This window comes from Leuresthes tenuis, unplaced genomic scaffold, assembly GCF_036924035.1.
Source record: "Leuresthes tenuis unplaced genomic scaffold, fLeuTen1.0.hap1 SCAF_5, whole genome shotgun sequence".
Taxonomy (NCBI): Eukaryota; Metazoa; Chordata; class Actinopteri; order Atheriniformes; family Atherinopsidae; genus Leuresthes; species Leuresthes tenuis.
The window spans coordinates 35,911,271-35,978,096 of record NW_027325359.1 but is presented as its reverse complement, the minus strand read 5'-3'; the positions used below and the strand labels follow the sequence as shown (position 1 = coordinate 35,978,096).

The window sequence follows — 66,826 nt, the reverse complement described above, 5'->3', positions numbered from 1 at the left end:
TTCTGCTGTTATAGTGTGTGTTTCTGCTGTTATAAGTGTGTGTTTCTGCTGTTATAGTGTGTGTTTCTGCTGTTATAAGTGTGTTTCTGCTGTTATAGTGTGTGTTTCTGCTGTTATAAAGTGTGTTTCTGCTGTTATAGTGTGTGTTTCTGCTGTTATAGTGTGTGTTTCTGCTGTTATAAAGTGTGTTTCTGCTGTTATAGTGTGTGTTTCTGCTGTTATAGTGTGTGTTTCTGCTGTTATAAAGTGTGTTTCTGCTGTTATAGTGTGTGTTTCTGCTGTTATAGTGTGTGTTTCTGCTGTTATAAAGTGTGTTTCTGCTGTTATAGTGTGTGTTTCTGCTGTTATAAAGTGTGTTTCTGCTGTTATAGTGTGTGTTTCTGCTGTTATAGTGTGTGTTTCTGCTGTTATAAGTGTGTGTTTCTGCTGTTATAAAGTGTGTTTCTGCTGTTATAAGTGTGTTTCTGCTGTTATAAAGTGTGTTTCTGCTGTTATAAAGTGTGTTTCTGCTGTTATAGTGTGTGTTTCTGCTGTTATAGTGTGTGTTTCTGCTGTTATAAGTGTGTGTTTCTGCTGTTATAGTGTGTGTTTCTGCTGTTATAAAGTGTGTTTCTGCTGTTATAGTGTGTGTTTCTGCTGTTATAGTGTGTGTTTCTGCTGTTATAAAGTGTGTTTCTGCTGTTATAAGTGTGTTTCTGCTGTTATAGTGTGTGTTTCTGCTGTTATAAAGTGTGTTTCTGCTGTTATAAGTGTGTTTCTGCTGTTATAGTGTGTGTTTCTGCTGTTATAAAGTGTGTTTCTGCTGTTATAGTGTGTGTTTCTGCTGTTATAAAGTGTGTTTCTGCTGTTATAGTGTGTGTTTCTGCTGTTATAAGTGTGTGTTTCTGCTGTTATAAAGTGTGTTTCTGCTGTTATAGTGTGTGTTTCTGCTGTTATAGTGTGTGTTTCTGCTGTTATAGTGTGTGTTTCTGCTGTTATAAAGTGTGTTTCTGCTGTTATAGTGTGTGTTTCTGCTGTTATAGTGTGTGTTTCTGCTGTTATAAGTGTGTTTCTGCTGTTATAGTGTGTGTTTCTGCTGTTATAGTGTGTGTTTCTGCTGTTATAGTGTGTGTTTCTGCTGTTATAGTGTGTGTTTCTGCTGTTATAGTGTGTGTTTCTGCTGTTATAAAGTGTGTTTCTGCTGTTATAAGTGTGTTTCTGCTGTTATAGTGTGTGTTTCTGCTGTTATAAAGTGTGTTTCTGCTGTTATAGTGTGTGTTTCTGCTGTTATAGTGTGTGTTTCTGCTGTTATAAGTGTGTGTTTCTGCTGTTATAGTGTGTGTTTCTGCTGTTATAAAGTGTGTTTCTGCTGTTATAGTGTGTGTTTCTGCTGTTATAAAGTGTGTTTCTGCTGTTATAGTGTGTGTTTCTGCTGTTATAGTGTGTGTTTCTGCTGTTATAAAGTGTGTTTCTGCTGTTATAGTGTGTGTTTCTGCTGTTATAGTGTGTGTTTCTGCTGTTATAAAGTGTGTTTCTGCTGTTATAGTGTGTGTTTCTGCTGTTATAGTGTGTGTTTCTGCTGTTATAAAGTGTGTTTCTGCTGTTATAGTGTGTGTTTCTGCTGTTATAAAGTGTGTTTCTGCTGTTATAGTGTGTGTTTCTGCTGTTATAGTGTGTGTTTCTGCTGTTATAGTGTGTGTTTCTGCTGTTATAAAGTGTGTTTCTGCTGTTATAAAGTGTGTTTCTGCTGTTATAAGTGTGTTTCTGCTGTTATAGTGTGTGTTTCTGCTGTTATAGTGTGTGTTTCTGCTGTTATAAAGTGTGTTTCTGCTGTTATAAAGTGTGTTTCTGCTGTTATAGTGTGTGTTTCTGCTGTTATAAAGTGTGTTTCTGCTGTTATAAAGTGTGTTTCTGCTGTTATAGTGTGTGTTTCTGCTGTTATAGTGTGTGTTTCTGCTGTTATAAAGTGTGTTTCTGCTGTTATAAAGTGTGTTTCTGCTGTTATAAAGTGTGTTTCTGCTGTTATAAGTGTGTTTCTGCTGTTATAGTGTGTGTTTCTGCTGTTATAGTGTGTGTTTCTGCTGTTATAAAGTGTGTTTCTGCTGTTATAAAGTGTGTTTCTGCTGTTATAGTGTGTGTTTCTGCTGTTATAGTGTGTGTTTCTGCTGTTATAAAGTGTGTTTCTGCTGTTATAAAGTGTGTTTCTGCTGTTATAGTGTGTGTTTCTGCTGTTATAGTGTGTGTTTCTGCTGTTATAGTGTGTGTTTCTGCTGTTATAAGTGTGTTTCTGCTGTTATAGTGTGTGTTTCTGCTGTTATAAAGTGTGTTTCTGCTGTTATAGTGTGTGTTTCTGCTGTTATAGTGTGTGTTTCTGCTGTTATAAAGTGTGTTTCTGCTGTTATAGTGTGTGTTTCTGCTGTTATAAAGTGTGTTTCTGCTGTTATAGTGTGTGTTTCTGCTGTTATAGTGTGTGTTTCTGCTGTTATAAAGTGTGTTTCTGCTGTTATAAAGTGTGTTTCTGCTGTTATAGTGTGTGTTTCTGCTGTTATAAAGTGTGTTTCTGCTGTTATAAAGTGTGTTTCTGCTGTTATAGTGTGTGTTTCTGCTGTTATAAAGTGTGTTTCTGCTGTTATAGTGTGTGTTTCTGCTGTTATAGTGTGTGTTTCTGCTGTTATAGTGTGTGTTTCTGCTGTTATAAAGTGTGTTTCTGCTGTTATAAAGTGTGTTTCTGCTGTTATAGTGTGTGTTTCTGCTGTTATAGTGTGTGTTTCTGCTGTTATAAAGTGTGTTTCTGCTGTTATAGTGTGTGTTTCTGCTGTTATAAAGTGTGTTTCTGCTGTTATAGTGTGTGTTTCTGCTGTTATAAAGTGTGTTTCTGCTGTTATAAAGTGTGTTTCTGCTGTTATAAAGTGTGTTTCTGCTGTTATAGTGTGTGTTTCTGCTGTTATAAAGTGTGTTTCTGCTGTTATAGTGTGTGTTTCTGCTGTTATAGTGTGTGTTTCTGCTGTTATAAGTGTGTTTCTGCTGTTATAGTGTGTGTTTCTGCTGTTATAAAGTGTGTTTCTGCTGTTATAGTGTGTGTTTCTGCTGTTATAGTGTGTGTTTCTGCTGTTATAAAGTGTGTTTCTGCTGTTAAAGTGTGTGTTTCTGCTGTTATAGAGTGTGTTTCTGCTGTTATAGTGTGTGTTTCTGCTGTTATAAAGTGTGTTTCTGCTGTTATAGTGTGTGTTTCTGCTGTTATAGAGTGTGTTTCTGCTGTTATAGTGTGTGTTTCTGCTGTTATAGTGTGTGTTTCTGCTGTTATAAAGTGTGTTTCTGCTGTTATAGAGTGTGTTTCTGCTGTTATAGTGTGTGTTTCTGCTGTTATAGTGTGTGTTTCTGCTGTTATAAGTGTGTGTTTCTGCTGTTATAGTGTGTGTTTCTGCTGTTATAAAGTGTGTTTCTGCTGTTATAGTGTGTGTTTCTGCTGTTATAGTGTGTGTTTCTGCTGTTATAAAGTGTGTTTCTGCTGTTATAAAGTGTGTTTCTGCTGTTATAAAGTGTGTTTCTGCTGTTATAGTGTGTGTTTCTGCTGTTATAAAGTGTGTTTCTGCTGTTATAAAGTGTGTTTCTGCTGTTATAAAGTGTGTTTCTGCTGTTATAGTGTGTGTTTCTGCTGTTATAAAGTGTGTTTCTGCTGTTATAGTGTGTGTTTCTGCTGTTATAAAGTGTGTTTCTGCTGTTATAGTGTGTGTTTCTGCTGTTATAGTGTGTGTTTCTGCTGTTATAAAGTGTGTTTCTGCTGTTATAAAGTGTGTTTCTGCTGTTATAGTGTGTGTTTCTGCTGTTATAAAGTGTGTTTCTGCTGTTATAAAGTGTGTTTCTGCTGTTATAGTGTGTGTTTCTGCTGTTATAAAGTGTGTTTCTGCTGTTATAGTGTGTGTTTCTGCTGTTATAAAGTGTGTTTCTGCTGTTATAAAGTGTGTTTCTGCTGTTATAGTGTGTGTTTCTGCTGTTATAGTGTGTGTTTCTGCTGTTATAAAGTGTGTTTCTGCTGTTATAAAGTGTGTTTCTGCTGTTATAGTGTGTGTTTCTGCTGTTATAAGTGTGTTTCTGCTGTTATAAAGTGTGTTTCTGCTGTTATAGTGTGTGTTTCTGCTGTTATAGTGTGTGTTTCTGCTGTTATAAAGTGTGTTTCTGCTGTTATAAAGTGTGTTTCTGCTGTTATAGTGTGTGTTTCTGCTGTTATAAAGTGTGTTTCTGCTGTTATAAAGTGTGTTTCTGCTGTTATAGTGTGTGTTTCTGCTGTTATAAAGTGTGTTTCTGCTGTTATAGTGTGTGTTTCTGCTGTTATAAAGTGTGTTTCTGCTGTTATAGTGTGTGTTTCTGCTGTTATAAAGTGTGTTTCTGCTGTTATAGTGTGTGTTTCTGCTGTTATAGTGTGTGTTTCTGCTGTTATAAAGTGTGTTTCTGCTGTTATAAAGTGTGTTTCTGCTGTTATAAAGTGTGTTTCTGCTGTTATAAAGTGTGTTTCTGCTGTTATAGTGTGTGTTTCTGCTGTTATAGTGTGTGTTTCTGCTGTTATAAAGTGTGTTTCTGCTGTTATAGTGTGTGTTTCTGCTGTTATAAAGTGTGTTTCTGCTGTTATAAAGTGTGTTTCTGCTGTTATAAAGTGTGTTTCTGCTGTTATAGTGTGTGTTTCTGCTGTTATAGTGTGTGTTTCTGCTGATATAAAGTGTGTTTCTGCTGTTATAAAGTGTGTTTCTGCTGTTATAAGTGTGTGTTTCTGCTGTTATAAAGTGTGTTTCTGCTGTTATAGTGTGTGTTTCTGCTGTTATAGTGTGTGTTTCTGCTGTTATAAAGTGTGTTTCTGCTGTTATAGTGTGTGTTTCTGCTGTTATAAAGTGTGTTTCTGCTGTTATAGTGTGTGTTTCTGCTGTTATAAAGTGTGTTTCTGCTGTTATAGTGTGTGTTTCTGCTGTTATAGTGTGTGTTTCTGCTGTTATAGTGTGTGTTTCTGCTGTTATAAAGTGTGTTTCTGCTGTTATAAAGTGTGTTTCTGCTGTTATAGTGTGTGTTTCTGCTGTTATAGTGTGTGTTTCTGCTGTTATAGTGTGTGTTTCTGCTGTTATAAAGTGTGTTTCTGCTGTTATAGTGTGTGTTTCTGCTGTTATAAGTGTGTTTCTGCTGTTATAAGTGTGTTTCTGCTGTTATAAAGTGTGTTTCTGCTGTTATAAAGTGTGTTTCTGCTGTTATAGTGTGTGTTTCTGCTGTTATAGTGTGTGTTTCTGCTGTTATAAAGTGTGTTTCTGCTGTTATAAGTGTGTTTCTGCTGTTATAAAGTGTGTTTCTGCTGTTATAGTGTGTGTTTCTGCTGTTATAAAGTGTGTTTCTGCTGTTATAAAGTGTGTTTCTGCTGTTATAGTGTGTGTTTCTGCTGTTATAGTGTGTGTTTCTGCTGTTATAAAGTGTGTTTCTGCTGTTATAAAGTGTGTTTCTGCTGTTATAGTGTGTGTTTCTGCTGTTATAGTGTGTGTTTCTGCTGTTATAAAGTGTGTTTCTGCTGTTATAAGTGTGTTTCTGCTGTTATAGTGTGTGTTTCTGCTGTTATAGTGTGTGTTTCTGCTGTTATAGTGTGTGTTTCTGCTGTTATAAAGTGTGTTTCTGCTGTTATAAAGTGTGTTTCTGCTGTTATAGTGTGTGTTTCTGCTGTTATAAAGTGTGTTTCTGCTGTTATAAAGTGTGTTTCTGCTGTTATAAAGTGTGTTTCTGCTGTTATAGTGTGTGTTTCTGCTGTTATAAAGTGTGTTTCTGCTGTTATAAAGTGTGTTTCTGCTGTTATAAAGTGTGTTTCTGCTGTTATAGTGTGTGTTTCTGCTGTTATAAAGTGTGTTTCTGCTGTTATAGTGTGTGTTTCTGCTGTTATAGTGTGTGTTTCTGCTGTTATAGTGTGTGTTTCTGCTGTTATAAAGTGTGTGTTTCTGCTGTTATAAAGTGTGTTTCTGCTGTTATAGTGTGTGTTTCTGCTGTTATAAAGTGTGTTTCTGCTGTTATAGTGTGTGTTTCTGCTGTTATAGTGTGTGTTTCTGCTGTTATAGTGTGTGTTTCTGCTGTTATAGTGTGTGTTTCTGCTGTTATAAAGTGTGTTTCTGCTGTTATAAAGTGTGTTTCTGCTGTTATAGTGTGTGTTTCTGCTGTTATAAAGTGTGTTTCTGCTGTTATAGTGTGTGTTTCTGCTGTTATAGTGTGTGTTTCTGCTGTTATAAAGTGTGTTTCTGCTGTTATAAAGTGTGTTTCTGCTGTTATAGTGTGTGTTTCTGCTGTTATAAAGTGTGTTTCTGCTGTTATAAAGTGTGTTTCTGCTGTTATAGTGTGTGTTTCTGCTGTTATAAAGTGTGTTTCTGCTGTTATAGTGTGTGTTTCTGCTGTTATAGTGTGTGTTTCTGCTGTTATAGTGTGTGTTTCTGCTGTTATAGTGTGTGTTTCTGCTGTTATAAAGTGTGTTTCTGCTGTTATAAAGTGTGTTTCTGCTGTTATAGTGTGTGTTTCTGCTGTTATAAAGTGTGTTTCTGCTGTTATAAAGTGTGTTTCTGCTGTTATAGTGTGTGTTTCTGCTGTTATAAAGTGTGTTTCTGCTGTTATAAAGTGTGTTTCTGCTGTTATAAAGTGTGTTTCTGCTGTTATAGTGTGTGTTTCTGCTGTTATAAAGTGTGTTTCTGCTGTTATAGTGTGTGTTTCTGCTGTTATAAAGTGTGTTTCTGCTGTTATAAAGTGTGTTTCTGCTGTTATAAAGTGTGTTTCTGCTGTTATAGTGTGTGTTTCTGCTGTTATAAAGTGTGTTTCTGCTGTTATAGTGTGTGTTTCTGCTGTTATAAAGTGTGTTTCTGCTGTTATAGTGTGTGTTTCTGCTGTTATAGTGTGTGTTTCTGCTGTTATAAAGTGTGTTTCTGCTGTTATAAAGTGTGTTTCTGCTGTTATAGTGTGTGTTTCTGCTGTTATAAAGTGTGTTTCTGCTGTTATAAAGTGTGTTTCTGCTGTTATAGTGTGTGTTTCTGCTGTTATAAAGTGTGTTTCTGCTGTTATAGTGTGTGTTTCTGCTGTTATAAAGTGTGTTTCTGCTGTTATAAGTGTGTTTCTGCTGTTATAGTGTGTGTTTCTGCTGTTATAGTGTGTGTTTCTGCTGATATAAAGTGTGTTTCTGTTGTTATAAAGTGTGTTTCTGCTGTTATAAAGTGTGTTTCTGCTGTTATAAAGTGTGTTTCTGCTGTTATAGTGTGTGTTTCTGCTGTTATAGTGTGTGTTTCTGCTGTTATAGTGTGTGTTTCTGCTGTTATAGTGTGTGTTTCTGCTGTTATAGTGTGTGTTTCTGCTGTTATAAAGTGTGTTTCTGCTGTTATAAAGTGTGTTTCTGCTGTTATAGTGTGTGTTTCTGCTGTTATAAAGTGTGTTTCTGCTGTTATAAAGTGTGTTTCTGCTGTTATAGTGTGTGTTTCTGCTGTTATAGTGTGTGTTTCTGCTGTTATAAAGTGTGTTTCTGCTGATATAAAGTGTGTTTCTGCTGTTATAGTGTGTGTTTCTGCTGTTATAGAGTGTGTTTCTGCTGTTATAGTGTGTGTTTCTGCTGTTATAGTGTGTGTTTCTGCTGTTATAGTGTGTGTTTCTGCTGTTATAGTGTGTGTTTCTGCTGTTATAGTGTGTGTTTCTGCTGTTATAAAGTGTGTTTCTGCTGTTATAGTGTGTGTTTCTGCTGTTATAAAGTGTGTTTCTGCTGTTATAAAGTGTGTTTCTGCTGTTATAGTGTGTGTTTCTGCTGTTATAGTGTGTGTTTCTGCTGTTATAAAGTGTGTTTCTGCTGTTATAAAGTGTGTTTCTGCTGTTATAAAGTGTGTTTCTGCTGTTATAGTGTGTGTTTCTGCTGTTATAGTGTGTTTCTGCTGTTATAGTGTGTGTTTCTGCTGTTATAGAGTGTGTTTCTGCTGTTATAGTGTGTGTTTCTGCTGTTATAGTGTGTGTTTCTGCTGTTATAGTGTGTGTTTCTGCTGTTATAGTGTGTGTTTCTGCTGTTATAAAGTGTGTTTCTGCTGTTATAGTGTGTGTTTCTGCTGTTATAGTGTGTGTTTCTGCTGTTATAAAGTGTGTTTCTGCTGTTATAGTGTGTGTTTCTGCTGTTATAAAGTGTGTTTCTGCTGTTAAAGTGTGTTTCTGCTGTTATAGTGTGTGTTTCTGCTGTTATAGAGTGTGTTTCTGCTGTTATAGTGTGTGTTTCTGCTGTTATAGTGTGTGTTTCTGCTGTTATAGTGTGTGTTTCTGCTGTTATAGTGTGTGTTTCTGCTGTTATAGTGTGTGTTTCTGCTGTTATAAAGTGTGTTTCTGCTGTTATAGTGTGTGTTTCTGCTGTTATAAAGTGTGTTTCTGCTGTTATAAAGTGTGTTTCTGCTGTTATAGTGTGTGTTTCTGCTGTTATAGTGTGTGTTTCTGCTGTTATAGTGTGTGTTTCTGCTGTTATAAAGTGTGTTTCTGCTGTTATAGTGTGTGTTTCTGCTGTTATAGTGTGTGTTTCTGCTGTTATAGTGTGTGTTTCTGCTGTTATAAAGTGTGTTTCTGCTGTTATAGTGTGTGTTTCTGCTGTTATAGTGTGTGTTTCTGCTGTTATAGTGTGTGTTTCTGCTGTTATAAAGTGTGTTTCTGCTGTTATAGTGTGTGTTTCTGCTGTTATAGTGTGTGTTTCTGCTGTTATAGTGTGTGTTTCTGCTGTTATAGTGTGTGTTTCTGCTGTTATAGTGTGTGTTTCTGCTGTTATAGTGTGTGTTTCTGCTGTTATAGTGTGTGTTTCTGCTGTTATAGTGTGTGTTTCTGCTGTTATAGTGTGTGTTTCTGCTGTTATAAAGTGTGTTTCTGCTGTTATAAAGTGTGTTTCTGCTGTTATAGTGTGTGTTTCTGCTGTTATAGTGTGTGTTTCTGCTGTTATAGTGTGTGTTTCTGCTGTTATAGTGTGTGTTTCTGCTGTTATAGTGTGTGTTTCTGCTGTTATAAAGTGTGTTTCTGCTGTTATAGTGTGTGTTTCTGCTGTTATAGTGTGTGTTTCTGCTGTTATAGTGTGTGTTTCTGCTGTTATAAAGTGTGTTTCTGCTGTTATAAAGTGTGTTTCTGCTGTTATAAAGTGTGTTTCTGCTGTTATAGTGTGTGTTTCTGCTGTTATAGTGTGTGTTTCTGCTGTTATAGTGTGTGTTTCTGCTGTTATAAAGTGTGTTTCTGCTGTTATAAAGTGTGTTTCTGCTGTTATAGTGTGTGTTTCTGCTGTTATAGTGTGTGTTTCTGCTGTTATAAAGTGTGTTTCTGCTGTTATAAAGTGTGTTTCTGCTGTTATAGTGTGTGTTTCTGCTGTTATAAAGTGTGTTTCTGCTGTTATAGTGTGTGTTTCTGCTGTTATAAAGTGTGTTTCTGCTGTTATAAAGTGTGTTTCTGCTGTTATAAAGTGTGTTTCTGCTGTTATAAAGTGTGTTTCTGCTGTTATAAAGTGTGTTTCTGCTGTTATAAAGTGTGTTTCTGCTGTTATAAAGTGTGTTTCTGCTGTTATAGTGTGTGTTTCTGCTGTTATAGTGTGTGTTTCTGCTGTTATAAAGTGTGTTTCTGCTGTTATAGTGTGTGTTTCTGCTGTTATAAAGTGTGTTTCTGCTGTTATAGTGTGTGTTTCTGCTGTTATAAAGTGTGTTTCTGCTGTTATAAAGATGCGTTCCTGCTCAGCGGGTAACTGAAGCGGTCAGAAGATGCTGAGGAAGGTGGCGATGGTGAGGAGGATCCTGCATGTGAAGGGAGACGTGATGTGCACGTTGGTGCTCCTCGTGCTCTTCTGCCTGCTGCTCTACACCCGCCAGGTGAGGTTAGAGCTGATCCCAGCGCTGCTCAGAGCCTTTCTCCGGCTAACAGCTGCCACCTTTCAGGTCCTGCTCTCCCCCCGCTGGGACGGACCGGCGTGGAAGCTGGAGATCCACGGCTCCACCAGCTCCAGCCGGACGCTGCTGGGGGCCAGCGGGGCCAAAGTGGGCCAGGAGTCTCCACAGGTAAGAGCTGCTGCTCAGAATCAGTTAACCCAGGGATGTCAAAGTCTGGTCCTGCAGGTTTTAGATGTTTCCCTGCAGGTTTTAGATGTTTTCCTGCAGGTTTTAGACGTTTCCCTGCAGGTTTTAGATGTTTCCCTGCAGGTTTTAGACGTTTCCCTGCAGGTTTTAGACGTTTCCCTGCAGGTTTTAGACGTTTCCCTGCAGGTTTTAGATGTTTCCCTGCAGGTTTTAGACGTTTTCCTGCAGGTTTTAGATGTTTCCCTGCAGGTTTTAGACGTTTCCCTGCAGGTTTTAGACGTTTCCCTGCAGGTTTTAGATGTTTCCCTGCAGGTTTTAGATGTTTCCCTGCAGGTTTTAGATGTTTCCCTGCAGGTTTTAGACGTTTCCCTGCAGGTTTTAGATGTTTCCCTGCAGGTTTTAGATGTTTCCCTGCAGGTTTTAGGTGTTTTCCTGCAGGTTTTAGACGTTTCCCTGCAGGTTTTAGATGTTTCCCTGCAGGTTTTAGACGTTTCCCTGCAGGTTTTAGATGTTTCCCTGCAGGTTTTAGACGTTTCCCTGCAGGTTTTAGATGTTTCCCTGCAGGTTTTAGATGTTTCCCTGCAGGTTTTAGATGTTTCCCTGCAGGTTTTAGACGTTTCCCTGCAGGTTTTAGACGTTTCCCTGCAGGTTTTAGATGTTTCCCTGCAGGTTTTAGATGTTTCCCTGCAGGTTTTAGATGTTTCCCTGCAGGTTTTAGATGTTTCCCTGCAGGTTTTAGATGTTTTCCTGCAGGTTTTAGATGTTTTCCTGCAGGTTTTAGACGTTTCCCTGCAGGTTTTAGATGTTTCCCTGCAGGTTTTAGATGTTTCCCTGCAGGTTTTAGACGTTTCCCTGCAGGTTTTAGATGTTTCCCTGCAGGTTTTAGATGTTTTCCTGCAGGTTTTAGATGTTTTCCTGCAGGTTTTAGACGTTTCCCTGCAGGTTTTAGATGTTTCCCTGCAGGTTTTAGATGTTTCCCTGCAGGTTTTAGACGTTTCCCTGCAGGTTTTAGATGTTTCCCTGCAGGTTTTAGATGTTTTCCTGCAGGTTTTAGACGTTTCCCTGTAGGTTTTAGATGTTTCCCTGCAGGTTTTAGACGTTTCCCTGCAGGTTTTAGACGTTTCCCTGCAGGTTTTAGACGTTTCCCTGCAGGTTTTAGACGTTTCCCTGCAGGTTTTAGACGTTTCCCTGCAGGTTTTAGATGTTTCCCTGCAGGTTTTAGACGTTTCCCTGCAGGTTTTAGATGTTTCCCTGCAGGTTTTAGACGTTTCCCTGCAGGTTTTAGACGTTTCTCTGCAGGTTTTAGACGTTTCCCTGCAGGTTTTAGACGTTTTCTTGCAGGTTTTAGACGTTTCCCTGCAGGTTTTAGATGTTTCCTTGTAGGTTTTAGACGTTTCCCTGCAGGTTTTAGATGTTTCCCTGCAGGTTTTAGACGTTTCCCTGCAGGTTTTAGATGTTTCCCTGCAGGTTTTAGACGTTTCCCTGCAGGTTTTAGATGTTTCCCTGCAGGTTTTAGATGTTTCCCTGCAGGTTTTAGATGTTTCCCTGCAGGTTTTAGATGTTTCCCTGCAGGTTTTAGACGTTTCCTGCAGGTTTCAGACGTTTCCCTGCAGGTTTTAGCTGTTTCCCTGCAGGTTTTAGACGTTTCCCTGCAGGTTTTAGACGTTTCCCTGCAGGTTTTAGACGTTTCCCTGCAGGTTTTAGATGTTTCCTGCAGGTTTTAGACGTTTCCCTGTAGGTTTTAGACGTTTCCCTGCAGGTTTTAGCCGTTTCCCTGCAGGTTTTAGCCGTTTCCCTGCAGGTTTTAGACGTTTTCCTGCAGGTTTTAGACGTTTCCCTGCAGGTTTTAGACGTTTCCCTGCAGGTTTTAGATGTTTACCTGCAGGTTTTAGATGTTTTCCTGCAGGTTTTAGATGTTTTCCTGCAGGTTTTAGACGTTTCCCTGCAGGTTTTAGATGTTTCCCTGCAGGTTTTAGACGTTTCCCTGCAGGTTTTAGACGTTTTCCTGCAGGTTTTAGACGTTTCCCTGCAGGTTTTAGACGTTTCCCTGCAGGTTTTAGATGTTTACCTGCAGGTTTTAGATGTTTTCCTGCAGGTTTTAGATGTTTTCCTGCAGGTTTTAGATGTTTCCCTGCAGGTTTTAGATGTTTCCCTGCAGGTTTCAGATGTTTCCCTGCAGGTTTTAGATGTTTCCCTGCAGGTTTTAGATGTTTCCCTGCAGGTTTTAGATGTTTCCCTGCAGGTTTTAGATGTTTCCCTGCAGGTTTTAGACGTTTCCCTGCAGGTTTTAGATGTTTCCCTGCAGGTTTTAGATGTTTCCCTGCAGGTTTTAGACGTTTCCCTGCAGGTTTTAGACGTTTTCCTGCAGGTTTTAGACGTTTCCCTGCAGGTTTTAGACGTTTCCCTGCAGGTTTTAGACGTTTCCCTGCAGGTTTTAGACGTTTCCCTGCAGGTTTTAGATGTTTCCCTGCAGGTTTTAGATGTTTCCCTGCAGGTTTTAGATGTTTCCCTGCAGGTTTTAGATGTTTCCCTGCAGGTTTTAGATGTTTCCCTGCAGGTTTTAGATGTTTCCCTGCAGGTTTTAGACGTTTCCTGCAGGTTTCAGACGTTTCCCTGCAGGTTTTAGCTGTTTCCCTGCAGGTTTTAGACGTTTCCCTGCAGGTTTTAGACGTTTCCCTGCAGGTTTTAGACGTTTCCCTGCAGGTTTTAGATGTTTCCTGCAGGTTTTAGACGTTTCCCTGTAGGTTTTAGACGTTTCCCTGCAGGTTTTAGCCGTTTCCCTGCAGGTTTTAGCCGTTTCCCTGCAGGTTTTAGACGTTTTCCTGCAGGTTTTAGACGTTTCCCTGCAGGTTTTAGACGTTTCCCTGCAGGTTTTAGATGTTTACCTGCAGGTTTTAGATGTTTTCCTGCAGGTTTTAGATGTTTTCCTGCAGGTTTTAGACGTTTCCCTGCAGGTTTTAGATGTTTCCCTGCAGGTTTTAGACGTTTCCCTGCAGGTTTTAGACGTTTTCCTGCAGGTTTTAGACGTTTCCCTGCAGGTTTTAGACGTTTCCCTGCAGGTTTTAGATGTTTACCTGCAGGTTTTAGATGTTTTCCTGCAGGTTTTAGATGTTTTCCTGCAGGTTTTAGATGTTTCCCTGCAGGTTTTAGATGTTTCCCTGCAGGTTTCAGATGTTTCCCTGCAGGTTTTAGATGTTTCCCTGCAGGTTTTAGATGTTTCCCTGCAGGTTTTAGATGTTTCCCTGCAGGTTTTAGATGTTTCCCTGCAGGTTTTAGACGTTTCCCTGCAGGTTTTAGATGTTTCCCTGCAGGTTTTAGACGTTTCCCTGCAGGTTTTAGACGTTTTCCTGCAGGTTTTAGACGTTTCCCTGCAGGTTTTAGACGTTTCCCTGCAGGTTTTAGACGTTTCCCTGCAGGTTTTAGACGTTTCCCTGCAGGTTTTAGACGTTTCCCTGCAGGTTTTAGATGTTTCCCTGCAGGTTTTAGATGTTTCCCTGCAGGTTTTAGACGTTTCCCTGCAGGTTTTAGACGTTTCCCTGCAGGTTTTAGATGTTTCCCTGCAGGTTTTAGATGTTTCCCTGCAGGTTTTAGATGTTTCCCTGCAGGTTTTAGATGTTTTCCTGCAGGTTTTAGATGTTTCCCTGCAGGTTTTAGATGTTTCCCTGTAGGTTTTAGATGTTTTCCTGCAGGTTTTAGATGTTTCCCTGCAGGTTTTAGATGTTTCCCTGCAGGTTTTAGATGTTTTCCTGCAGGTTTTAGATGTTTCCCTGCAGGTTTTAGATGTTTCCCTGCAGGTTTTAGATGTTTTCCTGCAGGTTTTAGATGTTTCCCTGCAGGTTTTAGATGTTTCCCTGCAGGTTTTAGACGTTTCCCTGCAGGTTTTAGACGTTTCCCTGCAGGTTTTAGACGTTTCCCTGCAGGTTTTAGACGTTTCCCTGCAGGTTTTAGATGTTTCCTGCAGGTTTTAGATGTTTCCCTGCAGGTTTTAGACGTTTCCCTGCAGGTTTTAGATGTTTCCCTGCAGGTTTTAGATGTTTCCCTGCAGGTAAAGGAACCAGAGTCAGTTAAACTTCAGATAAGGAGCCGGATGAAACCTAAGTTAAACCGGGATTAAACACAGAGAACGCTCTCAGGCTACAGAGCAGAATTTACCTTCTTATTGAGTTTATTCGCCTTCTAACATCTGATTGGAGGAGCTTTCCTGTGCATGTTAGCCAGAAAGTAGATGCAAAATTTGGATAAATTCATCAAAGAAACGAGGCTGAAGTGATGTGACGTGACAAAAAAAGCTGAATATTTTGAATTAAATTGATTAAAATTAAAACACGGAGCAGTTTTCTAACTTTAGTATTCAAAAACTTTCTGTCTTTGAATGAGAATAAGTCAAATCCAGCTTAAACACGGTTCCCTGCTCGCTGCTGTGCTCCTCTGAGCCGAAATCTTTCAGATAGTTTTGGCTGATCTGCAGGTTTTATTTTGAAAAAAGCAGAAACGATGAAAACTGAAGACATTTAGAGGAAAATAAAACATTTTAGCCTGAAAATAGATGCAAAATTTGGATGAATTCATCAAAGAAACGAGGCTGCAGAGTTATAAAACGGCGGCGGCGCTGCCCCCTCACCGCCTGAAACGCCTCGTTCATGAACAGCAGCGGGTGATGTCATCAGGCTGGCCCACGCCGCAGCCGTCCGACAGGCGGAAACCACAGAAAGCTCCTCTGAAATGATGCCAGCAGATCCGACTGGACCCAGAAACATCAGGACAGACCCAGACGGGCTGCTTAACTGGGAGAAAACACGCATCGTGGCGCCTTCAGGTCCGAAGAACGCGTTCATTCTGCAGTATAATCATCCACTCTGTAGTCCTGAGTCAGCACTTAAATGTGTTTTCAGTTAGAAACCGAGGAGGTACAGAACATCTGAGCTGCACAGCGGATGCATTTTCCTGCAGTTATCATTTCAAAGTTTGGATAAAAAGCTGCCCGGAAACAACCGGCATCTTCGCCAGCTTCCTCCTGCTAAAGTCCACAGGCTGAAAGCCTCCAGAGGCGAGCAGAAGCCGATATTCAGTCGTTTAACGCTCAGAAAAGCTCCAGTTTGTGAAGAAGATGGACCGGATCTGGACCAGAACATGCGTTTTAGCACTGGAGTTAAATCTGTGGAGCTGGTACTGAGGATTTAACACGTTTTAGCTCCCGTATTTATTCATTTCTTACTAAAATCAGTCGTCCTCGGGTGAAATGAGAGGTTCTGGTGTTGGAAATAAATGACTCAGAGGAACTCTGCTGGTTCTAAAGAAGTCAAACATTCACAGGATTTTGGGTTTTTCTGCTTCTTTTGGGCACCTCAGAGTTCAGGGAACAGATGTCGGAGCTTTTATTGAATGTTGGCATAGTTTTATTTAATATCCTGTCTTTTTTTTCAGCTTCCCTCCGAGCCGCAGCTGCCTCTCTGTAAGCCCCAAACCAAGTCCAGGCCTCCGCCGCCTAAGTCCAAACCTCAGAGCAAGTCCAAGTCACGCAGGAAGACTGCGGCGCCGACCAAGGCTGCCGCCAAAGCCCCGCCAACCATGCCGCCGTTTGACTTCGAGGGTTATCTGCGAGAGAAGGACAACAGAAACTTTAAGCTGCTCATAGATCAGCCGGAGAAGTGTCAGGAGGCGGGAGGCGGCGGGACGGCGCCCGGCGGCGGCGCTCCTTACATGCTGATCGCAGTGAAGTCCACGGCTGCAGACTTCGATAAGCGACAGGTCGGGATGTGTTGAGATTTCCTTTGAATCGGAGCAGGAGTTTGAGCCCAAATGATCCTGGATCTGTAGATTTAGAGCCGGACCAACAGGTTTCAGACGTTTCCCTGCAGGTTTTAGATGTTTCCCTGCAGGTTTTAGACGTTTCCCGGCAGGTTTTAGATGTTTCCCTGCAGGTTTTAGACGTTTCCCGGCAGGTTTTAGATGTTTCCCTGCAGGTTTTAGATGTTTCCCTGCAGGTTTTAGACGTTTCCCGGCAGGTTTTAGATGTTTCCCTGCAGGTTTTAGATGTTTCCCTGCAGGTTTTAGATGTTTCCCTGCAGGTTTTAGACGTTTCCCTGCAGGTTTTAGACGTTTCCCTGCAGGTTTTAGATGTTTCCCTGCAGGTTTTAGACGTTTCCCTGCAGGTTTTAGATGTTTCCCTGCAGGTTTTAGACGTTTCCCGGCAGGTTTTAGATGTTTCCCTGCAGGTTTTAGATGTTTCCCTGCAGGTTTTAGATGTTTCCCTGCAGGTTTTAGACGTTTCCCTGCAGGTTTTAGACGTTTCCCTGCAGGTTTTAGATGTTTCCCTGCAGGTTTTAGATGTTTTCCTGCAGGTTTTAGATGTTTCCCTGCAGGTTTTAGACGTTTCCCTGCAGGTTTTAGACGTTTCCCTGCAGGTTTTAGACGTTTCCCTGCAGGTTTTAGATGTTTCCCAGCAGGTTTTAGACGTTTCCCTGCAGGTTTTAGACGTTTCCCTGCAGGTTTTAGACGTTTCCCTGCAGGTTTTAGATGTTTTCCTGCAGGTTTTAGATGTTTCCCTGCAGGTTTTAGACGTTTCCCTGCAGGTTTTAGACGTTTCCCTGCAGGTTTTAGATGTTTCCCTGCAGGTTTCAGACGTTTCCCTGCAGGTTTTAGATGTTTCCCTGCAGGTTTTAGATGTTTCCCTGCAGGTTTTAGACGTTTCCCTGCAGGTTTTAGATGTTTCCCTGCAGGTTTTAGACGTTTCCCTGCAGGTTTTAGATGTTTCCTGCAGGTTTTAGCTGTTTCCCTGCAGGTTTTAGATGTTTTCCTGCAGGTTTTAGACGTTTCCCTGCAGGTTTTAGACGTTTCCCTGCAGGTTTTAGACGTTTCCCTGCAGGTTTTAGACGTTTCCCTGCAGGTTTTAGACGTTTCCCTGCAGGTTTTAGACGTTTCCCTGCAGGTTTTAGACGTTTCCCTGCAGGTTTTAGACGTTTCCCTGCAGGTTTTAGACGTTTCCCTGCAGGTTTTAGACGTTTCCTGCCGGTTTTAGACGTTTCCCTGCAGGTTTTAGACGTTTCCCTGCAGGTTTTAGACGTTTCCCTGCAGGTTTTAGACGTTTCCCTGCAGGTTTTAGACGTTTCCCTGCAGGTTTTAGACGTTTCCTGACGGTTTTAGACGTTTCCCTGCAGGTTTTAGATGTTTCCCTGCAGGTTTTAGCCGTTTCCCTGCAGGTTTCAGACGTTTCCCTGCAGGTTTTAGCCGTTTCCCTGCAGGTTTTAGACGTTTCCCTGCAGGTTTTAGCCGTTTCCCTGCAGGTTTGATCCTGAATCTGTAGATTTAGCTCCAAAATAACTCTGTGATTCAAGCTTCTCCAGTTCTTTAACAATCTTTCCGGTCCGCTATGTTTCTGCAGGTCGTGCGCCGGACCTGGGGCCGGGAGGGGCATTTCCAGCCCGGTGGCTCCATCCGGACCCTGTTCCTGCTGGGGGTTCCCAGGAACCGCACGGCGCTGCCTCTGTGGGAGCAGCTCCTGGCCTACGAGAGCCAAGCCTTCAGGGACATCCTGCTGTGGGACTTTGAGGACACCTTCTTCAACCTGACTCTGAAGGAAACGCACTTCCTGGAATGGGTCAACAGCAGCTGTCCTCACGTCAAGTCAGTGGTGGGCATGAGGATGAGCCCCGGCCTGGCGGCGCTCTGCTGACGCTTCTTTCAACTGTCTCCATGCAGGTTCATCTTCAAAGGCGACGCCGACGTCTACGTGAACGTGGAGAACATCCTGGAGATGCTCCAGGGCAGGGAGCCGGAGGAGGACCTGTTTGTCGGGGACATCATCGTTCACGCCAAACCCATTCGCCGGCGCACCTCCAAGTATTATGTTCCCGAGTCGGTGTACGGAGGAGGTCTGTACCCCAACTACGCCGGCGGGGGGGGGTTTGTCATGTCGGGTCTCACGGCTCGGAGGCTCAGCGCCGCCTGTCAGCAGGTACCTCACATTTCCTGCTGGTGCTCCATCTTCCTCAGTGTCCATTTTAATAAAAACCCTCTAACTTTTCTTCTAGGTGGAGCTGTTCCCGATCGACGACGTCTTCCTGGGAATGTGCCTCCAGCTGATCGGCGTCAAACCTTTACGCCATCAGGGCTTTCGGACGTTTGGGATCCCCCGGCCGTCTGCGGCGCCCCACCTGCAGACCTTCAACCCCTGTTTCTACAGGGAGCTCATGGTCGTGCACAGCCTCAGTGTCCCACAGATCTGGCTCATGTGGAACCTCCTGCATGACCCCAAACTGAGCTGCCACAACCGGACCGGCCAGACAAGCAGGCCCTTCAGATGGAGGGGGGGCGCCGGAGGGCTGGTGGAGGAGGATTATGGTGAGAAGCAGGTGTTTTACACCCATCAGTGACCGTCTGGAAGGCCGAAAACCTTCAGGACAGCTGTCAGTCTTCCCAGGAGTGGACGTCCCAGCAAGGTCACCCCAAGGTGAAGAAGCCCAGAGCTACATCTCAGACTCTACAGGCCTCAGTTAGCATGTTAAAGGTTAAAGGTCATACATCTCAGACTCTACAGGCCTCAGTTAGCATGTTAAAGGTTAAAGGTCATACATCTCAGACTCTACAGGCCTCAGTTAGCATGCTAAAGGTTAAAGGTCATACATCTCAGACTCTACAGGCCTCAGTTAGCATGTTAAAGGTTAAAGGTCACCCCAAGGTGAAGAAGCCCAGAGCTACATCTCAGATTCTACAGGCCTCAGTTAGCATGTTAAAGGTTAAAGGTCACCCCAAGGTGAAAAAGCCCAGAGCTACATCTCAGACTCTACAGGCCTCAGTTAGCATGTTAAAGGTTAAAGGTCACCCCAAGGTGAAGAAGCCCAGAGCTACATCTCAGACTCTACAGGCCTCAGTTAACATGTTAAAGGTTAAAGGTCACCCCAAGGTGAAAAAGCCCAGAGCTACATCTCAGACTCTACAGGCCTCAGTTAGCATGTTAAAGGTTAAAGGTCACCCCAAGGTGAAGAAGCCCAGAGCTACATCTCAGACTCCACAGGCCTCAGTTAGCATGCTAAAGGTTAAAGGTCACCCCAAGGTGAAAAAGCCCAGAGCTACATCAACCAAGCGTGGTTAGCTGGTTTAACCCCACATGGCGCCGTTAAAACTGTGGCTGAGCAGCAGAGACTCTCTGTGGCAGATATTCCAAGAGAAAAGAACATTTCTATCCATTCCTACGCCTCTCACCTCATCTATTTGTGTCTAAAACGGACCCGAGGTGCAACAGCAGAACCGCTCTTTGTGTTTTTTACTGTTTCAGAACACTAATAAAAGATAAAAGACTGAACTCAGCTGCTGAGCCCAGCTCCGTTTTCTGGTGAAAAACATTAAGATTCTCCTGAATTTCACTTCACTTTCCTGTTGTTCTGGTTCCTGGTTCCTAAAAACACCAAAACTGATCAGATGTCTGTTTCTTTTCTCTGCTTCAAGTCCAAAAGCTGTGAATAAAACATCATTTAGTGACTGAATCCCGTCTCCAGCCTTTTTCTGCCGCCACATTGTTTCATTTCTTCTTATTCAGGCCTTTTTTCCACAGCGTCCCGTCTCTTTTGGAACAGAAATCAGGGCCTCACATCTTTTCACATCCACATTTTATTGTTTTTCACATCCTGTTTGCACACACAGATCATGAACTTTGATGTAAACATCTGTTTAGAGGTTGAATCGGACACAAACGCAGCAAAGCTCAGTCGGACCGATGCTAATCTTTGCTTTACATGGTTTCATTATTGCCTTTTTTCAGTGGACATGCTGCAGAAATCGACCGATTTCCTCATTCACAGAGTTATTTCCAATAGAAAATGCCACAATCCGATGACTTTCACAGGTTTTAATTAATTTAATTAAAATATACTGCGGCCACAGAGAATCGGGGGGGGGCAGAGATGGAGAACAGACGGTACAAAGCATCGAATTAACGAATTAAACGGAGCGGGCTGTTAGAAATACATCAGTCATCCGTCCATTCACTGAGAAGAAGAAACATTCAGGCGCCTGCTTTTCTACGTCAGACACAAACGCCTCAGTTTGGGCCTCAGAAACCGGGCCGGGCCGGGTTCAGAACCATCTCTTTCCTCCCTCTGTCTGCATCCATGTTCGAGTTGGGCCAAGAATAAGCAGTGAGCTCACATTCAGAGGGTGGAGGCCGGCCAGGATCAGCGGGTCGCTTTTTCAGATCCTCCACAAAGTTCTGGGTGTTAAAGCCCGCCGGGCCTGGCCTGAAACGGACCCAGACGGCCGTCAGACTGTCTCACTGTAGAAGGAGATTCATTTCTACAGAGGGAGATGAGGCACAAAGTTCAACAGCTTCTTCTTGATTCTCCGAGATCTGCTTCCACAAAAGCAAGTGGAAATAAAACGTCTGAGTCCAGAACGAATGACAGAACCAGAACCGGAGCGGGGAGCCGTGTCCAGAGCCTGAGAACCAGAAACATCTGGCTCCTGAGGCCACATCTGGTCACACGAGCTATAAAATGTGAGTTTCCCTGCCTGTGAGCTGCTGATCCTGCAGCATCCTGCATGTCTGCAGCCCCCCCACTGCCCTGAAAAAGTGTCCAGAGGTTTCCCAAGTCATCAGCTGTGAGCAGAAAACTCCTTCTGAGGTGAAGTGAATCAGAATAAAGGAGATAAGATAGTGAAAGCCAAGCCATTACGCAGAATACGTGCACACAGCTATTTACAGCATCTGTACATCAGCATCGGCTCCAGAAACATTAAAGTTCACGAAAAGATCATTAAAAGAACAGCTTAAGTACTGGGAAAACATCAAAAGTTGGTTAGAAACTAGAGAAGAGAAGAAGTTCAGCCTCTTTCAGCTCTAAAGTTTCATGTATCAGAGCAGATTTAAAAAAGCATCTGATCCTCAGGTGTTAAAATGAGGAAAACAGCCTCAGATGAACAAATCTCACTGTTTTACCCTCTATAAAAGGCCTCAGTTAGCATGCTAAAGGTTAAAGGTCATACATCTCAGACTCTCCAGGCCTCCGTTAGCATGCTAAAGGCTAAAGGTCACCCCAAGGTGAAGAAGCCCAGAGCTACATCTCAGACTCTACAGGCCTCAGTTAGCATGCTAAAGGTTAAAGGTCACCCCAAGGTGAAAAAGCCCAGAGCTACATCTCAGACTCCACAGGCCTCAGTTAGCATGCTAAAGGTTAAAGGTCACCCCAAGGTGAAAAAGCCCAGAGCTACATCTCAGACTCTACAGGCCTCAGTTAGCATGTTAAAGGTTAAAGGTCATACATCTCAGACTCTACAGGCCTCAGTTAGCATGCTAAAGGTCAAAGGTCATGACAGCACAGTTAGAAAAAGGCTGAACAAGGATGGCTTGTGTGGAAGGGCTGCAGGAGAAAGCCTCTTCTCTCTAAAAAGAACATGGCAGCACAGCTTAGGTTTGCAAAGCTGCATCTGAACAAAGCTCAAGACTTCTGGAACAATGTCCTTTGGACAGACCAGAGCAAAGTGGAGATGTTTGGTCCTAATGCACAGCAGCACGTTTGGAGGAAACCAAACACAGCATATCAGCACAAACACCTCATACCAGCTGTCAAGCACGGTGGTGGAGGGCTGATGATCTGGGCTGGTTCTGCAGCCACAGGACCTGGGCACCTTGCAGTCATTGAGTCCACCATGAACTCCTCTGGATACCAAAGTATTCTAGAGGGGTTCACTTAGTTTTCCACACCCTGCTTCTGTGTTTTGTTCCATAAATAAAGACTCAGTGTTGATCTGAGGTTGGATTCACTGACTTTAACACCTGCTGATGATGATCTTTGTCCTGATACATGAAACTGTTGACCTGAAAGAGGGTTCACTTTCTTTTTCATGACATAATAAACTGAGGTTGGTTTGATGAAAACATTTTCTCACTTTTTGCCGTCAGAACACGTCTTTTGCTTCTTTTAATGTGACAAAAATCATTTAATTAGTTCACCGATTGGTTAGAAACGTACAAAACAACATTTTTTAATCACATATAATGGCCCTGACTCTCAAACATGTGACAGAAATCCATTCAGCAACAACGAGAAAAGAAAAACATCTGTAGGAAGGAACAGAAAAAGATGAACTGAACAGTTTATTGTAATTAAAAGAACTGAAGTTTACAAGCGACGAAGGAATGACTGACGATGTTTCCAAAATGGGCTCAAATGTACGAATCCCAGCTCGCCGACGGGCGTAACCACGGCGACCGCGAGCTGCAGCCGAGTCAGAGGCCTCTGTGGGACCGGTTCTGACCACGTGAAAACATCTGGAACATCTTTGGCTGTAGCATTTGGCAATTAAAAGAAAACGCTGAGCTGAGCTGAAATGCATCGACCAGAAGAAGAAGAAGAAGAAGAGCGGCGAGCAAAGATGGAGGGCGAGGATCTGATCTGACCACGGAGGAAACACACACACACACGAACACGCTGCTGCTCCAGATGTTCCACATCTCAGAGGACGGCGCACCATCAAGTAAAAAGGTGTCAACTAGTGCAAAAATGTAAAAACGGATTTGAAATGAATCCAGGATGAGAGGGGTTGTCACGGCGACGGCGAGGAGGGAACCGGGCCCCGCAGGAGGATGTCAGCACCTGCGGACCAACCGGGCGCCACGTGTTTCAGAAACACCAGCAGCGTTTAAACACATGCAGACGCTTCTGGGAGGGGGCGGAGCCACAGGCGGCGCCCGCCGCAGGTAACACGGCGCTTCCTAACATCGGGGGAGGTTCTGCTCACTTCAGGTTGGACTGGCCCGGTTCTGGACCAGATCTCTCTGAACTGAACGGGATCGGAGAAACGTGGGCAGCTGTTAGTGTGGGTCAGGATGAGTCCTGGTTCTGGTTCTGAGCTCCAAGGCGCCCAAAGCTCCGTGTTCCAGCACCGCCGCCGTGACAGCGGGTCTCAGAAATATTCTGACTGCGCCGGACTGGAAGAATAAATCTCAGAACCCGACAGGAGAAGCTGAAAAATGTCGGGTCCGATTGGTTCCGGAGCGTCTGAGCTGGGCTGGAGTAACTTTGTTCGGTTAGATCAGCTTGTTTAGGAATCTGGCTCTGGGTTAGAAATTCAGTCAGTAGAAGAACTGGACTCGAGTCGGGCCAGAATGGATGTGGTTCTGGTTCTGGTTCAGTGGGAACTACCACAGGACTCGGGTCGTGCTTGACTGGTGATCCGTGGAGCTCCATAGAGGGTCACCGATGCTATGTGGTTGTTCTGCATCACCTGAGGAGGAGGAGAACACAAAGTCAGTCGGGTTTCCTGTAAAACCCACAATTTCACCGCTCCACATGGTTCTGGTTCTGATCCACCACCGGGTCAACAGAAAAGGTGACCCAAACAAGCTGAAAGGAGGCAGAAGTAAGCCTTACTAAATGTTACAGGCACTGTTCACCAAGGTTCTGGTGTAAGAACAAGATGAACCCAGAAGCTTTCCTTTAGCAGAACTCCTTACAACCCTCTGAGCTGCACGGATGAAGAAGCAGCTGTTTATCTGGTTCTGCTTATCGAGCAGAACCAGACAGCCCGAGTAGGTCAGAGCAGAGGAATTCTGGGTCAACCTTTGGGCCTTTTCACATCTGGAAAACCTCCAAAGGAAGAATCCCAGAGGTGTCCTTTTAAAAAGAGGGCAGCATCTCAGCTGGTTTAAAGCGGTTCTACCCAGAGTTCCCCTGGATATCTGAGCTCAGTTCCCCTCTGTAGGTCCAGCCCAATCCCATCCAGCCCGAGTAGGTCAGAGCAGGGGATTCTGGGTCAACCTTTGGGCCTTTTCACATCTGGAAAACCTCCAAAGGAAGAATCCCAGAGGTGTCCTTTTAAAAAGAGGGCAGCATCTCAGCTGGTTTAAAGCGGTTCTACCCAGAGTTCCCCTGGATATCTGAGCTCAGTTACCCTCTGTAGGTCCAGCCCAATCCCATCCACCCCATTCAATCCTGCCATTAAGTTCTATTTCAGGCTAGTCTGAGTCTTACAGGCTTTGGCGCCATCTGCTGATGAGTTTATTTACTGCAAAGCAGGTGATGGAAACAGCAGAATTCACCCCAAACTCTGATTTATCTTCATTGAAGAATCTGTTGCATCACTGCTGTGAAACATTTGATTTAACCCGGTTTATCTGGCCGCTCTGACATCTTAGAAAACAAACTGAAGCGCTTCTTTAGAGGTCTGCTGAGCTGAGAGTTAGCTGCAGACTCGGTGAACTCTGACCTCAGCTGAGATACACAGACAAAAAGGTTCTGACCTCAAAGATCATCCTCTGCAGTCCGAAGCAGAAGGTAGAGCCGAACGGGTTGGTGTTATTGGCCGATGAAGACCTGTGAAACAAACATTCCTCCAGGTTACTGTGGATTACAGACATCTGCAGTGTTCTGCGCTCTGGTTTATTACCTGTGGAGCACCACGGGCTTTTCCATGGGGTGGCCCAGCAGCTCCTGAACCTGATCCCACTGGGACAAACACAGAGTTGGAGACAGCTTTAGAGAGAGAACATTTCCCCAGGTAAATAAAACAGTCCTGTTCATCTCCTGGTTTCCATCACAGGGTCATTACACCTGCGTGAAAAGCTCGATCTGAACAAAAGATTCAAGATAACAACCTCATCATTTTAGTAGAGAAACAGTCTACAACTTATATCTATGTGACATTTGGCCAGATTGATCCTTCATTACTTGCAGATGTGGATTAAATGCGATCCAAAAAAAGTGAATCCTGTAGTTGTTGAAGAGTTATACACCAGAACCAAACAGTTTACATTTACATTTACATAAAAATGATGTAAATAAGGTATAAAATAGGTTTACCAGCCATGGAAATGTTTTAGAGGAAGTGAATCCAGATAAAAACAACTGAAACGTCGTCCTTTAAGAAGTGGACGTAGCCATCGTGACACCACCTGTTGGCCTCTGAAGTTCCACACAATGAACCTGGTGTCATTAGTTTAAAGTTTAAACTGCTGAGACTCGATGGGCCTTTTAAAAAGTTTGAAAACTACGGATAAACTGAACAGAAATATCAGTGTAATTTCTCAGAAGCAGATGGACAATATTCAAGTTCCGACAAAGAATCTTAGTGCTAAAAACTCACTTTTAATCATAAATTATTGCACCTTCTCTTATTTTTTCCAGCATTGAAGGCATATTTGGTTGAGTGCATTGAATAAACAATCGTGTCATCAGGATTTAAAGGGAGACGGACACAAACATCATCCCAAATCTGAGAGGAAGAAATAAACCTCCCAACCATCCCATCCCGGCCATAACATCCCATCCATCCCTACCATAACATCCCATCCATCCCTACCATAACATCCATCCCTACCATCCCATCCCATCCATCCCTGCCATAACATCCCATCCATCCCTACCATAACATCCCATCCATCCCTACCATAACATCCCATCCATCCCTACCATAACATCCCATCCATCCCTACCATCCCATCCATCCCTACCATAAAAAAAAAAAAAACTGTTCTTATGTTCAATATTTAAACTTTGTTTAAATATTGAAATATTGTGGGTGTTTTTTCCTGAAATTTACTGGTTCTACAAACCTCTTTTCATTCAGAACAGATTTAAGAACCTTGATCATCTTGTTTCAGTACAAAAAGTGTCTTTTTTTATAGTTTGTGAGGTCAGGAGACGACATCAGAACACTGATGACTCAGCACTGATGACTTAATCATAAATTATTGCACCTTCTCTTATTTTTTCCAGCATTGAAGGCATATTTGGTTGAGTGCATTGAATAAATAATCGTGTCATCAGGATTTAAAGGGAGACGGACACAAACATCATCCCAAATCTGAGAGGAAGAAATAAACATCCCAACCATCCCATCCCGGCCATAACATCCCATCCATCCCTACCATAACATCCCATCCATCCCTACCATAACATCCATCCCTACCATCCCATCCCATCCATCCCTGCCATAACATCCCATCCATCCCTACCATAACATCCCATCCATCCCTGCCATAACATCCCATCCATCCCTACCATAACATCCCATCCATCCCTGCCATAACATCCCATCCATCCCTACCATAACATCCCATCCATCCCTACCATAAAAAAAAAAAAAACTGTTCTTATGTTCAATATTTAAACTTTGTTTAAATATTGAAATATTGTGGGTGTTTTTTCCTGAAATTTACTGGTTCTACAAACCTCTTTTCATTCAGAACAGATTTAAGAACCTTGATCATCTTGTTTCAGTACAAAAAGTGTCTTTTTTTATAGTTTGTGAGGTCAGGAGACGACATCAGAACACTGATGACTCAGCACTGATGACTTAATCATAAATTATTGCACCTTCTCTTATTTTTTCCAGCATTGAAGGCATATTTGGTTGAGTGCATTGAATAAACAATCGTGTCATCAGGATTTAAAGGGAGACGGACACAAACATCATCCCAAATCTGAGAGGAAGAAATAAACATCCCATCCATCCCTACCATAACATCCCATCCATCCCTACCATCCCATCCCATCCATCCCTGCCATAACATCCCATCCATCCCTGCCATAACATCCCATCCATCCCTACCATCCCATCCCATCCATCCCTACCATAACATCCCATCCATCCATCCATCCCTACCATCAGACCCAGAGACGTTCTGGAGTCACGATTCAACAGTAACTACAATACAAATCTACAGGTGTCAAAAAGAAAATGCATCTAAAAGCAAGGAAATTAGTAAAATAAATAAGATAGAATAAGTAAATGAATACTTAGCAGCTAATAAAATTAATCTAAAACACCACACAATCCCATCATAACCCCATTAATGATTATAAATCATTAAAATCTTTTGGGTTTGTTCAGTGCCCAGGTGACACATAAAAAAAAAAAAACTGTTCTTATGTTCAATATTTAAACTTTGTTTAAATATTGAAATATTGTGGGTGTTTTTTCCTGAAATTTACTGGTTCTACAAACCTCTTTTCATTCAGAACAGATTTAAGAACCTTGGTCGTCTTCTTTCAGTACAAAAAGTGTCTTTTTTTATAGTTTGTGAGGTCAGGAGACGACATCAGAACACTGATGACTCAGCACTGATGACTTAATCATAAATTATTGCACCTTCTCTTATTTTTTCCAGCATTGAAGGCATATTTGGTTGAGTGCATTGAATAAACAATCGTGTCATCAGGATTTAAAGGGAGACGGACACAAACATCATCCCAAATCTGAGAGGAAGAAATAAACATCCCAACCACCCCATCCCGGCCATAACATCCATCCATCCATCCCTACCATCCATCCATCCATCCATCCCTACCATAACATCCATCCCTACCATCCCATCCCATCCATCCCTACCATCCCATCCCATCCATCCCTACCATCCCATCCATCCCTGCCATAACATCCCATCCATCCCTACCATAACATCCCATCCATCCCTGCCATAACATCCCATCCATCCCTACCATAACATCCCATCCATCCCTGCCATAACATCCCATCCATCCCTGCCATCCCATCCATCCCTACCATCCCATCCCATCCATCCCTACCATAACATCCCATCCATCCATCCATCCCTACCATAACATCCCATCCATCCCTACCATCAGACCCAGAGACGTTCTGGAGTCACGATTCAACAGTAACTACAATACAAATCTACAGGTGTCAAAAAGAAAATGCATCTAAAAGCAAGGAAATTAGTAAAATAAATAAGATAGAATAAGTAAATGAATACTTAGCAGCTAATAAAATTAATCTAAAACACCACACAATCCCATCATAACCCCATTAATGATTATAAATCATTAAAATCTTTTGGGTTTGTTCAGTGCCCAGATGACACATAAAAAAAAAAAACTGTTCTTATGTTCAATATTTAAACTTTGTTTAAATATTGAAATATTGTGGGTGTTTTTTCCTGAAATTTACTGGTTCTACAAACCTCTTTTCATTCAGAACAGATTTAAGAACCTTGGTCGTCTTCTTTCAGTACAAAAAGTGTCTTTTTTTATAGTTTGTGAGGTCAGGAGACGACATCAGAACACTGATGACTCAGCACTGATGACTTAATCATAAATTATTGCACCTTCTCTTATTTTTTCCAGCATTGAAGGCATATTTGGTTGAGTGCATTGAATAAACAATCGTGTCATCAGGATTTAAAGGGAGACGGACACAAACATCATCCCAAATCTGAGAGGAAGAAATAAACATCCCAACCATCCCATCCCGGCCATAACATCCATCCATCCATCCCTACCATCCATCCATCCATCCATCCCTACCATAACATCCATCCCTACCATCCCATCCCATCCATCCCTACCATCCCATCCCATCCATCCCTACCATCCCATCCATCCCTGCCATAACATCCCATCCATCCCTACCATAACATCCCATCCATCCCTGCCATAACATCCCATCCATCCCTACCATAACATCCCATCCATCCCTACCATAACATCCCATCCATCCCTACCATAACATCCCATCCATCCCTACCATCCCATCCATCCCTACCATAAAAAAAAAAAAAACTGTTCTTATGTTCAATATTTAAACTTTGTTTAAATATTGAAATATTGTGGGTGTTTTTTCCTGAAATTTACTGGTTCTACAAACCTCTTTTCATTCAGAACAGATTTAAGAACCTTGATCATCTTGTTTCAGTACAAAAAGTGTCTTTTTTTTATAGTTTGTGAGGTCAGGAGACGACATCAGAACACTGATGACTCAGCACTGATGACTTAATCATAAATTATTGCACCTTCTCTTATTTTTTCCAGCATTGAAGGCATATTTGGTTGAGTGCATTGAATAAACAATCGTGTCATCAGGATTTAAAGGGAGACGGACACAAACATCATCCCAAATCTGAGAGGAAGAAATAAACATCCCAACCATCCCATCCCGGCCATAACATCCATCCATCCATCCCTACCATCCATCCATCCATCCATCCCTACCATAACATCCATCCCTACCATCCCATCCCATCCATCCCTACCATCCCATCCCATCCATCCCTACCATCCCATCCATCCCTGCCATAACATCCCATCCATCCCTACCATAACATCCCATCCATCCCTACCATAACATCCCATCCATCCCTACCATAACATCCCATCCATCCCATCCATCCCTACCATAAAAAAAAAAAAAACTGTTCTTATGTTCAATATTTAAACTTTGTTTAAATATTGAAATATTGTGGGTGTTTTTTCCTGAAATTTACTGGTTCTACAAACCTCTTTTCATTCAGAACAGATTTAAGAACCTTGGTCGTCTTCTTTCAGTACAAAAAGTGTCTTTTTTTATAGTTTGTGAGGTCAGGAGACGACATCAGAACACTGATGACTCAGCACTGATGACTTAATCATAAATTATTGCACCTTCTCTTATTTTTTCCAGCATTGAAGGCATATTTGGTTGAGTGCATTGAATAAACAATCGTGTCATCAGGATTTAAAGGGAGACGGACACAAACATCATCCCAAATCTGAGAGGAAGAAATAAACATCCCAACCATCCCATCCCGGCCATAACATCCATCCATCCATCCCTACCATCCATCCATCCATCCATCCCTACCATAACATCCATCCCTACCATCCCATCCCATCCATCCCTACCATCCCATCCCATCCATCCCTACCATCCCATCCATCCCTGCCATAACATCCCATCCATCCCTGCCATAACATCCCATCCATCCCTACCATAACATCCCATCCATCCCTACCATAACATCCCATCCATCCCTACCATAACATCCCATCCATCCCTACCATAACATCCCATCCATCCCTACCATAACATCCCATCCATCCCTGCCATAAGATTCCATCCCTCCAATCCCATCCCAACCCTCCATACTATCCCTACCATCCCATCAGACCCAGAGACGTTCTGGAGTCACAATTTAACAGTAACTACAATACGAATCTACAGGTGTCAAAAAGAAAATGCATCTAAAAGCAAGGAAATTAGTAAAATAAATAAGATAGAATAAGTAAATGAATACTTAGCAGCTAATAAAATTAATCTAAAACACCACACAATCCCATCATAACCCCATTAATGATTATAAATCATTAAAATCTTTTGGGTTTGTTCAGTGCCCAGGTGACACATAAAAAAAAAAAAAAACTGTTCTTATGTTCAATATTTAAACTTTGTTTAAATATTGAAATATTGTGGGTGTTTTTTCCTGAAATTTACTGGTTCTACAAACCTCTTTTCATTCAGAACAGATTTAAGAACCTTGATCATCTTGTTTCAGTACAAAAAGTGTCTTTTTTTGTAGTTTGTGAGGTCAGGAAACGACATCAGAACACTGATGACTCAGCACCTTAGAGGTCCATAACTGACCTTGCTGTAGGTGGTTAAGATGCAGTCCTCGGTCTGAGAATCAGCTCCTTCTAACGAGTCAAAAACAGAGAATGACGTCATGTTAAAGGAGGATCCTTAAAGAAATCCCATCAAAGCATCGGCCCTGATCAGGCAACACCTCACCTTTTTTAATGACGAGTGGAATCTTAAAGTCACATCGATGATATCTGCGACAAAGACACAAAAACGATGAAACGGTGGACTAAAACGTCACAGTAGATCAGGTAAAAATGAAGAATACTACGTGTTAACAGATAAGGAGAAGGACAGAAGACAGTTACATGTTGAAGTTGTAATGTCCAGGATAGTTGGTGTGGAGCACAAACTTCTTCACCAGGTGAGTTGTTGAGTCAAACAGGATGTCCTGAAAAATAAGGCGAGATTATTTCAGCATCATTTGACAGGCCTATCTACTGCAAACACCGGGGGGTTAAACACAGATAAAGGCAGGATCTGAACAGTTCAGGTTCAGCTTGTTTACTTTCCCAGACCAGACAGGTCAGAGGAATTTAGTTACAGCCACCCAAAAATGTCAGAAACGGACCTCAGACCCACGATTCACACACAGCTGGTCCAAAAAACAGCAACCACCGTGTTTTTCTATGTGATTTGATGGGAAAGTCCTCACTGTAACCTTTGGCTGAAGGATATTTCCTGACCATTTGTTTACCGACTTCACTCCAAACTCAACATTTCAGTCAGTGGACTTACTGCAGATACAACAGTAAGAGATACGTGTCTTTATCCAGCTACCAAGAACATGTTTATGCCACATCCAGCAGCGGTAATTACTGTGCTGCAGCAACCATTCACACACAAAAACAACCCATAAACACTCAAGAATAAGAATAAAACTCAGGCTGAGTGCACGCACCACTCCGAGGGTGAAGTAGTTGAAGAAGTAGTCGTTACATTTCGAGGGAACCTGCTTGTGAGGTGACGGAGAGTGGATCTTCATCTGCAAAACAAACACACCATCGAACACTGAATGTGCTTTAAGAAAAAAAAGGAAACATCTGAAAAGCTCAGAGGCTTGTTGGTTTTACTCAGACTCAGAAAATATGTTTTCACGTAGGGATCTTTGAGGTTCTTTGATTTACAAACAGGGCAAAACAAATGCAGTTGGATTTAGGGTTTCAGTCTCTTCAGTATATACTCAGATATGGAAGGCAAATTAGGTCCAACTATAAAGGGCTTTCCATGCAAAATGTGGCGGGATTCATGTCCTCATTCCTCAGAAATCTTTTAGGTGCTCTTCTGGTGAGAGGTCTAAATGGTGGTCTTATAAAGGCAGACCAACTAATATGCAATGTGTCTCACTAATCGGATGCAAGACTCTTCTTGATACATTCAACCAGTCTGAAACAAGCCACAATCGTGAGATCTATTCCTTTTGATGGATCGAGGAATAGATCTTTTGGTCAGAAATGGTCGTTGATTTGGAAGCACTAAGGAAAGACTGACATAGCTCCTGGACACATCATCTGATTTGCAAATAAGTGCCCATCAGGACCGGAGTTGCATGGAAATGGATTAGCGTCAATTACCTTCAAAAAGCATAAATCAATGCAAATGACCCTAGGATGAGCACGGGGGGGTGGGGGGTGCTAGGGTTCCATGATATCTGCAGTCTCTACTCAACAATTAAAGGGGAATTAGCGCAGGTGGTAGAGCACATGCGAGACATAGCGGGATGCCCGCATTCTCCAGGAAGATTTAACTTGCTTGTGTTCTGTGGAGAAAGTCATTTACAGCTAGTAAGTCATTCCGACCTTGTCCTCAGACTTGTAGAAGACTTTATGCGGCGATCCGAGGGCGCCCAGAACATCCTGGCAGGAATCTCCAAAGAAGATGCTCCTCTCCAGGGACCTGACTTTAGCATCAGCCATGGCACCGAGAGCACAACCTGTAGCCATGGAAACCAACAGAAGAGGCTCTCAATCAGTCTCCAGCACTATGGTAACCACGCATTCTTTGGGGGGGTCGTGTCCCCCCCCCAATATTGAAAAAATACCAACCTGTCCCCCCCAATATACAGAAGAAAATATGTAAAATGCATGTTCTCCTTTTATGAACCCTGTCAAGGGATCGGTCTCTTGTTATGTCTTATTTATTTTCAGTGTATTTCCGTGTGTTACCATGGGAACGTAACGGCTGCGCCGCGGTCGCCGTTGTTGATGCTAACACTCTAGCCAATGAGAGTGACCCACCGGCGCCGCCGTCTCAGCAGCGGCTCAACCGCGCCAAGCTCAACAGTGTTACCATGGGAACGTAACGGCTGCGCCGCGGTCGCCGTTGTTGATGCTAACGGCTCAATGAGAGCGACCCACCGGTGCCGCCGTCTCAGCAGCGGCTCTCCTTATCTTTACGTTGGACTTCTACTTTTGACGGAGCCGCTGCTCAACAGAGCAGATTGTACCAGAACAGGAAATCCAACACAGAATCAACAAAATAAACTTCCGCCCCCTTTCAAAATAAAAGAACTTAAAACAAAAATAACAGGCTATTAGACTTTTCGTTGTTAATGCACATTTTGAGACATTGACACAATAGAAATGGACTTAAAAGTCCTCAGCACATTTTTTGTTAAAGGAAAAGTCTGTAATTTGTTACATCATTAGTTATTAAAATATTTCCATAAACATGCTTTGGGTATTTGGCCGTTTTCCATTGGAAGCTGTCCTATTTGCTACAGAACTACTGGAAGAGCATAACTGTAATTGGTAGGTGTGTTTAAGGTCAGTAAACAGTAAGCAACTAACCAAAACAAAGTGGGGGGGCAGTCACTGTCTCGGAGAAATTACACTATTCCTTTAGATGTGAACTTACATGGTCAATGTAGTCCTCTAAACTATGTTCTAAATGTCCAATTTTTCATATATAAATAAAGAATTTTAGATAATGCACTCAACTATTTTGTTTTTCTTGGACCGCTCCAGCAGCAGTTAAAACCAAAGCTCAGCAGGTCCAGTTCCTCACGGCTTTAGTCTTTCATTTAGATCACAGCTGCTGATGCGGTTTGTTTGGATTAGTTCCCTTTGGTTCATTTTTAATTAATTATAAAGGATGATACATTCTGAAAAGGTGGAATAATGAAGAAAAACGTCTTTTATTGGGTAAATAAGATTTTAAAATACACACTCAAGGTGATTTTTATCTTTTTGCCGAAGAGTAAAAATTAGGAAAATAGTTTTTCATGTGATCAGCTGTTTCTGCTTCTGGAGAAAGACCAACAGTCAAAATCACATTAAATTCGTCTTCTTTGTCCAAGTTTTGACTCCGTTCACTACTCTGTCCACGGCGCCACCTGCTGACCGCACTACAGACACGATTATTCACTGAAATGAGCCCCAAGTTTTAAATGTGCTTTACATTTTAAAGGATAAAACGCTCCAGGTCATCCAGACCCAGGAAGAAAGACGGGTTACCTGCAGTGAGGAGGCGGAGCTTGAGCCCCAGAGGCCCTGCTCCGTCTCTCAGTACATCCACACTCTCCGCATAAATGTTGCCAAGGAAACAAGCCAACGGCATGGCAGGAGCCCTGAGGACACAGAGGTAAGTATTAGTGATGCTCGGTTCCTGGTTCAGGACCGTAGAAACGCTCCAAACACGTCAAAAAGTCTTATTTTACACATACAAGGACTTTGCTGTGGTGTGCTGCTGCTGCTTTGTTTCCAGACAATTAGATAAAAACAATCAATAAGAAGTGAAAGAGCAAAGTATTGTGTAGATTTATTGTGCAGTCGTCAGATTTGGCCCCATTGTGGTGGTTAAGCACCTCGTTTCCTGCAGATTGTTGCCAGTGTAGATGTGCATCCTCTTGACCATGGCCCCGTGAGGAATCTGCAGGGAGGTCAAACCCAGAGCCAAGTTATTCACCCGAGGAAAACACAAACATCTGATAGAACACGAGTCGAGTGTCTTATGACAAACGACCCGACCTAAATACGTTTTCCCAGAAGGTCAAAAGGCCGCAGTGACTCAGCAGAATGTATTCAAGCTTTTAGCCTGGCACAATGTTTGAATACACGAAGATTACTCAAATATAAAAGAAATGGGCCGATGATGGGCAAGAAAAGCTTAAACTTTGACCTCTGATGGCCTCAGTGGCTCCTCAGTCTACAGATAAGCTTCAGACTTTAAAAGACTTTGGTCAGAATGTTTGTGGAGAAATGTGTGCAAGAGATATTCTGATAGAAAATCGAATGAACAAATTATGCTATTATTAATGCTATCGGACCATGATAACCGGCAGATTAAAGTAAAGGTTGGGTCACATGAGGTAGTTTTACTTCACCAGAGCACAAAAACCACAAGGTTTCCTCTTACAGATTCAGTATTTAGATGAAGGGGGGGGGGGGGGGGGTGGAGTTCACACCTGTTAAAGAGGGAATTATTTACTGTTTTCTGAGCTTTTAAATTAAATAATACCATAAACTCCTGTGTTAAAGTATGATGGATTAACTCCCAGCTGGTTGTTTTTGTCTTTTTATGAGCGTTTTACTATTTATTATTTTAAATATTTACTATTTACTATCTTTTAACCAACACTAACAGACATATCACTCCTGTTCTTAACTCCCTTCACTGGCTTCCTGTCCTTCATAGAACTGATTTTAAACTTTTAAAGTTTGTTTTTAAAGCTCTTAACAGCCTCACCCCATCGTATTTATCTGAGCTTTTAACTGTAACCCTGGCAGAGCTCTGAGGTCAACAAATCAACTTTTTCTGGAAGTGTTCAGGTCCAAATACAAGCCCTGGGGTGCCCCCAGGCTCTGTAATAAGCTCCCCCCCGAGATGTGCCTTATTTCTGACCTCTGACCTCTTTAAATCTAAGCTAAAAACTTATTTCAGATGGCTTTTAATACCCAGTAGTATGGTGACACTTTTATTTAAAAAAAAAACATGAAAAAGGACCAGAACAAATGCCAAAGATCTTCTTCCTTTTTGTTTCTTACGGGGATAAAACCTATGAATCATTTTCAAAGACACTCCTTCTGTCCTTTGAACCGGAAGGACATGTTTCCATGTTTAAATATGGGTGTGATACTGGATATGACATCACAACATTTTAATACCCAGTAGTATGGTGACACTTTTATATCATCTTATTAAATTTTACTGTTATTTTATTGTTTTTTTACTTATTCTTTTACTTATTTATTATCTGCTGTAAAGCACTTTGGTACCGAAATGGATTGTTGTAAAGGGCTGTAGAAATAAATCACATTTACATGAAGTCTGATATTCACTTCATACACTTAAAGAAGAGTAACTGCAGCTATAAAAACCACAGAAAAGCTTGTTGTTTAAGAACTGAACCGACTTAAACTACACAAATAAAGCCTGTAATAACTGAATTAAAGTGTCATTCACTCCCAATAACATCTTCCTTTCTGTCAATGTTTTTGCAGATTGATGAAGAAACGAAAAGGGTAAAATATTTCAGGTCAACTCGCAGTTTTACCGGAGAACGCTGAGCTCAGAAAGCCACATAAGCAGAGCTTCACAGTCTGATGGAGGGGAATCACCAACCTCACCTCGTATTTTGGAGCTTCATTCCACGAGTCCAGCTGAAAGGAAAACGACAGTCCTCGAAAGTTGAGATGGAACAACTGCTCTGCTGCGTTGTAAACTGGACGGAGAGGACCAGATGTCAATAAAAGGTAACGAAAAGTCAGATAAGAAGAGCTGAGAGGGGATTCTTTGTGACGTACCTCCAGGGTGTGTGGCTCCAAACGACTGGTCGATCTGCTCGATGGTGGGGGCTATGGCCTGGGAGTTGAAATGGACTCCACTGAAACACAGTTAAGCAAATTAACATTTAAAGAGACTGTTTGAACGGGATAAGGACTGAAAGAGAGACATCATTAAAGTAAAATATCAGAGATATTAATGCAGGCAGGTGGACTGAAGGCCGATCTGTAAAAGTGACGGTGGTCCTCTGGTCCGGTGTAGGGACCAGATCTGCTCGGGTTGCCAGGTCTGCTCGGGTTGCCAGGTCTGCCACTCGTAAAAAACTTTATTTTCAATGCAAAATGTATTTGGAAACTGAGCTAATCATGTCAGCATTTCTGTAAAAGTCACAAAAAAACAGCTTTTTTAAGAAAACATAAAGTGATTGGTTACCCCACTGTTTACATTTTATGAATGAAGTATTTTTTGCCAATATGTGGTTGTTTAATAGAAACTCCAACTTTATTACAAACTACATTGCGTCCCATTTCATAAGAACCAGATGTGCTCGGGGGTCAAGTCCCTTTCCAAAGATAATGCTTTGTAAAAGTTTGAGCTCCTCTGGCTGCCCTTAGCCGCCCGCATCAGATCCAAGTCCCTGATGTTAGCTACAAAGAGCTTAATGGAACGGCTCCATCTCCTCGAATGCTCTTGCAAAGGCTTCTGTCCCAACTGGGTCCCTCCGTTGGTCCCAGGATTGTCGTCTAGCAGCTCCTACACCACGCCTAAGACAATCCAAACTCTGTTCATGTGTCGTCCCACGATGGTGGAATGACCTACCGAGCGCTACCAGAACAGGGGCGTCCCTGTCTATCTTCAAGAAGCTCCTGAAAACCCAGCTCTTCAGAGAGCATCTCCTATCCCAGCACTTACCTTGTACTTCCCTCCCCCCTCTATCTCTGCACTTTATCTTTCTGCACTTCCTTCTATGCCTGCACCCTATCTCTACTCTGTCCCCTCTGACAGAGTCGGACTCCTGGGTTCCTTCTATGTAGCTTATTGTTAGCTTTTTATAAAGCTGTTATAGCTTCATTTGTAAGTCGCTTTGGATAAAAGCGTCTGATAAATACAGAAACATAAACTGCTAACTTACAGCTAACTGCTAACGTACAGCTAACTGCTGGACTCGTGGGTTCCTTCTATGTAGCTTATTGTTAGCTTTTTATGTAGCTGTTATATCTTCATTTGTAAGTCGCTTTGGATAAAAGCGTCTGATAAATACAGAAACAGAAACTCTATGCTTGACCGAATAGTTCATAACACATTTTTCTGCAGTTATTTCAGTTTTATTCTGACTTTAAGGTCAATATTGAGAATCCTGGCACGAAAAAGAAAATCCTCGGTGGAAGTAGGACCCGAAAATTAGCCAAAATTCTACAAGAAAAGGTCACATTTAGTCTAAAAATGGATTTGTCAACCAACATTTCACAATGATGTGGTTGATGATGCGCCTTTATGACAACATCTGCACTTAAATGAACCAAATAACTGCTAAAACGTGAATAATAAAGTCTTTCTGCACTTCCTTCTATGCCTGCACCCTATCTCTACTCTGGACTCCTGGGTTCCTTCTATGTAGCTTATTGTTAGCTTTTTATAAAGCTGTTATATCTTCATTTGTAAGTCGCTTTGGATAAAAGCATCTGTTAAATACATAAACATAAACTGCTAACCTACAGCTAACTGCTAACTTACAGCTAACTTCTAACTTACAGCTAACTGCTAACTTACAGCTAACTGCTCGCTTACAGCTAACTTCTAACTTACAGCTAACTGCTAACTTACAGCTAACTGCTAACTTACAGCTAACTGCTAACGTACAGCTAACTGCTAACGTACAGCTAACTGCTGGACTCGTGGGTTCCTTCTATGTAGCTTATTGTTAGCTTTTTATACAGCTGTTATATCTTCATTTGTAAGTCGCTTTTGATAAAAGCGTCTGATAAATACAGAAACATCCTGTTCAGCACTTTCCATCATTGGTGGACTAACAAATTCAACTGAAAATTACAGTCAAACTCTGGTCAAACTGGTCTTCTTCTTCTGAATTATTAACTGCTGTAACGTAGCCTTTATGCTAGATTTTTCACTGCAAACCAAATCTCATGTTAAACACCAGCTGTTTTGCGTGTTTATTTTAGCCACGGCAGCTTTTTGGTGACCAAAATGCTGGATCAGGGTTAGACGAAGAGCAGCTAAGCTTTATGCATTCAGTTGTGACAGTTAGAGGGCGCTGCAGAGCACACAATGTCGGACTCCTGGGTTCCTTCTATGTAGCTTATTGTTAGTTTTTTATAAAGCTGTTATATCTTCATTTGTGAGTCACTTTGGATAAAAGCGTCTGATAAATACAGAAACATAAACTGCTAACCTACAGCTAACTGCTAACTTACAGCTAACTTCTAACTTACAGCTAACTGCTAACTTACAGCTAACTGCTGGACTCCTGGGTTCCTTCTATGGAGCTTATTGTTAGCTCTTTATAAAGCTGTTATATCTTCATTTGTGAGTCGCTTTGGATAAAAGCGTCTGCTAAATACAGAAACAGAAACATAAAAGCCGTCCATGTTTCCTACGAAGAGCCGCGAAAACGACTTCAACAGGTTGGTTTTTTTACTACTTCAGTAAGTTGTCCGGACCAATCACATTCCCTTACGTTGCCGTGCCAACGTCCAGCCAATCAGAGAACGTGACGTCACCAATAGGCGCAGATCTGGTCTCTACACCGGCTTAGAGAAGAGGGCGATGTCTAAGATGTGCACATTAAGCCCAGGAAATGCAGGCTGTGGCTAAGAGTCTCACTCAGCTGCTGTCCGACAGGTTTGCACACATCTACTCACCAGTATTTCAACTTGACTTTGCTCAGGTCATACACTTCAATCACCTGCAACACGGAGGGAAAAACACGGCCTTGTTACCACCGAGGGAGTCAAACATCACCGCCAAGCACCCAGAACAACGATTTTCACCTTGAGTCTCTGATTTGTGGCATCAAACAGCAGTTTAATCCCATCCTGAGTCAGGTTCAGTATGAGGTCATGGCTGAGTGGCGTCTGGAGGGAGATAAACCAAATTAATTCACAGAGAGGCCTCAGATCAGTCTTACACCTGGGTTTCCAACAGCTTCCCTGAGTTAAACCTGAGGGCTGTTCAGGAAAGCTGCTTCAACACGTTCAGGATTCAGGTCGAATCCATAAAGTCAGCACAATATTCTGTCATTTAGAACCAAACTATACATTTTTATGTGTATCGGAAGCATAAAATGCACAGTTTGCTGAGCTGTAACTGACATTTCAAACCAGCTCTACAGGTTTGATATTCAGCTGAAAATCTGTCACTCTGCAGTTAGCTCATAAAATATCAGAAAAGGACTGATTTTGACAGATAACTTATGTTTGAGATGGTTACTAATCTAACTAAAAATCATGAGAAACACTCAAATATCTGAGACTGTAAACCACAGGAAGGTCTTAAAATCTGTCCTGCTGCCCAAAAAAAAGGGATTCTTAGAGAAGCCGATTAACATTTCTGAGACTGGGACTGAAAGCAGTGAGTTTTACCTGTTCGCTGTATAGCACCTGGACATTTTTGATGATGCGGCAGTGTTTCTGGAGGATGGAGATGGCCTGGGAAAATGGCATCCCTGAAAACAAAGACACACACAGTCCAGAATCAGGCTTCCACGCTCTTATTTTCTCTTATTTTTCAGCGTGTTCTGTTTGGCACCCACCTAAGGCGAATTCCCATTGCTCATTTCCTAGTGATCTCTCAGGCACCACCTCCAGATCCAGCATTGGCAAGTAGTGGGGGGCAGCTCACCTCACCTCAAGACACAATGGGACCCGCTGAGGGACCCTCTCTTTCTGCTGGCTCTCCCTGATCACAGCGCTGTCTCACAACAGGAGCTATTTCAATTCATAGCGACCAACTTCTGCATCCAAAGCTGCCAAATTCATGAGTAAAAGCACCCGACAGCTACTCGGTATGTGCTTCGAAGTAAAAAACCCTCCGTCTCTATCTCATAATACTTTAAAATGACGTTAAAATGGCACCGAAGAGCAGTAAAATGCGTTAAATAGTTAAGTGTTCGCCTATTAAAAGCAGGAGCAACACGTTCACAACAGAAGTAACGCAGCTAACACGCACAACTGGTTACCCACAAGGCCAACAGCTGGTTTGTGCGGTTTCCAAATCAATAACAACCTGCAAACACGCAGCCGAGTGGTGCGAATTATCCGAAAGACAAGTTGGACTCAGCGCAGGTCACCAACAGGCTTCAGGCTCCTAAGCAAACATTGCCTGGCTTCAGTTCAGCTAATTCAGTTGCAGTCAGACACATAAAAACACAGATAATGAGTCCCTCGCCGTTAGGTCTCTTATCTGTCACAGTCGGGCGGTTACGAAAGCATCAAATCTTCTGTTTTCTTCGTGCTATCAGCTAACGTTAGCGAACAAGCTAACTGTAACGGTGCCGCGCTCCAAGTAAAAGTATAAATATAAATAACACACATGCAAAAATATCCGCAATTCAAGCCAGAGGACACTAATGTCACGATTCACATTGGCACGACTTAAACAAAGGGAAGTCGTCGGCTGTCGTTGCTGTTTTTCTTTCTTCGCTTCGCCGAAGCTTCAGAGCAGCTAGCTCCACCGCTGCCAGTGAGCCAATTTCGCCGTGCCCGCGACGAGACGCGTCCCCCGTTACCCGTAAACTGGTCAGCCGGTAAACGCACGCCGTGTCCGCGGCTCGGCCTTTACCGTATCTTCAATGTCAGGAGCAGACAAGAGCAACACAGCGTCCAAACAACACCAACTTCAGACATCAACAACAGCCAGCAGGATCAGCTGATAATTCGACTTCCTGTGTTCGACGCACGTCTTTAACTTACGTGATGACGTTTGATCAGCTGACAAAGAGTGTCCAATCAGAGCCGTTGAGCCGTCCCTCCACTTCACTGTGTTTTTTTCAGCTTGAACAAATATTAAACTGATATTCAAACATAAGAAACACAAGAAAAACAACCAAAGACCAAATTAAATTGTAAAGCAAAGCCCATATGTATATTATATATTAGGTTTCTACCGTTAGCGATGTAAAATCGACAGTACAAGAAGTGGAAATTCAGTGTAAATTAGTCTAACGTAACGAAACTCAACTAAGCGATCAATAATTGCTCAAAAGGAGGTCCGATTAAATGCCTTATTACAGAGAATACAAACAACATGGTTTTCTCAAAGTACTTTTCAATTACTTTAATTTCAGATGTTGAAAACATTGCACCTTGCATTAAAGAATGGCATGACTACAAAAGTTTGAGCTACACACACACACATATGCATATATATCTATATATATATATAGATATATATGTATATCTATATATATATATAACCATAGGCATATTGTTCTGCATCATGTGTGATGTTATTCTTTTAGTTTTTAATGAGAAGCCACGTTTTGTAGCTTCAAAGCAGCTCAAACAAAACTCATAAAAATGAGAAAAGTGTCACATGAGAAGGGAAACTTACCTTGGAAATGGACGTTAACAAAAACAAACATGTTAAGATCTGCTGCTTTCACTTTTAGTTTATAAATATTAGAAATATAATCATAATGCAGTGAAGTGATCCTTGACAATGTGACTGTATTAATTCCATTTTTTAAATGTAGTCAGAGTAAAATTACAAGGACTGGATTTTGTAACCTGATTATGTGCAAATCTTTACTTTCCAGATGTTTTTATTTCCTATATTTACCCTAATATAACACCTGTATGCACCACAGATATGTTCTTAAGAGCTTCTGCCTGCAGCTTCTCTGCTCCGCAGTTCCTCCTCCTGGATGATTTTCAAAGGGAACGATTCTTTCTTACAGCTGCTTTTATTTCCCCGCCTGGATCCATACTGTCTCCTGTGTTTATTGTATGACCTGAGGAGAAATTTTAAGGCAGGTTTTGTTGGGATAATTTCTTTCTCCTTTTCTTTTGTTTTATTTGGTTATTAACTTGTGTTTCCCTGTTCCAGCAGGTATCCTTTGAATGGTGTTATGGTGTTTTTCCCCCCTCTTTTCCCTCTTTTCTGTCTTCTCAAACCCCAGCTGGTCGAGGCGGATGGCCACCCTTCCTGGTTCTGGTTCTGCCAGAGGTTTCTTCCTGGTTCTGCCAGAGGTTTCTTCCTGGTTCTGGTTCTCCCAGAGGTTTCTTCCTGGTTCTGGTTCTGCCAGAGGTTTCTTCCTGGTTCTGGTTCTGCCAGAGTAATGTGATGAAAACATAGAAAAAAACAGAAATAATGCTCCCAAATGGAGTCAGAACCCCAGTGTTTGAGACGTGTGGCTGCAGCCTGAAAAACAGGTTGGTATTCCACTTTGATTGTTAAATCCCTTTCATTCTGAGACTCTCTGAGGTTCTCTTTTTATATTTTATATATCTATATATATATATATCTGCTGCTGTCCCAACTTCACATTCAAGATGAACTGATTTATTTAATAAAATGGTAAAACTTCTCAATTTCAACACCTGATATATTTTCTTTGTTCGATTGTGAATAAAATGTTGACTCATGAGATCTGAAACATTATTAAACATTTTCATGTACATTTAATTTGTTGTAAATATAATTTAGTGTTGCATCAGAACATCACCTGGATTCAACATCATAAGTTACTGTGAGCCTCTGGAAGCTGCGTTTTTGTATTAAAGCCACAAATAGACAGTAATAAAAGTGAAAAAAAAACAGCAGATAAGTGTAATAAATAGTTTAAAAAGCAGAAAAGTCACGAACATCATTGTAATTTTCTTCCTGGAAGGTGAAAACCAAGATAATTAACTCCTGTCTTTGTTGCTATCGAGCATCAATATGAAATTGAAGGAGGTTAACATCTTAAATGTATTGTTTGGGAATAACAGAAAAATTAAAATAGCACGATGATGGTTTATTTTGAAAGTTGAAACAAAAGGTTATGATTTAACATAATATTCTTCAATACAGTCACAATAAGGTATAAAATAAATGTAAAAAGCGAGTTTTTAAACAGAAATAACCAGATAAACATGGATTTTTGTGCTAAGGCTGTTAGCATCGTCAGAGGGTTCCAGGTTCAACTCCCGGCTGGTTCTGTCTGTGTGTCTGTTCCTCCCACCGTCCAAAAACATGCTGTCAGGTTACCTGGTGACTCTAAAACTGTCCTTAGGAGTGATTTTGAGTGGTTCTGGTTCTGCCAGAGGTTTCTTCTTGGTTCTGGTTCTGCCAGAGGTTTCTTCCTGGTTCTGCCAGAGGTTTCTTCCTGGTTCTGGTTCTGCCAGAGGTTTCTTCCTGGTTCTGGTTCTGCCAGAGGTTTCTTCCTGGTTCTGGTTCTGCCAGAGGTTTCTTCCTGAGTGTGGTTCTGCCAGAGGTTTCTTCCTGGTTCTGGTTCTGCCAGAGGTTTCTTCCTGGTTCTGCCAGAGGTTTCTTCCTGGTTCTGCCAGAGGTTTCTTCCTGGTTCTGCCAGAGGTTTCTTCCTGGTTCTGGTTCTGCCAGAGGTTTCTTCCTGGTTCTGGTTCTGCCAGAGGTTTCTTCCTGGTTCTGGTTCTGCCAGAGGTTTCTTCCTGAGTGTGGTTCTGCCAGAGGTTTCTTCCTGGTTCTGGTTCTGCCAGAGGTTTCTTCCTGGTTCTGCCAGAGGTTTCTTCCTGAGTCTGGTTCTGCCAGAGGTTTCTTCCTGGTTCTGCCAGAGGTTTCTTCCTGGTTCTGCCAGAGGTTTCTTCCTGGTTCTGGTTCTGCCAGAGGTTTCTTCCTGAGTCTGGTTCTGCCAGAGGTTTCTTCCTGGTTCTGGTTCTGTCAGAGGTTTCTTCCTGGTTCTGGTTCTGCCAGAGGTTTCTTCCTGAGTCTGGTTCTGCCAGAGGTTTCTTCCTGGTTCTGCCAGAGGTTTCTTCCTGGTTCTGGTTCTTCCAGAGGTTTCTTCCTGGTTCTGGTTCTGCCAGAGGTTTCTTCCTGGTTCTGGTTCTGCCAGAGGTTTCTTCCTGAGTCTGGTTCTGCCAGAGGTTTCTTCCTGGTTCTGGTTCTGCCAGAGGTTTCTTCCTGGTTCTGGTTCTGTCAGAGGTTTCTTCCTGGTTCTGGTTCTGCCAGAGGTTTCTTCCTGAGTCTGGTTCTGCCAGAGGTTTCTTCCTGGTTCTGGTTCTTCCAGAGGTTTCTTCCTGGTTCTGGTTCTGCCAGAGGTTTCTTCCTGAGTCTGCCAGAGGTTTCTTCCTGGTTCTGGTTCTGCCAGAGGTTTCTTCCTGAGTCTGGTTCTGCCAGAGGTTTCTTCCTGAGTCTGGTTCTGCCAGAGGTTTCTTCCTGGTTCTGGTTCTTCCAGAGGTTTCTTCCTGGTTCTGGTTCTGCCAGAGGTTTCTTCCTGGTTCTGCCAGAGGTTTCTTCCTGGTTCTGGTTCTGCCAGAGGTTTCTTCCTGAGTCTGGTTCTGCCAGAGGTTTCTTCCTGGTTCTGGTTCTGTCAGAGGTTTCTTCCTGGTTCTGGTTCTTCCAGAGGTTTCTTCCTGGTTCTGGTTCTGTCAGAGGTTTCTTCCTGGTTCTGTCAGAGGTTTCTTCCTGGTTCTGGTTCTGCCAGAGGTTTCTTCCTGGTTCTGCCAGAGGTTTCTTCCTGGTTCTGGTTCTGCCAGTGGTTTCTTCCTGGTTCTGGTTCTGTCAGAGGTTTCTTCCCGAGTCTGGTTCTGCCAGAGGTTTCTTCCTGGTTCTGGTTCTGCCAGAGGTTTCTTCCTGGTTCTGCCAGAGGTTTCTTCCTGAGTCTGGTTCTGCCAGAGGTTTCTTCCTGGTTCTGGTTCTGCCAGAGGTTTCTTCCTGGTTCTGGTTCTGTCAGAGGTTTCTTCCTGGTTCTGGTTCTTCCAGAGGTTTCTTCCTGGTTCTGGTTCTGTCAGAGGTTTCTTCCTGGTTCTGTCAGAGGTTTCTTCCTGGTTCTGGTTCTGCCAGAGGTTTCTTCCTGGTTCTGGTTCTGCCAGAGGTTTCTTCCTGGTTCTGGTTCTGCCAGTGGTTTCTTCCTGGTTCTGGTTCTGTCAGAGGTTTCTTCCCGAGTCTGGTTCTGCCAGAGGTTTCTTCCTGGTTCTGGTTCTGCCAGAGGTTTCTTCCTGGTTCTGCCAGAGGTTTCTTCCTGGTTCTGGTTCTGCCAGAGGTTTCTTCCCGAGTCTGGTTCTGCCAGAGGTTTCTTCCTGGTTCTGCCAGAGGTTTCCTCCTGGTTCTGGTTCTGCCAGAGGTTTCTTCCTGGTTCTGGTTCTGCCAGAGGTTTCTTCCTGAGTCTGGTTCTGCCAGAGGTTTCTTCCTGGTTCTGGTTCTGCCAGAGGTTTCTTCCTGGTTCTGTCAGAGGTTTCTTCCTGAGTCTGGTTCTGCCAGAGGTTTCTTCCTGGTTCTGGTTCTGCCAGAGGTTTCTTCCTGGTTCTGCCAGAGGTTTCTTCCTGGTTCTGGTTCTGCCAGAGGTTTCTTCCTGGTTCTGGTTCTACCAGAGGTTTCTTCCTGGTTCTGGTTCTGCCAGAGGTTTCTTCCTGGTTCTGCCAGAGGTTTCTTCCTGGTTCTGTCAGATGTTTCTTCCTGGTTCTGGTTCTGCCAGAGGTTTCTTCCTGGTTCTGGTTCTGCCAGAGGTTTCTTCCTGGTTCTGCCAGAGGTTTCTTCCTGGTTCTGGTTCTGCCAGTGGTTTCTTCCTGGTTCTGGTTCTGTCAGAGGTTTCTTCCCGAGTCTGGTTCTGCCAGAGGTTTCTTCCTGGTTCTGGTTCTGCCAGAGGTTTCTTCCTGGTTCTGCCAGAGGTTTCTTCCTGAGTCTGGTTCTGCCAGAGGTTTCTTCCTGGTTCTGGTTCTGCCAGAGGTTTCTTCCTGGTTCTGGTTCTGTCAGAGGTTTCTTCCTGGTTCTGGTTCTTCCAGAGGTTTCTTCCTGGTTCTGGTTCTGTCAGAGGTTTCTTCCTGGTTCTGTCAGAGGTTTCTTCCTGGTTCTGGTTCTGCCAGAGGTTTCTTCCTGGTTCTGGTTCTGCCAGTGGTTTCTTCCTGGTTCTGGTTCTGTCAGAGGTTTCTTCCCGAGTCTGGTTCTGCCAGAGGTTTCTTCCTGGTTCTGGTTCTGCCAGAGGTTTCTTCCTGGTTCTGCCAGAGGTTTCTTCCTGGTTCTGGTTCTGCCAGAGGTTTCTTCCCGAGTCTGGTTCTGCCAGAGGTTTCTTCCTGGTTCTGCCAGAGGTTTCCTCCTGGTTCTGGTTCTGCCAGAGGTTTCTTCCTGGTTCTGGTTCTGCCAGAGGTTTCTTCCTGAGTCTGGTTCTGCCAGAGGTTTCTTCCTGGTTCTGGTTCTGCCAGAGGTTTCTTCCTGGTTCTGTCAGAGGTTTCTTCCTGAGTCTGGTTCTGCCAGAGGTTTCTTCCTGGTTCTGGTTCTGCCAGAGGTTTCTTCCTGGTTCTGTCAGATGTTTCTTCCTGGTTCTGGTTCTGCCAGAGGTTTCTTCCTGGTTCTGGTTCTGCCAGAGGTTTCTTCCTGGTTCTGCCAGAGGTTTCTTCCTGGTTCTGTCAGAGGTTTCTTCCTGAGTCTGGTTCTGCCAGAGGTTTCTTCCTGGTTCTGGTTCTGCCAGAGGTTTCTTCCTGGTTCTGCCAGAGGTTTCTTCCTGGTTCTGGTTCTGCCAGAGGTTTCTTCCTGGTTCTGGTTCTGCCAGAGGTTTCTTCCTGGTTCTGTCAGATGTTTCTTCCTGGTTCTGGTTCTGCCAGAGGTTTCTTCCTGGTTCTGTCAGATGTTTCTTCCTGGTTCTGGTTCTGCCAGAGGTTTCTTCCTGGTTCTGGTTCTGCCAGAGGTTTCTTCCTGGTTCTGGTTCTGCCAGAGGTTTCTTCCTGAGTCTGGTTCTGCCAGAGGTTTCTTCCTGGTTCTGGTTCTGCCAGAGGTTTCTTCCTGGTTCTGCCAGAGGTTTCTTCCTGAGTCTGGTTCTGCCAGAGGTTTCTTCCTGGTTCTGGTTCTGCCAGAGGTTTCTTCCTGGTTCTGGTTCTGTCAGAGGTTTCTTCCTGGTTCTGGTTCTTCCAGAGGTTTCTTCCTGGTTCTGGTTCTGTCAGAGGTTTCTTCCTGGTTCTGTCAGAGGTTTCTTCCTGGTTCTGGTTCTGCCAGAGGTTTCTTCCTGGTTCTGGTTCTGCCAGTGGTTTCTTCCTGGTTCTGGTTCTGTCAGAGGTTTCTTCCCGAGTCTGGTTCTGCCAGAGGTTTCTTCCTGGTTCTGGTTCTGCCAGAGGTTTCTTCCTGGTTCTGCCAGAGGTTTCTTCCTGGTTCTGGTTCTGCCAGAGGTTTCTTCCCGAGTCTGGTTCTGCCAGAGGTTTCTTCCTGGTTCTGCCAGAGGTTTCCTCCTGGTTCTGGTTCTGCCAGAGGTTTCTTCCTGGTTCTGGTTCTGCCAGAGGTTTCTTCCTGAGTCTGGTTCTGCCAGAGGTTTCTTCCTGGTTCTGGTTCTGCCAGAGGTTTCTTCCTGGTTCTGTCAGAGGTTTCTTCCTGAGTCTGGTTCTGCCAGAGGTTTCCTCCTGGTTCTGGTTCTGCCAGAGGTTTCTTCCTGGTTCTGCCAGAGGTTTCTTCCTGGTTCTGGTTCTGCCAGAGGTTTCTTCCTGGTTCTGGTTCTACCAGAGGTTTCTTCCTGGTTCTGGTTCTGCCAGAGGTTTCTTCCTGGTTCTGTCAGAGGTTTCTTCCTGAGTCTGGTTCTGCCAGAGGTTTCTTCCTGGTTCTGGTTCTGCCAGAGGTTTCTTCCTGGTTCTGTCAGATGTTTCTTCCTGGTTCTGGTTCTGCCAGAGGTTTCTTCCTGGTTCTGGTTCTGCCAGAGGTTTCTTCCTGGTTCTGGTTCTGCCAGAGGTTTCTTCCTGGTTCTGTCAGAGGTTTCTTCCTGAGTCTGGTTCTGCCAGAGGTTTCTTCCTGGTTCTGGTTCTGCCAGAGGTTTCTTCCTGGTTCTGCCAGAGGTTTCTTCCTGGTTCTGGTTCTGCCAGAGGTTTCTAACTGGTTCTGCCAGAGGTTTCTTCCTGGTTCTGGTTCTGCCAGAGGTTTCTTCCTGGTTCTGGTTCTGCCAGAGGTTTCTTCCTGGTTCTGCCAGAGGTTTCTTCCTGGTTCTGGTTCTGCCAGAGGTTTCTTCCTGGTTCTGGTTCTGCCAGAGGTTTCTTCCTGGTTCTGTCAGATGTTTCTTCCTGGTTCTGGTTCTGCCAGAGGTTTCTTCCTGGTTCTGGTTCTGCCAGAGGTTTCTTCCTGGTTCTGCCAGAGGTTTCTTCCTGGTTCTGGTTCTGCCAGAGGTTTCTTCCTGGTTCTGGTTCTGCCAGTGGTTTCTTCCTGGTTCTGGTTCTGTCAGAGGTTTCTTCCCGAGTCTGGTTCTGCCAGAGGTTTCTTCCTGGTTCTGGTTCTGCCAGAGGTTTCTTCCTGGTTCTGCCAGAGGTTTCTTCCTGGTTCTGGTTCTGCCAGAGGTTTCTTCCCGAGTCTGGTTCTGCCAGAGGTTTCTTCCTGGTTCTGCCAGAGGTTTCCTCCTGGTTCTGGTTCTGCCAGAGGTTTCTTCCTGGTTCTGGTTCTGCCAGAGGTTTCTTCCTGAGTCTGGTTCTGCCAGAGGTTTCTTCCTGGTTCTGGTTCTGCCAGAGGTTTCTTCCTGGTTCTGTCAGAGGTTTCTTCCTGAGTCTGGTTCTGCCAGAGGTTTCTTCCTGGTTCTGGTTCTGCCAGAGGTTTCTTCCTGGTTCTGCCAGAGGTTTCTTCCTGGTTCTGGTTCTGCCAGAGGTTTCTTCCTGGTTCTGGTTCTACCAGAGGTTTCTTCCTGGTTCTGGTTCTGCCAGAGGTTTCTTCCTGGTTCTGCCAGAGGTTTCTTCCTGGTTCTGTCAGATGTTTCTTCCTGGTTCTGGTTCTGCCAGAGGTTTCTTCCTGGTTCTGGTTCTGCCAGAGGTTTCTTCCTGGTTCTGGTTCTGCCAGAGGTTTCTTCCTGGTTCTGCCAGAGGTTTCTTCCTGGTTCTGGTTCTGCCAGTGGTTTCTTCCTGGTTCTGGTTCTGTCAGAGGTTTCTTCCCGAGTCTGGTTCTGCCAGAGGTTTCTTCCTGGTTCTGGTTCTGCCAGAGGTTTCTTCCTGGTTCTGCCAGAGGTTTCTTCCTGAGTCTGGTTCTGCCAGAGGTTTCTTCCTGGTTCTGGTTCTGCCAGAGGTTTCTTCCTGGTTCTGGTTCTGTCAGAGGTTTCTTCCTGGTTCTGGTTCTTCCAGAGGTTTCTTCCTGGTTCTGGTTCTGTCAGAGGTTTCTTCCTGGTTCTGTCAGAGGTTTCTTCCTGGTTCTGGTTCTGCCAGAGGTTTCTTCCTGGTTCTGGTTCTGCCAGTGGTTTCTTCCTGGTTCTGGTTCTGTCAGAGGTTTCTTCCCGAGTCTGGTTCTGCCAGAGGTTTCTTCCTGGTTCTGGTTCTGCCAGAGGTTTCTTCCTGGTTCTGCCAGAGGTTTCTTCCTGGTTCTGGTTCTGCCAGAGGTTTCTTCCCGAGTCTGGTTCTGCCAGAGGTTTCTTCCTGGTTCTGCCAGAGGTTTCCTCCTGGTTCTGGTTCTGCCAGAGGTTTCTTCCTGGTTCTGGTTCTGCCAGAGGTTTCTTCCTGAGTCTGGTTCTGCCAGAGGTTTCTTCCTGGTTCTGGTTCTGCCAGAGGTTTCTTCCTGGTTCTGTCAGAGGTTTCTTCCTGAGTCTGGTTCTGCCAGAGGTTTCTTCCTGGTTCTGGTTCTGCCAGAGGTTTCTTCCTGGTTCTGTCAGATGTTTCTTCCTGGTTCTGGTTCTGCCAGAGGTTTCTTCCTGGTTCTGCCAGAGGTTTCTTCCTGGTTCTGTCAGAGGTTTCTTCCTGAGTCTGGTTCTGCCAGAGGTTTCTTCCTGGTTCTGGTTCTGCCAGAGGTTTCTTCCTGGTTCTGCCAGAGGTTTCTTCCTGGTTCTGGTTCTGCCAGAGGTTTCTTCCTGGTTCTGGTTCTGCCAGAGGTTTCTTCCTGGTTCTGTCAGATGTTTCTTCCTGGTTCTGGTTCTGCCAGAGGTTTCTTCCTGGTTCTGGTTCTGCCAGAGGTTTCTTCCTGGTTCTGTCAGATGTTTCTTCCTGGTTCTGGTTCTGCCAGAGGTTTCTTCCTGGTTCTGGTTCTGCCAGAGGTTTCTTCCTGGTTCTGGTTCTGCCAGAGGTTTCTTCCCGAGTCTGGTTCTGCCAGAGGTTTCTTCCTGGTTCTGGTTCTGCCAGAGGTTTCTTCCTGGTTCTGCCAGAGGTTTCTTCCTGAGTCTGGTTCTGCCAGAGGTTTCTTCCTGGTTCTGGTTCTGCCAGAGGTTTCTTCCTGGTTCTGGTTCTGTCAGAGGTTTCTTCCTGGTTCTGGTTCTTCCAGAGGTTTCTTCCTGGTTCTGGTTCTGTCAGAGGTTTCTTCCTGGTTCTGTCAGAGGTTTCTTCCTGGTTCTGGTTCTGCCAGAGGTTTCTTCCTGGTTCTGGTTCTGCCAGAGGTTTCTTCCTGGTTCTGGTTCTGCCAGTGGTTTCTTCCTGGTTCTGGTTCTGTCAGAGGTTTCTTCCCGAGTCTGGTTCTGCCAGAGGTTTCTTCCTGGTTCTGGTTCTGCCAGAGGTTTCTTCCTGGTTCTGCCAGAGGTTTCTTCCTGGTTCTGGTTCTGCCAGAGGTTTCTTCCCGAGTCTGGTTCTGCCAGAGGTTTCTTCCTGGTTCTGCCAGAGGTTTCCTCCTGGTTCTGGTTCTGCCAGAGGTTTCTTCCTGGTTCTGGTTCTGCCAGAGGTTTCTTCCTGAGTCTGGTTCTGCCAGAGGTTTCTTCCTGGTTCTGGTTCTGCCAGAGGTTTCTTCCTGGTTCTGTCAGAGGTTTCTTCCTGAGTCTGGTTCTGCCAGAGGTTTCTTCCTGGTTCTGGTTCTGCCAGAGGTTTCTTCCTGGTTCTGCCAGAGGTTTCTTCCTGGTTCTGGTTCTGCCAGAGGTTTCTTCCTGGTTCTGGTTCTACCAGAGGTTTCTTCCTGGTTCTGGTTCTGCCAGAGGTTTCTTCCTGGTTCTGTCAGAGGTTTCTTCCTGAGTCTGGTTCTGCCAGAGGTTTCTTCCTGGTTCTGGTTCTGCCAGAGGTTTCTTCCTGGTTCTGTCAGATGTTTCTTCCTGGTTCTGGTTCTGCCAGAGGTTTCTTCCTGGTTCTGGTTCTGCCAGAGGTTTCTTCCTGGTTCTGGTTCTGCCAGAGGTTTCTTCCTGGTTCTGTCAGAGGTTTCTTCCTGAGTCTGGTTCTGCCAGAGGTTTCTTCCTGGTTCTGGTTCTGCCAGAGGTTTCTTCCTGGTTCTGCCAGAGGTTTCTTCCTGGTTCTGGTTCTGCCAGAGGTTTCTAACTGGTTCTGCCAGAGGTTTCTTCCTGGTTCTGGTTCTGCCAGAGGTTTCTTCCTGGTTCTGGTTCTGCCAGAGGTTTCTTCCTGGTTCTGCCAGAGGTTTCTTCCTGGTTCTGGTTCTGCCAGAGGTTTCTTCCTGGTTCTGTCAGATGTTTCTTCCTGGTTCTGGTTCTGCCAGAGGTTTCTTCCTGGTTCTGGTTCTGCCAGAGGTTTCTTCCTGGTTCTGTCAGATGTTTCTTCCTGGTTCTGGTTCTGCCAGAGGTTTCTTCCTGGTTCTGGTTCTGCCAGAGGTTTCTTCCTGGTTCTGTCAGATGTTTCTTCCTGGTTCTGGTTCTGCCAGAGGTTTCTTCCTGGTTCTGGTTCTGCCAGAGGTTTCTTCCTGGTTCTGGTTCTGCCAGAGGTTTCTTCCCGAGTCTGGTTCTGCCAGAGGTTTCTTCCTGGTTCTGGTTCTGCCAGAGGTTTCTTCCTGGTTCTGCCAGAGGTTTCTTCCTGAGTCTGGTTCTGCCAGAGGTTTCTTCCTGGTTCTGGTTCTGCCAGAGGTTTCTTCCTGGTTCTGGTTCTGTCAGAGGTTTCTTCCTGGTTCTGGTTCTTCCAGAGGTTTCTTCCTGGTTCTGGTTCTGTCAGAGGTTTCTTCCTGGTTCTGTCAGAGGTTTCTTCCTGGTTCTGGTTCTGCCAGAGGTTTCTTCCTGGTTCTGGTTCTGCCAGAGGTTTCTTCCTGGTTCTGGTTCTGCCAGTGGTTTCTTCCTGGTTCTGGTTCTGTCAGAGGTTTCTTCCCGAGTCTGGTTCTGCCAGAGGTTTCTTCCTGGTTCTGGTTCTGCCAGAGGTTTCTTCCTGGTTCTGCCAGAGGTTTCTTCCTGGTTCTGGTTCTGCCAGAGGTTTCTTCCCGAGTCTGGTTCTGCCAGAGGTTTCTTCCTGGTTCTGCCAGAGGTTTCCTCCTGGTTCTGGTTCTGCCAGAGGTTTCTTCCTGGTTCTGGTTCTGCCAGAGGTTTCTTCCTGAGTCTGGTTCTGCCAGAGGTTTCTTCCTGGTTCTGGTTCTGCCAGAGGTTTCTTCCTGGTTCTGTCAGAGGTTTCTTCCTGAGTCTGGTTCTGCCAGAGGTTTCTTCCTGGTTCTGGTTCTGCCAGAGGTTTCTTCCTGGTTCTGCCAGAGGTTTCTTCCTGGTTCTGGTTCTGCCAGAGGTTTCTTCCTGGTTCTGGTTCTACCAGAGGTTTCTTCCTGGTTCTGGTTCTGCCAGAGGTTTCTTCCTGGTTCTGTCAGAGGTTTCTTCCTGAGTCTGGTTCTGCCAGAGGTTTCTTCCTGGTTCTGGTTCTGCCAGAGGTTTCTTCCTGGTTCTGTCAGATGTTTCTTCCTGGTTCTGGTTCTGCCAGAGGTTTCTTCCTGGTTCTGGTTCTGCCAGAGGTTTCTTCCTGGTTCTGGTTCTGCCAGAGGTTTCTTCCTGGTTCTGTCAGAGGTTTCTTCCTGAGTCTGGTTCTGCCAGAGGTTTCTTCCTGGTTCTGGTTCTGCCAGAGGTTTCTTCCTGGTTCTGCCAGAGGTTTCTTCCTGGTTCTGGTTCTGCCAGAGGTTTCTTCCTGGTTCTGGTTCTGCCAGAGGTTTCTTCCTGGTTCTGGTTCTGCCAGAGGTTTCTTCCTGGTTCTGCCAGAGGTTTCTTCCTGGTTCTGGTTCTGCCAGAGGTTTCTTCCTGGTTCTGTCAGATGTTTCTTCCTGGTTCTGGTTCTGCCAGAGGTTTCTTCCTGGTTCTGGTTCTGCCAGAGGTTTCTTCCTGGTTCTGCCAGAGGTTTCTTCCTGGGTCTGGTTCTGCCAGAGGTTTCTTCCTGGTTCTGGTTCTGCCAGAGGTTTCTTCCTGTTAAAGGGAGTCGTTCCTTTCCACAGTCCCTCAGGCTCAGGACGGGAGATTGGACTGAAGACAAGTTTCGGTCCAATCTGTTGGTTCCCTTAGCTCGGATATTATTTTTGAATTGGCTCCATGTGAATTAATTGGATTATGATTACAATGAATTGAATTCCAATTGGCTTGAATTGGACTTTATTACTTAAGTGCCTTGAGATGACTGTAATTGTTGTAATCTGAGGCTTTATAAATAAAGTTTAATTGAATTGGTGTAAATAACAGAAACAAATACAAGAATCGATATAAGTTTATTATGACAAGCATCCAACATTTTGAAATGAATATCTCACTGTCAAACTTTTCTGAGGGAACAAGTTCAACCCTAAAATAGATAGAAACACAGAGCACACACACACAAAGGGAGGAAAACTGAAAGAGTGTGCACAAGCTACTAAACATCCGAGTTTTAAAGTATAAATAACTTAAACAAATAAGATTACCAAGTAAAAAAAAGGAAGAAAGAGCATGTCTGTGGTTTATGGTTTGCCTTAATGCCTGCATTAAGAAAACTGAGGGAAGGATTGAAGCGAAGGTGTTTTCATGGGTGTAATTTTACGCTGGGCGGGCAGTTTGTGGTCACTAACTACAACCTTTACCCGGTTATTTACACCGAACCCCCTGCTGATGTGTCTTAACCTGAGCTCCATGTTTAAGTCCTAAAAGAGCAGTTTTCAGCCAACAACAACAACAACTCAGCACATTTAAGCGTCCCGAACAATGCTGCTTCCAACACCTTCCTCCTGCCCACTGTCCTCCACTGCAGAAAATGATCAATGATCATAAAATATGGATCCATCTACATCATTAACCATTGGCCACTGTAACAGCTGCATTTAGCTTAGCCTGAACCTCATAATGGGCCAAAACCTGCCCTATCCTCACTGTGCAGCCATTCATTTAACTTCCTGCTGTCAACATCAGCCGAACTGCTCAATAAAAAGCATCTAAACTGACACATTCTGCACATTCTTCACTATGCACTGAGTCGCGAGGCTAGCTAACCTGAGAAAACATTTTCTTTGCCGTCTCCCAAATTTCTGTAGGAAACAAAACTTCCAGAGAAAATTAGATCTTCTGACCAAAGGTTAAATATTTAAGTGAAGAATCCAAATGTCAAGATGAGCTTTTTTGTTTTCAAACCTCGACTCGGACGCAGTTGCAGACAGAACCTGAAGAAATATCCAAAAAGAGCCTTTTAGGTCATCCTGATATTTCAAAATTGTATAATTTGTTTAGTCGATCTACAGGAAACATTATCAGCCTGTATTTTTTTGTAAAACCCAATAAAATGCTTAAAATCAGACTGAAAAGAAAAGAAATTATGGACAAAACATCTTTCTTTGATAACATAATTATAAAATTAAAAAGAGCTTCTAGTTGCAAAATAGAAAAACATTTATGCTGCCTGATAACAGAGTTTAATCCACAATCACATGGCTTTACTTTTAAAAAAAAGGAAACTTTAATAATAATAATAAAAATAAAAGAGCACAAGAAAATAAAGCAACAAAAGTCCTCAAACCTCCTAATTTTCTGGAGACATTTTGTGTTTTCCTTAAACTCAGATTTACATAAAATAACCTACTGCTGCAGCTACAACTTCATAAGAAAGCTGAAAGATGTACAAAAATGAAGACATACAGAAGTGAGAAGAAATATAAAAGGTAAACATCATGACTTTCACTCAGAGACAAACAAACCATTTCATTCCACGAGTGCTGTGACAGGACAGGGAAGAGTGGGCTGCACTTTACAGTCCTGCAATGAAATATCTGGGTGACTGATGGGTGGATGCTGTGGCTTCACCTGTGAAACAGACTGTGGAGCCTGGTTTTTAATGTTTATTGAGGTACAATTCTGGCCGAATCTTGTGATCAGATGAGATTTTGCATGAATTTTGGAAGTTCTTTATCTTTTTCTCTGAATAGGAATCAAAAGCAGTGACAGAAAACCTGTAAAGGTGAAGGTTTACTGCCATTTGCTGCTGGAGAGCCCCATATTTGCTGAGATTTACATTAAATTTTTAATCCAATAATAACCTTTATTCTTATCTCGATTACATGTGTTCGGTCTCCAGTTTATTGGGGGCTTGTCCGGGATCCTAATGATCACGAATACACGAACACGAACGCTTAAAATATCAGCTGAATTGATTGATTATGTTAATATAAATATCTCTCCATTTCTTTTAAATGAAATGTTACTTTAGTTTTTTTTATCATGAACCATTTCTGCATTAGTTTTGGATTCGGGGAGGTCGTCCTTAACCCGAGCTCTGCAGAGTTCAGTTTTATAGGTGAAGGCGCACCTGTAGTGCTATTTCAGAAGTTATGTACTGAATGACACCTGTAAAGGTGAAGGTTTACTGTCATTTGCTGCTGGAGAGCTCCATATTTGCTTTTACCTCAGAGATTTACATTCAATTTTTAATCCAATAATAACCTTTATTCTTATCTCGATTACATGTGTTCGGTCTGCAGTTTATTGGGGGCTTGTCCGGGATCCTAATGGTCATGAACACTTGAGCAGAGTGGCATAAAGGTGAAGGTTTACTGCCATTTGCTGCTGGAGAGTCCCATATTTGCTGAGCTTTACATTCAATTTTGAATCCAATAATAACCTTTATTCTTATCTCGATTACATGTGTTCGGTCTCCAGTTTATTGGGGGCTTGTCCGGGATCCTAATGATCACGAACACTTGAGCAGAGTGGCATTTGTTCTTCTCAAATGCTGCCTCAAACTGACATCCAAAAGAAATACAAAACATTTGTCCCACTGGTGACCCAACTTTGAATCACCCAGATATTCCCAATCACAGGGCGATAAAGAGGTTTCTGCTGATAAACGGGCTGCACTCGGAGCAACAAAGAGCACAGGGAGGTTTGATTTCATGCATATAAAGAAAAGATCAAGACTGATTGTATCGCATAGTGCAAAACCCGTCGCAAGACAAAGGACATTTGAATCTCCCCACAAAAACACCAAATGGTTTCCCCAGTTGCATCCAAAGCCACAGACTGAGCAACTTCTCAGTTAAAGCCTTCAGAACCTGTGAGGATAAAATGATAACACACCTCTTAAACCCTACCTGGCAAACACCACTGTGGTAAGCTCTCCTTTCATCTTCTTAAATGCAACTGAAGTTTCCCTCGTTTTTAACCCTCCCCCCGTCCCTCCCTCCTTCCAGCAAAGTGAACTTTGGTCTCAGAAAACAGCAGGTTTTAGGAAGTGAGCTTGGTATCGACGGGCTTCACACAGGCTCATGAAAGTGAAGTGTTGCAACAGTCAGAAATGCAGAATTCTTTTCTTCTCGTCACGTCCTGTCAACACTTCACTTTCATGACAAGGCCTGACCGTGACTCTGAGCCACAATAATGGCTGCTTTTGTTCTGGTAACTCATCCTCAATCCCTGCCCGTCACATCCTTTCAGACCTGGACAAAAAAATATGAACGTTTTTTAATTTGAATAACTTGCTCAGCCGCTCCAGATCACTATTTTTCCAGCTCTTTTGTGTCCTTACTCCTCCTTCTCAAAGTCTTTTATTCACTTTCAACACAATCAGTTCAGGAAGTCGATTGTACATTCATGCAGTGGGAAAATGTTTGGCATTTGAAAGCGATCGTGTCAAACCGATCGGGAAATAAAGCTCAACAATAGGTCTGTGATTGTGGTTTCATTTGACTTTTCTTTGCAGCTGATTGTGTTGAAAGTCAACAAACGGCCAACCCTGGTTTTCTGCTCCTCTTCCTCCTTCCTTATCCTCCTCAGCGCATCTTGTGCTCCACATCAGCGTTGGCCATGTTTGAGCCAGGGCTGGGGTCCTGCTGTCGTCTGGACTGGGGAGAGAGAGGGATGGAAGGATGAAAAGGATGGAGGAGAGAGCAGGAAGAGTCAGAGAGAGGTGAGAGAACCAAAGGGAAAGGGATAAAAGACAGAAGACAACAAATTAAGTACAGTTTCCAAATATGAACGTATTTTAAGCTAAATCTTTATTCTATCTTATTTGTTTACTTCTAAAACAGCACCTTTGGACCCTCATTTTCCAGCTTCTGCTGAAAATATGCAGTTAAGTTGGACACATCTAAGGATTTAGGAAGAGTTTTGTTAGTTTTTGTCTCCTCATTAACAGACCAAACATCACTCGAGTAGTTCCAGATCTATTCATGGAGCTCCACTTATTAACTGCATTAAGAATAATCTAAAGCTTCTCATTTCCAGGGATCAGATTATATTATATCAGGACTGGTGTGGACACTGCTTAACTTCAAGCAAAAGTGAATAAAAAGACGTTGCAGTTCTCAATATTAACACTAGAGGGAGGCAGAGAGCTTCCAACGACCCAGTCTGCTGCTGTTTATACACTTTACTGGGGGTAATATTTTGGTCAAGGTATTTGGCAAGCCAGCGATCGGACAGAATAACTGGCTGACATGCAGGCTGTCTGACACAAACACACACACATCAGCACACAAAGTGCATCATCAGGTCATCAACAGAAGCCATCAGCATGACAAGACTTTTAAAAATATTTGGTGACAGGGAGAGTGTGAGTTTGTGCTGCGATGCCACGGCCTGACCCTGCTCTGCTGTAAAAAATACTTGTGGTTATGTGTTTACACTTAAGTGATAGCCAGGCGGTGGGGGGGGGGGGGGGTCGTTTGCCGTGGCTCGGGGGGGAGAGAGGTGAGGAGGTGCAGGCAGAGGTGAGGCAGAGAGCAGACAGAAGTCCAGACAGAGATAGTGAAGGTGTTGCTGAGCTGAAGTGGAATGCAGTTTGTGTCATCTCAGTGACTCACCATAATAGCAACATACTCCCAGTCACATGCACACTCACACACGCACATATACAGTGTGTCATGCTACCATTTTGACTCCCCAGAGCCAGACTGTCTCCTCTGTAAATCTTCCTGTTGTTTCATTAAAATGCTGCCTTCAGATATTCATGCGTGGCTTCGTTACAGCAGAACTGATCCGGAGCTGAATGTGAGTCTGCGGCGACAATTAAAGGCACCACCAGGTCCAAAAGAGTCAGAAAGCACATGAAAAATTATATTTACTCGATTTCAGAAGCTTGTTTAGAGGATTGAAAATGCAGAAAAAATATGAAAGATCGCTTAAAATATCAGCTGAATTTATTAATTATGTTCATATAAATATCTCTGCATTTCTTTTAAATTAAATGTTACTTTAGTTCTTTATCATGAACCATTTGTGCATTAGTTTTGGATTCGGGGAGGTCGTCCTATAGGTTTTATAGGTGAAGGCCCACCTGTAGTGCTATTTCTTATGTAAAGGTGAAGGTTTACTGCCATTTGCTGCTGGAGAGCCCCATATTTGCTTTTACCTCAGAGATTTACATTCAATTTTTAATCCAATAATAACCTTTATTCTTATCTCGATTACATGTGTTCGGTCTCCAGTTTATTGGGGGCTTGTCCGGGATCCTAATGATCACGAACACACGAACAGGAACGCTTAGAATATCGGCTGAATTGATTGATTATGTTCATATAAATATCTCTGCATTTCTTTTAAATGAAATGTTACTTTAGTTCTTTATCATGAACCATTTGTGCATTAGTTTTGGATTCGGGGAGGTCGTCCTTAACCCGAGCTCTGCAGAGTTCGGTTTCATAGGTTTTATATCCACCTGTAGTGCTATTTCTTATGTAAAGGTGAGGGTTTACTGCCATTTGCTGCTGGAGAGTCCCATATTTTCTGAGATTTACATTCAATTTTTAATCCAATAATAACCTTTATTCTTATCTCGATTACATGTGTTCGGTCTCCAGTTTATTGGGGGCTTGTCCGGGATCCTAATGATCACGAACACACGAACAGGAACGCTTAGAATATCGGCTGAATTGATTGATTATGTTCATATAAATATCTCTGCATTTCTTTTAAATGAAATGTTACTTTAGTTCTTTATCATGAACCATTTGTGCATTAGTTTTGGATTCGGGGAGGTCGTCCTTAACCCGAGCTCTGCAGAGTTCGGTTTCATAGGTTTTATATCCACCTGTAGTGCTATTTCTTATGTAAAGGTGAGGGTTTACTGCCATTTGCTGCTGGAGAGTCCCATATTTTCTGAGATTTACATTCAATTTTTAATCCAATAATAACCTTTATTCTTATCTCGATTACATGTGTTCGGTCTCCAGTTTATTGGGGGCTTGTCCGGGATCCTAATGATCACGAACACACGAACAGGAATGCTTAAAATATCAGCTGAATTGATTGATTATGTTCATATAAATATCTCTCCATTTCTTTTAAATGAAATGTTACTTTAGTTTTTTATCATGATCCATTTGTGCATTAGTTTTTGAACTTCTTTACACTGTATTGTTCAATTCAATTCAATTCAGTTTTATTTATAAAGCACCAAATTACAACAATCGTCATCTCAAGGCACTTAAATAATACAGTCCAATTCAAGCCAATTGGAATTCAATTCATTGTAATCATAATCCAATGAAATCCAATTAATTAATTGGATTAAAAAGGATTGTTCAGCACTGTTCTTTTTTACATGTTTTACAGTAGTTTGTTTTTCAATGCTAATTCAGCTCCACATCCTTCCACGTATTGTCCAGCTCTGAAAAGAGTTACAGCAACTACATTTCTGCTAATTTTTTGCTTTTCTCAACTTATTTAGAATATTTTGGTTACTACATTTTATAAGGGTTGAAGATGAATTCAAAATATGAACAGAATTCATCTCCCATCTCCTTCTTTAAACCTTTTTCTGCAAGGACTTGCAACTTTTTGTTCAGACATTTAATCAATTCTGCCTTTTTTCAAGTAAGTTCGTCATTCCAATGTTGTCCTTTTACCTTCAAATTCTTTCAACCCTGACTTCAGCAACTGGCTCTCTGCTAAATTTTCACTATTTTCCACTTTTTCAGCATGGTCAGCTATCCCCATTCAGCTAATAAGCATTCTCACAGCTGTTTCGCAGAGTTCGGTTTCATAGGTGAAGGCGCAAAAACAAAAACAAAGTGGCAGAAAAACTCAGTTTAGACTCTGACCCGTTCTGTATTTGCCATGTGAGGAACAGCAGGGAGAATACTGAGGCTCAGTGTTTCATCTATATTACACCTGGAAACTTTAACTGCTATTTCAGAAGTTATGACTTCTTATTAAGAAGCTTCTTGTTGAGAACACACAGCTGAAATCGGTCAGATATTCACTTTTCTCTTTGTCGTCTGGACAGTTATTTCTTTTTTATTAATGATTTATTTATAAGTTATTTAAACTTTCTTGCAGTCCAGAGACGGATCCTTTTTGTTGGGATACAAGCTGCCAGAAGCAAGTAAGAATAGAAACATCTGGACCGAGCTGGGTTCCCTTCATGTGATGCTTACATTCACCTGACTCCAAACTCTTTAAAAAACTTTTAGAAATGAGATTTTAAACCTCTGCTTGTGTTGTTTTGTACAGATTAATTTCATCTGTTTATCTATTTGCTGAGAATCCACCTGGTTTGCAGATTTTGGCATTTCTTCTACTTTAATAGTCAGCTGAGGTGGTTCCTCTGGTTCGGATGCCTCCTGGGAGGAGGCCCCGGGTCAGAACCACCTCAGGCCTGGGCTTATAGGGATTATACATCCCATCAGGCCTGGGAACGCCTCGGGATGCCCAGGAGGAGCTGGAGAGGGACGTCTGGGTTTCCCTGCTGGACCTGTTGGTTCTGACCCGTCCTCAGATCAGAGGATGGATGATTATACTTTTATTATTTCAGGAATGAACTCAACTTCAGTCGTTTTAAAGTTTTAAGGTGGTATTTCTCTTCTTTTCTGTAAAACCTGCTCATTTAGCGCTTTACGCCACATTCTGACCCGTCCTCAGATCAGAGGATGGATGATTATTCTTTTATTATTTCAGGAATGAACTCAACTTCTGCCGTTTTAAAGTTTTAAGGCGGTATTTCTCTTCTTTTCTGTAAAACCTGCTCATTTAGCGCTTTACGCCACATTCTGACCCGTCCTCAGATCAGAGGATGGATGATTATTCTTTTATTATTTCAGGAATGAACTCAACTTCAGTCGTTTTAAAGTTTTAAGGCGGTATTTCTCTTCTTTTCTGTAAAACCTGCTCATTTAGCGCTTTACGCCACATTCTGACCCGTCCTCAGATCAGAGGATGGATGATTATTCTTTTATTATTTCAGGAATGAACTCAACTTCAGTCGTTTTAAAGTTTTAAGGTGGTATTTCTCTTCTTTTCTGTAAAACCTGCTCATTTAGCGCTTTACGCCACATTCTGACCCGTCCTCAGATCAGAGGATGGATGATTATACTTTTATTATTTCAGGAATGAACTCAACTTCTGTCGTTTTAAAGTTTTAAGGTGGTATTTCTCTTCTTTTCTGTAAAACCTGCTCATTTAGCGCTTTACGCCACATTCTGACCCGTCCTCAGATCAGAGGATGGATGATTATACTTTTATTATTTCAGGAATGAACTCAACTTCTGTCGTTTTAAAGTTTTAAGGTGGTATTTCTCTTCTTTTCTGTAAAACCTGCTCATTTAGCGCTTTACGCCACATTCTGACCCGTCCTCAGATCAGAGGATGGATGATTATACTTTTATTATTTCAGGAATGAACTCAACTTCTGTAGTTTTAAAGTTTTAAGGTGGTATTTCTCTTCTTTTCTGTAAAACCTGCTCATTTAGCGCTTTACGCCACATTCTGACCCGTCCTCAGATCAGAGGATGGATGATTATTCTTTTATTATTTCAGGAATGAACTCAACTTCTGTCGTTTTAAAGTTTTAAGGTGGTATTTCTCTTCTTTTCTGTAAAACCTGCTCATTTAGCGCTTTACGCCACATTCTGACCCGTCCTCAGATGAGAGGATGGATGATTATTCTTTTATTATTTCAGGAATGAACTCAACTTCTGTAGTTTTAAAGTTTTAAGGTGGTATTTCTCTTCTTTTCTGTAAAACCTGCTCATTTAGCGCTTTACGCCACATTCTGACCCGTCCTCAGATCAGAGGATGGATGATTATTCTTTTATTATTTCAGGAATGAACTCAACTTCAGTCGTTTTAAAGTTTTAAGGTGGTATTTCTCTTTTTTTCTGTAAAACCTGCTCATTTAGCGCTTTACGCCACATTCTGAGTCTGTCCTCAGATCAGAGGATGGATGATTATTCTTTTATTATTTCAGGAATGAACTCAACTTCTGTCGTTTTAAAGTTTTAAGGTGGTATTTCTCTTCTTTTCTGTAAAACCTGCTCATTTAGCGCTTTACGCCACATTCTGACCCGTCCTCAGATCAGAGGATGGATGATTATTCTTTTATTATTTCAGGAATGAACTCAACTTCTGTCGTTTTAAAGTTTTAAGGTGGTATTTCTCTTCTTTTCTGTAAAACCTGCTCATTTAGCGCTTTACGCCACATTCTGACCCGTCCTCAGATCAGAGGATGGATGATTATTCTTTTATTATTTCAGGAATGAACTCAACTTCAGTCGTTTTAACGTTTTAAGGTGGTATTTCTCTTCTTTTCTGTAAAACCTGCTCATTTAGCGCTTTACGCCACATTCTGACCCGTCCTCAGATCAGAGGATGGATGATTATTCTTTTATTATTTCAGGAATGAACTCAACTTCTGTCGTTTTAACGTTTTAAGGTGGTATTTCTCTTCTTTTCTGTAAAACCTGCTCATTTAGCGCTTTACGCCACATTCTGACCCGTCCTCAGATCAGAGGATGGATGATTATTCTTTTATTATTTCAGGAATGAACTCAACTTCAGTCGTTTTAACGTTTTAAGGTGGTATTTCTCTTCTTTTCTGTAAAACCTGCTCATTTAGCGCTTTACGCCACATTCTGACCCGTCCTCAGATCAGAGGATGGATGATTATACTTTTATTATTTCAGGAATGAACTCAACTTCAGTCGTTTTAAAGTTTTAAGGTGGTATTTCTCTTCTTTTCTGTAAAACCTGCTCATTTAGCGCTTTACGCCACATTCTGACCCGTCCTCAGATGAGAGGATGGATGATTATTCTTTTATTATTTCAGGAATGAACTCAACTTCTGCCGTTTTAAAGTTTTAAGGTGGTATTTCTCTTCTTTTCTGTAAAACCTGCTCATTTAGCGCTTTACGCCACATTCTGACCCGTCCTCAGATCAGAGGATGGATGATTATTCTTTTATTATTTCAGGAATGAACTCAACTTCTGCCGTTTTAACGTTTTAAGGTGGTATTTCTCTTCTTTTCTGTAAAACCTGCTCATTTAGCGCTTTACGCCACATTCTGACCCGTCCTCAGATCAGAGGATGGATGATTATTCTTTTATTATTTCAGGAATGAACTCAACTTCAGTCGTTTTAAAGTTTTAAGGTGGTATTTCTCTTCTTTTCTGTAAAACCTGCTCATTTAGCGCTTTACGCCACATTCTGACCCGTCCTCAGATCAGAGGATGGATGATTATTCTTTTATTATTTCAGGAATGAACTCAACTTCTGTCGTTTTAAAGTTTTAAGGTGGTATTTCTCTTCTTTTCTGTAAAACCTGCTCATTTAGCGCTTTACGCCACATTCTGACCCGTCCTCAGATCAGAGGATGGATGATTATTCTTTTATTATTTCAGGAATGAACTCAACTTCTGTAGTTTTAAAGTTTTAAGGTGGTATTTCTCTTCTTTTCTGTAAAACCTGCTCATTTAGCGCTTTACGCCACATTCTGACCCGTCCTCAGATCAGAGGATGGATGATTATTCTTTTATTATTTCAGGAATGAACTCAACTTCAGTCGTTTTAAAGTTTTAAGGTGGTATTTCTCTTCTTTTCTGTAAAACCTGCTCATTTAGCGCTTTACGCCACATTCTGACCCGTCCTCAGATCAGAGGATGGATGATTATTCTTTTATTATTTCAGGAATGAACTCAACTTCTGTAGTTTTAAAGTTTTAAGGTGGTATTTCTCTTCTTTTCTGTAAAACCTGCTCATTTAGCGCTTTACGCCACATTCTGACCCGTCCTCAGATCAGAGGATGGATGATTATTCTTTTATTATTTCAGGAATGAACTCAACTTCTGTCGTTTTAAAGTTTTAAGGTGGTATTTCTCTTCTTTTCTGTAAAACCTGCTCATTTAGCGCTTTACGCCACATTCTGACCCGTCCTCAGATCAGAGGATGGATGATTATTCTTTTATTATTTCAGGAATGAACTCAACTTCAGTCGTTTTAAAGTTTTAAGGTGGTATTTCTCTTCTTTTCTGTAAAACCTGCTCATTTAGCGCTTTACGCCACATTCTGACCCGTCCTCAGATCAGAGGATGGATGATTATTCTTTTATTATTTCAGGAATGAACTCAACTTCAGTCGTTTTAAAGTTTTAAGGTGGTATTTCTCTTCTTTTCTGTAAAACCTGCTCATTTAGCGCTTTACGCCACATTCTGACCCGTCCTCAGATCAGAGGATGGATGATTATTCTTTTATTATTTCAGGAATGAACTCAACTTCTGTCGTTTTAAAGTTTTAAGGTGGTATTTCTCTTCTTTTCTGTAAAACCTGCTCATTTAGCGCTTTACGCCACATTCTGACCCGTCCTCAGATCAGAGGATGGATGATTATTCTTTTATTATTTCAGGAATGAACTCAACTTCAGTCGTTTTAAAGTTTTAAGGTGGTATTTCTCTTCTTTTCTGTAAAACCTGCTCATTTAGCGCTTTACGCCACATTCTGACCCGTCCTCAGATCAGAGGATGGATGATTATACTTTTATTATTTCAGGAATGAACTCAACTTCTGTCGTTTTAAAGTTTTAAGGTGGTATTTCTCTTCTTTTCTGTAAAACCTGCTCATTTAGCGCTTTACGCCACATTCTGACCCGTCCTCAGATCAGAGGATGGATGATTATTCTTTTATTATTTCAGGAATGAACTCAACTTCAGTCGTTTTAAAGTTTTAAGGTGGTATTTCTCTTCTTTTCTGTAAAACCTGCTCATTTAGCGCTTTACGCCACATTCTGACCCGTCCTCAGATCAGAGGATGGATGATTATTCTTTTATTATTTCAGGAATGAACTCAACTTCTGTCGTTTTAAAGTTTTAAGGTGGTATTTCTCTTCTTTTCTGTAAAACCTGCTCATTTAGCGCTTTACGCCACATTCTGACCCGTCCTCAGATCAGAGGATGGATGATTATTCTTTTATTATTTCAGGAATGAACTCAACTTCTGTCGTTTTAAAGTTTTAAGGTGGTATTTCTCTTCTTTTCTGTAAAACCTGCTCATTTAGCGCTTTACGCCACATTCTGACCCGTCCTCAGATCAGAGGATGGATGATTATTCTTTTATTATTTCAGGAATGAACTCAACTTCAGTCGTTTTAAAGTTTTAAGGTGGTATTTCTCTTCTTTTCTGTAAAACCTGCTCATTTAGCGCTTTACGCCACATTCTGACCCGTCCTCAGATCAGAGGATGGATGATTATTCTTTTATTATTTCAGGAATGAACTCAACTTCTGTCGTTTTAAAGTTTTAAGGTGGTATTTCTCTTCTTTTCTGTAAAACCTGCTCATTTAGCGCTTTACGCCACATTCTGACCCGTCCTCAGATCAGAGGATGGATGATTATTCTTTTATTATTTCAGGAATGAACTCAACTTCAGTCGTTTTAAAGTTTTAAGGCGGTATTTCTCTTCTTTTCTGTAAAACCTGCTCATTTAGCGCTTTACGCCACATTCTGACCCGTCCTCATATGAGAGGATGGATGATTATTCTTTTATTATTTCAGGAATGAACTCAACTTCAGTCGTTTTAACGTTTTAAGGTGGTATTTCTCTTCTTTTCTGTAAAACCTGCTCATTTAGCGCTTTACGCCACATTCTGACCCGTCCTCAGATCAGAGGATGGATGATTATTCTTTTATTATTTCAGGAATGAACTCAACTTCAGTCGTTTTAAAGTTTTAAGGCGGTATTTCTCTTCTTTTCTGTAAAACCTGCTCATTTAGCGCTTTACGCCACATTCTGACCCGTCCTCAGATCAGAGGATGGATGATTATTCTTTTATTATTTCAGGAATGAACTCAACTTCTGTCGTTTTAAAGTTTTAAGGTGGTATTTCTCTTCTTTTCTGTAAAACCTGCTCATTTAGCGCTTTACGCCACATTCTGACCCGTCCTCAGATCAGAGGATGGATGATTATTCTTTTATTATTTCAGGAATGAACTCAACTTCTGCCGTTTTAAAGTTTTAAGGCGGTATTTCTCTTCTTTTCTGTAAAACCTGCTCATTTAGCGCTTTACGCCACATTCTGACCCGTCCTCAGATCAGAGGATGGATGATTATTCTTTTATTATTTCAGGAATGAACTCAACTTCTGTAGTTTTAAAGTTTTAAGGTGGTATTTCTCTTCTTTTCTGTAAAACCTGCTCATTTAGCGCTTTACGCCACATTCTGACCCGTCCTCAGATCAGAGGATGGATGATTATTCTTTTATTATTTCAGGAATGAACTCAACTTCAGTCGTTTTAAAGTTTTAAGGTGGTATTTCTTTTCTTTTCTGTAAAACCTGCTCAT

At 42.6% G+C, this 66,826-nt stretch overlaps 3 protein-coding genes across 7 annotated transcripts in view; 1 reads left to right on the top strand and 2 right to left on the bottom strand.

Moving 5' to 3' along the window:
- Positions 1–9,689: 9,689 nt before the first annotated feature.
- Positions 9,690–18,453, top strand: b3gnt9 (UDP-GlcNAc:betaGal beta-1,3-N-acetylglucosaminyltransferase 9). The gene is made up of 6 exons (XM_072385310.1): positions 9,690–9,833; positions 9,900–10,019; positions 15,462–15,785; positions 17,419–17,660; positions 17,736–17,991; positions 18,068–18,453. Exons 1-6 carry the CDS (start codon positions 9,726–9,728, stop codon positions 18,407–18,409), a joined length of 1,392 nt encoding a protein of 463 aa, XP_072241411.1. The 5' UTR covers positions 9,690–9,725; the 3' UTR covers positions 18,410–18,453.
- An 882-nt stretch (positions 18,454–19,335) lies between these two features.
- phaf1 (phagosome assembly factor 1) lies at positions 19,336–41,007 on the bottom strand. 2 transcript variants are annotated; one of them, XM_072386767.1, is made up of 16 exons: positions 39,874–41,007; positions 39,704–39,786; positions 39,113–39,196; positions 38,984–39,027; positions 36,125–36,204; positions 35,948–36,042; positions 34,186–34,250; positions 33,836–33,948; positions 32,180–32,313; positions 31,282–31,365; positions 30,689–30,771; positions 30,531–30,574; positions 30,387–30,433; positions 24,417–24,475; positions 24,271–24,343; positions 19,336–23,255 (listed from the first exon to the last, which is right to left on the bottom strand). In XM_072386767.1, the coding sequence occupies exons 1-16, from the start codon at positions 39,935–39,937 to the stop codon at positions 23,160–23,162; spliced, it is 1,248 nt and encodes a 415-aa protein (XP_072242868.1). In that variant the 5' UTR covers positions 39,938–41,007; the 3' UTR covers positions 19,336–23,159. The 2 variants fall into 2 exon arrangements, with proteins under 2 accessions (XP_072242868.1, XP_072242867.1); XM_072386766.1 differs by having other exon boundaries at positions 19,338–23,255; positions 30,387–30,436.
- Positions 41,008–53,514: 12,507 nt separating this feature from the next.
- The window catches only part of cbfb (core-binding factor subunit beta), a 72,122-nt gene continuing 58,810 nt past the window's right edge, over positions 53,515–66,826 (bottom strand). The window contains exon 6 of one of the 4 annotated variants that reach the window (XM_072386754.1): positions 53,515–57,122. In XM_072386754.1, coding sequence (XP_072242855.1) covers positions 57,051–57,122 — 72 coding nt within the window. In that variant the 3' untranslated portion in view covers positions 53,515–57,050. The remainder of the gene's footprint in view (positions 57,123–66,826) is intronic. The other 3 variants (XM_072386755.1, XM_072386756.1, XM_072386757.1) reach the window with 3 other exon arrangements.

What these genes read in the sequence shown, in the direction of transcription:
- b3gnt9 (XM_072385310.1), top strand. Translation starts at nt 9,726, where the DNA reads ATGCTGAGGAAGGTGGCGATGGTGAGGAGGATCCTGCATGTGAAGGGA. An exon ending in TGCTGCTCTACACCCGCCAG is followed by an intron (nt 9,834 to 9,899) that starts GTGAGGTTAGAG and finishes GCCACCTTTCAG; the next exon opens with GTCCTGCTCTCCCCCCGCTG. An exon ending in TGGGCCAGGAGTCTCCACAG is followed by an intron (nt 10,020 to 15,461) that starts GTAAGAGCTGCT and finishes CTTTTTTTTCAG; the next exon opens with CTTCCCTCCGAGCCGCAGCT.
- phaf1 (XM_072386766.1), bottom strand. Translation starts at nt 39,937, where the DNA reads ATGCTGGATCTGGAGGTGGTGCCTGAGAGATCACTAGGAAATGAGCAA. An exon ending in TGGAGCCACACACCCTGGAG is followed by an intron (nt 36,043 to 36,124) that starts GTACGTCACAAA and finishes CTCTCCGTCCAG; the next exon opens with TTTACAACGCAGCAGAGCAG. An exon ending in ATGAAGCTCCAAAATACGAG is followed by an intron (nt 34,251 to 35,947) that starts GTGAGGTTGGTG and finishes ACCTCCCTGCAG; the next exon opens with ATTCCTCACGGGGCCATGGT.